At 36.8% G+C, this 65548-nt stretch overlaps 3 protein-coding genes and 1 long non-coding RNA gene across 5 annotated transcripts; 2 read left to right on the top strand and 2 right to left on the bottom strand.

The window, feature by feature from the left end:
* Positions 1–13056: 13056 nt before the first annotated feature.
* On the bottom strand, positions 13057–14543 carry LOC121367277. Its single transcript, XM_041491391.1, has 2 exons — positions 14078–14543; positions 13057–13064 (listed from the first exon to the last, which is right to left on the bottom strand). The coding sequence occupies exons 1-2, from the start codon at positions 14541–14543 to the stop codon at positions 13057–13059; spliced, it is 474 nt and encodes a 157-aa protein (XP_041347325.1).
* A 237-nt stretch (positions 14544–14780) lies between these two features.
* On the top strand, positions 14781–17455 carry LOC121369424. Its single transcript, XR_005957615.1, has 3 exons — positions 14781–14866; positions 16158–16202; positions 17327–17455. It is a non-coding gene; the product is annotated as an uncharacterized LOC121369424 (long non-coding RNA).
* Positions 17456–37007: 19552 nt separating this feature from the next.
* LOC121369443 (small integral membrane protein 29-like) lies at positions 37008–46318 on the bottom strand. Its single transcript, XM_041494542.1, has 5 exons — positions 46282–46318; positions 43534–44037; positions 42666–42691; positions 39026–39149; positions 37008–37285 (listed from the first exon to the last, which is right to left on the bottom strand). Exons 2-5 carry the CDS (start codon positions 43684–43686, stop codon positions 37226–37228), a joined length of 363 nt encoding a protein of 120 aa, XP_041350476.1. The 5' UTR covers positions 43687–44037; positions 46282–46318; the 3' UTR covers positions 37008–37225.
* A 73-nt stretch (positions 46319–46391) lies between these two features.
* LOC121369442 (MTRF1L release factor glutamine methyltransferase-like) lies at positions 46392–64330 on the top strand. Of its 2 annotated transcripts, none has more exons than XM_041494540.1 (10): positions 46392–46553; positions 50563–50740; positions 51332–51414; positions 51873–51966; positions 55709–55828; positions 56127–56241; positions 58526–58625; positions 59871–59966; positions 60541–60654; positions 63911–64330. In XM_041494540.1, the coding sequence occupies exons 1-10, from the start codon at positions 46483–46485 to the stop codon at positions 63993–63995; spliced, it is 1056 nt and encodes a 351-aa protein (XP_041350474.1). In that variant the 5' UTR covers positions 46392–46482; the 3' UTR covers positions 63996–64330. The 2 variants fall into 2 exon arrangements, with proteins under 2 accessions (XP_041350474.1, XP_041350475.1); XM_041494541.1 differs by having other exon boundaries at positions 50487–50740.
* The last annotated feature ends 1218 nt before the right edge of the window (positions 64331–65548 follow it).

The following is a 65548-nucleotide window of genomic DNA, read 5'->3' as shown; positions in this document are numbered from 1 at the left end:
ATCTAGGTCACCCATTTAGCAATAACAAGTCAACAAGTGGCCGTTATATCCAAGAATCATTATTCCTAACCCTCTCCAGGATACAAGTAACACGCTAACACAGAGCAACCTGTTCATACAGACTACCCATTGATTAGCAAATGACGGCTGTTTATCAGAAGGTGGTCTTACAAATCTAAGAACTAAGGTTCAAGCACGATGTCCTGCTATGCTAGTATTCGTTAGTGGAGTATTGTGAAACCTGCTGCTGCCTCGTAAGTTACTCATATCGTGTGTGTGTGTGTGTGTGTGTGTGTGTGTGTGTGTCTGTGTGTGTCTGTGTGTATGCATCTGTCCGTCTCTCTCTCTCTCTCTCTCTCTCTCTCTCTCTCTCTCTCTCTGTGTGTATGTGCGTGTGTGTCTCTGTGTGTGTGTGTGTGTCTGTGTGTATGCATCTGTCCGTCTCTCTCTCTCTCTCACTCTCTCTCTCTCTCTCTCTCTCTCTCTCTCTCTGAGTATGTGCGTGTGTGTCTCTGTGTGTGTGTGTGGGTCCGTGTGTGTGTGTGTGTGTGTGTGTCTGTGTGTGTGTGTCTCTGTGTGTGTGTGTGTGTGTGTGTGTGTGTGTCTATGTGTATGCATCTGTCCGTCTCTCTCTCTCTCTCTCTCTCTCTCTCTCTCTCTCTCTCTCTCTCTCTCTCTGTGTATGTGCGTGTGTGTCTCTGTGTGTGTGTGTGGGTCTCTCTGTGTGTGTGTGTGTGTGTCTCTGTGTGTGTGTGTCTCTCTCTCTGTCTGTGTGTGTGTCTGTGTATGTGTGTGTGTCTGTGTGTGTGTATGTCTGTGTTTGTTTGTGTGTGTGTGTGTCTCTCTGTACCTGTGTGTGTCTCTCTGTGCCTGTGTGTGTGTCTCTTTCTGTGTGTCTGTCTGTGTGTTTGTGTGTCTCTCTGTGTCCGTGTGTGTGTGTGTGTGTGTGTGTCTCTCTCTCTCTCTCTCTCTCTCTCTCTCTCTCTCTCTCTCTCTCTCTCTCTATCTATCTATCTATCTATCTGTGTATGTTTGTGTTTGTGTGTGTGTCTGTATGCACTTCACACACACACACACACACACACCACACACCCCACCCCACACCCCACCCACCCACCCACACACAGACTGAAACGTCACAGTTGACACAATACTGGAACAGCCAAAGTATACTGCAGTACACACAGATTTACTTGGTTCAACTAGGCTGTTCCATCAGTTGCCTTCATCCCTGTATCAAAAAAAGAAGATTTAACATTTGTAATTTGATGGAAATTTCTAAAGAAACTTTTTTTTTTATTTACACCAAGATTTAAAATTTTTTTTAAAGAATGTTTAAAACGTAATAATATGTTTTGATATGAATTTTAACATTATTCACTATGCAATTATATGCCAATTCATCGGTTCCCTTTAGACATAAACGGATTCTGAAACCAATTTGGGCACTTGTTCGAGTTCTCTCCTCCCTTCCCTCTTCACCCCAAACAGCTCTTCATGTCGTAAGTTCTCTTTTAAAGTGGGACGGCGGCGCGTTACACACATTGTAGAAATCGGTAGACGGGGTCAGAGGTCAGGGCTGGTTCACACCTATAAACCCTTCTCGGTGCTTGCGACTTCCGGCTACGTAACATTCCACAGTTCCTCGGCAGTTCATGTGTGTTCTTGTGTGGTTGGGATCCCACCAACCACGCACAGCACAACCTCTTATCACCATCTCCCTCCAACACAGGGCTGGAGCCAATAAATATGGGGGGGGGGGGGGGGTCCTAAGTAAAAAGGGCATATGGACCAACTCGTTAAAAAGGCTACCAAACTGAAGTAAAACAAACACAAAATCAGAAAAAAGACTTGGATTTTTTTTTAGGGGGGTGGGGGGGGGGGGGGGTCCGGTTCCCTGGTCCCCCTTGGATCCGCCTCTGCAACATACATGTATGATGATACAACAACAAACTGGTCTATTAAAATGTATCCTTTTTAATTTGCATTGTACTAGTATTCTGTGAAAAATAGTTCCCTCAGTCATTCCAGGGGGCACAACCCAAACTGAGGTTATTTCAAAAGCGAATAACTAAAGTTATATAAACTATCAAAAAATAAAAACTACAATTAAAAAAATGTCTTCATAATGTCGAACTAATTTAATACTCATGTTGCAACTCATCTAAGCGATTATTCTTTCGTTATAAAACTTTCCAAAATAACCTTTAAAATTACTTTTTGAAAATGGTTAATTTTGTAATTATGATGACAGGAAATTGTGTTTCGGGCCATCTAATTGAAACACCACCCCAATAACTTCAAGCCATCAAAATACATGCCCGGAAATCACGTTTTAGGATTCTGATAGTTGTTTTCAAGGAGAGTCCTGGGTATATATATATATTAGGCCTATATATCTTGACCACGTTGTGTCCCTGTTCGTGGCATGCATGTACACTAATACATATATCTTTATAACGTCATGCTTTTATAAGCACCTTTAACGGCCAAATTAATATAATTTATTAAAATGTTGCGTTTTGGTACTGATCATAAATAAAAGTACTCATCCAACTCTTAGAAGTGCATATTTGAATGAGAATTAATTAAATCCAAAATGGCTACTATTTACTAACATGCTATTCAGCTTGTTGTGTGTGTGTGTGGGGGGGGGGGGGGGGGGGGGGGTATGTGAACGAGAACTTCCAAATGTATGTTTGCTGCCAAGGTCCAATTCATATCAGACGTCCATTTTCAAAAAATACATTGAACGTAGGCCTACTTTTTATCACGAATAAAGAAAGTATGCAATGTTTTATAATCCGTTTGTGTCAAAAGCGAAACGATGAATTAGCTTATAACTCCATAATGAAAAAAACACTTAAAATTCATATAAAAACATATTATTAAGTTTTAAAATCATATCAAATCAAATAACGTTTCTTTTTTTTAAAGAAAAACAAATCCACAAACAGTGCAAATAAAAAAGTTTCTTTACAAATTACTTTTTGATACCGGTGTAACAGCCTAAAATATATCCCCGCCAAACTATACCCGGGGTTAAAATGGACTAGCCTGTTTTATACCCCTAAACCTAACCCTAACCCTAAACATAGCCCTCATTTTTTAATACTAACCTGTATACAAAACAAATAAATTAATAATAATAATAAACGCTTTAAAAGAAAAGCAACTATTGCTTTCATAAAAGAGAGGTATATTCTGGGCTAGCCTGTTTTATACCCCGTGGTATATTCTGGGCTAGTCCAGTTTATACACCGGGTATAGTTTGGCGGGGGTATATTTTGGGCTATTACACCGGTATGAAGACAACTGTTGGAACAGCTACGGTAAAGGACGCGCAGTTCTACCTTTTGTCTCTTTGCACTGCATTATCGATTACCTGGCTGTTCTAGCATTATGGTTTCACTCTTTATTGAAAAAGGAGATTTAATCTATTTAATTAGATGGTAATTTATTATGAAAAGCTTTTATTTACATATAATTAGTTTGGGCTTTTTTTTTAGTAAAAAATGTTATAATATTTGAGTTGGTATAGGTTTAAAACTCAACAATATGTTTTAATATAACTTTTAATATTATTCATTATAAAGTTATATATGGTTACCTTTTGACTCAAACAGACTATATATAACAAACCCCTCAACGAAAAGGGTAGCCCAAGACACAAACAGGAAAGTTGTAGTATGCGATGGGCTTAGCAGAGGCAGATCTTTCATATGCACCATACCACAGACAGGATCGTACATATCACAGCCTTTCTTACACCAGTTGTGGAGCACTGGCTGGAATGAAAAATATCCCAATATGACTACCATTGGGCAAGAGCATTACCCATGGGCTACGCATCTCCACCCCACCCCCACTCCACCCCGTGCCACGTTATCCCTTTAATTGCTGATGCCACTGACTAGCGAACACGCTGAACAACAAAATAATTTACAATAACATGATCAACGTAGTGAAAATTGCATCTGTGCATAAAACAGTCCAAAAGATGTTTTGCCAAAATCATGACTGCCCCCATCAGGCGCGTATGCAGGTTGAGGGTTTCGAGGGTTGAGACCACTGTCTGCTTAAGCAGATCTTTTAAAATATGTTTTCCCAGGAAACATGACTACAGTGTAGACCCCCTCCTGCAAGGTATCCCTGCACATGTGGCACCCCGTGAATCAACGAAGCGACTATGACTTTGATGCACTTACTAATTACTTTTCCTACACAAGGACGAAATATTACTTATTATGTTATTATGTTGCAAAATCAGGTGAATGTTTGTTTTGCAACTTACACCTTAGACTATGGCGAAGGTTGGGGGGTGGGTGGTTATCAAAACTGCATCAGTCATGTGAAGGTTGTTGTTTATATGAAATGTCGAGTTTTTCAGAGATAACCCAAACCTCGACTCATTGTTTCCAGAGCTCGCCAGAGGAATGTGGAGCGACACCCTGACGTTGTGTAACACGGTAAATACTTTAAAACAATGCTGCTTATTAATGTCCCCTTCTACAACACCGCGTGCTATCAACCGAACTCGAATAACGAGGGGGGAAACGCTGCATCAGCACAATTTGCAGTTATCTGGATTTACTATGAAATAAAACATAATATGTTACGATAATAGTGATAGATAATTTAGTAATGATTTTGGTTTTGGTTTCAGATTAATATCTTCTCACTCTCTCTCTGTCTCTCTGTCTGTCTGTCTGTCTCTCTCTCTCTCTCTCTCTCTCTCTCTCTCTCTCTCTCTCTCTCTCTCTCTCTCTCTCTCTCTCTCTCTCAGCCATACGGACAGCCAGAGAGAGAGAGACAGAGAGACAGAGAGACAGAGGGCGATGCACTTGTTATCCCCATTCCCTAACACCTTTGTGTCCCTCTTGATTCCTGACGTTCCAGTCGTATTTTCGAGGTCAGTCCATTGAGACCGTATTATATGTATATAGTACCTGCGCCCATTATACATCCTGTACGAGACACTGCCTGACGGCTTTACTGGGTCGTTAACCTTGCTGCAGAATTTCAAAACAAATACAGAATCTGGGCCGTACCTAGTCCAAATAGCTGGGGTGGGGGTGCGGGGCAGTAAAACTAATAATAAAAAGAGTAATATAGGTATTTTAAGTTAGATTAAAAAAAAGAGACACTTTTTAATTATAAAAAACACGTTTTCGTATTTAAGAAGGGGAGGGGGCAGCAAATAACCCCCTTGCCCCTCCCTCCACCCCCCTTCTATGCTAGCTACGGCCTCAAAGCTTCGGCAACTTAAGAACTAGTACTGTTCAGTGAAAATATCAACCAATATTTGCCAGTTTGGTTCAAATACGAGATTGTAAGAATACAAATCAGTATGGTGGTGGCACTGGTGGTTCGCGGTAGGTATGCGCTAGGGTGGGGGTGGGGTGCTCTACCGATTAGCAGCCTGGGCGTATATATATATATATATGCCCTTTTCCACAGACAGGACATCGCACATCCCCGGTGTTTAATTCATATATACAAATGTTATTGATAAAGCTGAATACTCTTAATGTGTGCGGCACTTAAAGGGAAGAGATGCTTGTTTAACGACACCCCAGCACCAATCTGATTAACGACACCCCAGCACCAATCTGATTAACGACACCCCAGCACCAATCTGATTAACGACATCCCAGCACCAATCTGATTAACGACATCCCAGCACCAATCTGTTTAACGACATCCCAGCACCAATCTGATTAACGACACCCCAGCACCAATCTGATTAACGACATCCCAGCACCAATCTGATTAACGACATCCCAGCACCAATCTGATTAACGACACCCCAGCACCAATCTGATTAACGACATCCCAGCACCAATCTGATTAACGACATCCCAGCACCAATCTGATTAACGACACCCCAGCACCAATCTGATTAACGACATCCCAGCACCAATCTGATTAACGACATCCCAGCACCAATCTGTTTAACGACACCCCAGCACCAATCTGTTTAACGACATCCCAGCACCAATCTGATTAACGACATCCCAGCACCAATATGATTAACGACATCCCAGCACCAATCTGATTAACGACATCCCAGCACCAATCTGATTAACGACACCCCAGCACCAATCTGTTTAACGACATCCCAGCACCAATCTGATTAACGACATCCCAGCACCAATCTGATTAACGACACCCCAGCACCAATCTGTTTAACGACATCCCAGCACCAATCTGATTAACGACATCCCAGCACCAATCTGATTAACGACACCCCAGCACCAATCTGTTTAACGACATCCCAGCACCAATCTTATTAACGCCACCCCAGCACCAATCTGTTTAACGACATCCCAGCACCAATCTGATTAACGCCACCCCAGCACCAATCTGATTAACGACATCCCAGCACCAATCTTATTAACGCCACCCCAGCACCAATCTGATTAACGACACCCCAGCACCAATCTTATTAACGCCACCCCAGCACCAATCTGATTAACGACATCCCAGCACCAATCTGATTAACGACACCCCAGCACCAATCTGTTTAACGACATCCCAGCACCAATCTTATTAACGCCACCCCAGCACCAATCTGATTAACGACATCCCAGCACCAATCTGTTTAACGACATCCCAGCACCAATCTGTTTAACGACATCCCAGCACCAATCTGATTAACGACATCCCAGCACCAATCTGTTTAACGACATCCCAGCACCAATCTGATTAACGACACCCCAGCACCAATCTGATTAACGACACCCCAGCACCAATCTGATTAACGACATCCCAGCACCAATCTGTTTAACGACATCCCAGCACCAATCTGATTAACGACATCCCAGCACCAATCTGATTAACGACACCCCAGCACCAATCTGATTAACGACACCCCAGCACCAATCTGATTAACGACACCCCAGCACCAATCTGTTTAACGACATCCCAGCACCAATCTGATTAACGACATCCCAGCACCAATCTGTTTAACGACATCCCAGCACCAATCTGATTAACGACATCCCAGCACCAATCTGTTTAACGACACCCCAGCACCAATCTGATTAACGACATCCCAGCACCAATCTGATTAACGACATCCCAGCACCAATCTGATTAACGACACCCCAGCACCAATCTGATTAACGACACCCCAGCACCAATCTGATTAACGACACCCCAGCACCAATCTGTTTAACGACATCCCAGCACCAATCTGATTAACGACATCCCAGCACCAATCTGTTTAACGACATCCCAGCACCAATCTGATTAACGACACCCCAGCACCAATCTGTTTAACGACATCCCAGCACCAATCTGATTAACGACATCCCAGCACCAATCTGATTAACGACATCCCAGCACCAATCTGTTTAACGACATCCCAGCACCAATCTGATTAAGACACCCCAGCACCAATCTTATTAACGACATCCCAGCACCAATCTCATTAACGACATCCCAGCACCAATCTCATTAACGACACCCCAGCACCAATCTGATTAACGACACCCCAGCACCAATCTGATTAACGACATCCCAGCACCAATCTGTTTAACGACACCCCAGCACCAATCTGTTTAACGACATCCCAGCACCAATCTGATTAACGACACCCCAGCACCAATCTGATTAACGACACCCCAGCACCAATCTGATTAACGACACCCCAGCACCAATCTTATTAACGACACCCCAGCACCAATCTGTTTAACGACACCCCATCACCAATCTGTTTAACGACATCCCAGCACCAATCTGATTAACGACACCCCAGCACCAATCTGATTAACGACATCCCAGCACCAATCTGATTAACGACATCCCAGCACCAATCTGTTTAACGACACCCCAGCACCAATCTGATTAACGACACCAATCTGTTTAACGACATCCCAGCACCAATCTGATTAACGACATCCCAGCACCAATCTGATTAACGACATCCCAGCACCAATCTGATTAACGACATCCCAGCACCAATCTGATTAACGACATCCCAGCACCAATCTGTTTAACGACATCCCAGCACCAATCTGATTAACGACACCCCAGCACCAATCTGATTAACGACATCCCAGCACCAATCTGATTAACGACATCCCAGCACCAATCTGATTAACGCCACAACTGGTATATGAAAGGCCGTTGTATGCGCATATAAAAGATCCGTTGCTACTAATGAAAACCAATATAGCGTTTCCTCTTTAAGACTATATTTCAAACTACCAAATGTTTTACTTCTAATAGTTTATAATTAATAAATCTAGTGGTGTCGTTAAACAAAACAAATTATCAATCTGATTAAAATTAGCTTCACAGGTCTGTGTAATGGTCTTACATAAACCTGATAAGTCTATAAATAAAACTCACACAGAGTTGGAGTCTACAAAGAGTTGGCGCAGACACGGAGATGCGATCTCAGCGTCTAGCACGTCCAATTACGGCTCAAACACGCTGTTCTGAACATACACCTCAGCTACCTGGGTTCTGTGGTTAGTCGTTAGCGAGAAAGACGTCAATGTAGAGGCCCTGTTGAGCAGTTTAAAGTCACTCTGGCTGGTAGCTGTTACTAGGATGCGAACCCAGTACCAATCAGGTTGAAGGCCAACGATTTAACCTCTAGGGCACGGTGGCCGGTTATGTGAAGTATGTACCTCCTTCATGTATAAGGTGTGTTGTTCGACACGCTTTGACAAACCGACACACATTCAGTCGACATTTAAAGGCCCACCACTGTTCGCTTCACCACAAATATGTAGGTGCGTCGTATACTTTGTGGAATGTACACAAGTACATGCTGGTATTCAGAAAGAGCTTGTCTGGTTGATCTAAAACATATTTGTACCTTTAGGCTATAGATACTATTTAAATCCATTTGATTACTATTACATTGGGTTAAAAAAAAAAGTAAGGCAAAGTCAGGCCCATTCAGTATCTCTGTCTCTCTGATATAGATACATATATATATACATGTAGAAAGGTAGACGGACAGATAAAGAGATAGACAAGCAGAAAGACAAACAAAAAGACGGACAGACAGACAGACAGAGATAGATAGATAGATAGAGACAGATAGATAGATAGACAGATAAATAGACACAGATATATAGATATAGATAATAGATGTAATTTATATCAAGAAAACGAAACAGATATATATATATATATATATAGAGATAGAGAGAGAGAGAGAGAGAGAGAGAGAGAGAGAGAGAGAGAGAGAGAGAGAGAGAGAGAGAGAGAGATGGATAGATAGACAGATATATAGAGATGTAGGTAGAAATATTTAAATATAATTTATAACAAGGAAACGATATATATATATATATATATATATATATATATATATATATATATATATATATATATATATATGGATGGATGGATGGATATGGATATAGCAATTTATAACAAGAAAACGAAAGTAGTAAAATTATATTTTTAACTGTCGTAATAAAAATACCTCATTGCATATTATTGTTTATCATGCAACCATGTTTCCTATTGACCTGATAACCCCTACTTGCTGATAATTCGAAGTGTTATCATGTCACCAGGTAATGAGTTGTGCACATGACGGATATTTGCAAAATGTTCAGGTAGGTCGTTTTCTCATTTTTCAAACATCCATTTACAGGAATAATAGTTGAACTGCATAAATAAATATAGCATTTACACTTCCTGTAACGTCCAATTACCTCTTATTTTTCAATTCTCCATTATTCGCTCCCATTCGGAACATGCCAGCGTTTTGAATTTAAAAAAGCAAGTAGCTTCCTGTAAAGAATGTTTACACTGGAACAGCGTTTGACGCCACAGTCACTAGCACCCAGTGATGTAGATCTTCTTCAAGTCACACAGACGGTACGGCCGGTACGGCCATGGCCGTACCACTTTTCAAAGAGGCACGGCATGGCCGTACCACTTTTTTTTTCATATCTGTGAAAATGTTCTTCACAGGTGAATTTTAAAGGAGAATCGGGCAGCCTCGAGTCGTACCACTATTTTTTACACTGCGCCGCCCCTGAAACTTGAGTTTATTTTCACAGAAAAAGGTACAAAAATTGCAATGTTGTGACACAACAGACTTTTAAATATAATCAAAGTATTTTATTTAAAATTTGGAAACACATAACTTTTAGGCTGGTTATGCCATTCCCAAGATGCTTTCGGGCACCTGCTATCGTCCGACTTCCGGTAGTAGTTTTTACACGATAAAACTAATACTTTCTATACCCCTTTTGATTGAAACATATTACAAAAATATATAATTTGAAAGGGGTTGCATGATAAAAAAAATTATCAGTTTACATCGTTATCTAAACCTCGCCAAATAACCACGATATTAAAACGTAGTAACTTGATATTCTAATTAAAATCTTTATCTGCACTGACATCGTGACCACGTGACACCAAACAACCGTAGTTTAAAATGTGCTGAGGTGTTGTTAAACAAACAGTCCTCTCAATTATTATTCTTGTCGTTCAACGCCGAAAGAACTAGCCCGGTTTACGACCTGTATGACTTATTTTTGTGCCTATGTCAAAGAAAGGTTCAAGCACGCTGTCCTGTGCAGACAAACACCTCAGCTACCTGGTTGGTGTGTCCAGGACAGGGGTTAGTGAGAGAGAAGTCGGTGTAGTTGTCAAAGTGGGAACCGACACCGGGCTGCGAACCCAGTACCCACCAGCCTTATGGCCGATGGCTTAACCACGACACCATCGAGGCCGGTATTGTCGGACAATTAAAACCGCGGTTTTATTTCACGTGGACGTCGCTCGCCGTTAGGACGCGGCGGCTTATTGCTTCAGACCTCAGAAGCCCTTCTATCGGGGTCAGAGAATAACAGCTGATTGGTCGGCGCAGTCACTTCGTATCGTCTTTCACAGCGGGAGAGGGCACGCGGACACCACACCCGCAGTCCTGGAAATCCCCGCCCTGTCTGTAACCTCAGGAACCACCCTCGCGATTTGGAACACCCGTATCACTCAATGAGAGAAAGAGAAACAGAGAGAGAGAGCGAGCGAAAAGAGAAGATAATCGCGGAACTGTAGAGATGCGACAGTCTTCTCGTTCCCCGTTCTGACAGTCTGGCTGGTCGAGTCGCCAGGAGAGGTACACACAAGACAGGAGTTGGTGGGTGTTTTCTTTTCTCTCCTACTTTCATTTGTTTGTCAAACTGCCGTTTAACACTGTCACTGCCTCCGCCTTGGAGAGATTTCCTCCAGGACACTCGAGAGAGAGAACTGGGCTTTAGTGTGGATGTATTGCCATGTCGGATATTGAGGAGACCGCCGACCCTCCTGCGGAAGAGCCGAAGGAGCCGGTCAAAAGAAAACGTGGGAGACCCAAAAAGGTAAACATAATTACATATTACATATTATGTATTATAATATACAAAGGTGTGTACCCATTCTAATTAATTATAGATTTATTCTGGTAAATGATAATTGTCATGCCTGCATGTAATATACCCATTAGCGAAATTAAATAGGGCTACTTAAACTATGCAGTATAAGAAAAGGAATTTATGGTTAACAACACTTTAGAATATTTTTCACACACACACACACACACACACACACACACAGAGAGAGAGAGAGAGAGAGAGAGAGAGAGAGAGAGAGAGACAGAGAGACAGAGAGAGAGAGAGACAGATAGAGAAAGGGACAGTTAAAATGTTTTGTTTAACGACACCGCTAGAGCACACTGATTTATTAATCATCGGCTATTGGATGTCAAACATTTGGTGATTTGACATACAGTATTAGAGAGGAAACCCGCGACATTTTTCGATTAGTAGCAAGGGATCTTTTATATGCATCACTACACAGACAAGATAGCACATACCACGATCTTTGATAAACCGGTCGTGGTGCTTTGGCTAGAACGAGACAGACAGAAAGAGACACATAGAGAGAGCGACAGATATATATATATATATATATATATATATATATATAGAGAGAGAGAGAGAGAGAGAGAGAGAGAGAGAGAGACATGTGTCGGTCCGACTGACGATTCCGGGGGGGGGGGGGGGGGTAGGGCTTACAGGGGAGGGGTTACATGCGTCCCGTGACCCAAATCCCGGATTGTTTGAAGCGCCCTTTAAAAACCCATCACCTACATAACCTACACCAAATTGTCCTTTATTTTAAAATGCTTCGGGGAGCATATCCCGAACCTTTTTTAACTCCCTTTGACAGCTCGGCTCATTTGTTTTCGGCGAACTTAAACAAAACCCTTGATCAATCCCTGGAACTAGCTGTAGCACTGAAATATATAATGTATAATTGGTGTGTTAATAAGATTTTCAAACTAGTTCCCTGCGACTGGTGTGTGCTACGTATGTCTGTGGGGAAATGCATATAAAAAGAGTCCTTGCTACTAATGGAAAAATGAAGCGGGTATCCTCAAAGACCATATGTTAGAGTTAATAAAAGTTTGACATTCAATGACTGGCTAATTATTAATAAATTAATGTGGTCTAGTGATGTTATTAAACAATTTTTTTTTTTAACTTTATGATATATCAACTAGCGTGAAATTTGTATATATTTTCTGAATTCAGTTCACTATTTTTTATGTATGTTTTTTAGAACTGATCGCATAGAGTAGGGGGATTTTGGACAAAAGATTCGAATTTAGGGTAGATGGCCAAAGTCTTAAATAGTATATGCAATCGGCATTGTATCTCTGCACATGGCAGAGTAAACGGGATATTGTAAAAATGTGACTGCGGCCATGAATCACTTATGTGGTTATAGAATTGCGTAGAACGTAGAACCACACCACCTCGCACTCGCCAGACTGCGCAGTTTTCTAGTTTTAGTACACGCCTCCACACCGCCTCGCCCCCGCCTCCACACCGCCTCGACCCCGCCTCCACATCGCCTCGCCCCCGCCATAAATGAAGGATTAAAAAATAGTAATAATAAATAAAAACAAACGAAAAAACAACCAACCAAGCAAGCAAAACAGGAACAAAACGACAACAAAAAACAATCTAAACAGCAACTAAACAATTCTCTAAACCGTGCGAAATTGAATTTATTAATCTTCAGATGTTATGATCCTGTTCTTATTGCTTATAAAATAGTATTACATTAAAAAGATGCTGAGAAAACATGTATGTTAAATGAATGGCAAACCCTGAAAAGTACTTTATTTCAAATGTTTAACCCCCCCCCCCCTCCCCTTTTGGAGGGGCCTGTAATATATTAATTCATGTTTCAAAAGGTGGTGCTGCTGGTGGGGGTGAGGGGTAGTGGTGGGAATCAGTTGGGATTTCATCATCGATCATCGGTTATAATCGGTTTTCATTAACCGATCAACTTTCGATAACACAGTTGGTTATAGAATTATATGAACATAAATCTGATTCGAATTACAAGGTCCATTCAACTACTGTTGTATTCACTGGGATAGATAAACACAACAAATCGCTAATTTTACCCTTAACAGCTATTTAATATAGTTTTTCTTTATGTACACAGGAAAGCAATTCCATCAACTAAACTAGACGAATTATTCGTTTAAAATTTCCATTCTGTGCTTTAACTTGTCACGAAGCAAAACAAATAATAAAATACAGGTTTGAAGCTTGGTTATGAAATAAATGCTAAATTTGAAATACGCATTTGTGTTGACACTCGTTTCTTCCGGTGCCAAGTTTTAATTTTTATGTTCTGAAGTCTGAACGACAAAACTGTAATACGTGATCAGGGCCGTATCTCTGCACAGTGCAGTCGAATGGGCATTTGTCAAAATAGTGGTTGATTCCATGAATCTTTATCTAGTGGCTTGTCTGTAGGAGGACAGCCACTCCCGAGGAGATCCTTTACTGCAGATTTCACTTCTTGCACCGCCATAAGGAGGACAGCCACTCCCGAGGAGATCCTTTACTGTAGATTTCACTTCTTGCACCGCCATAAGGAGGACAGCCACTCTTATACTAGTTTACTAATCAAAACTAGCACAGGACAGTTCATTAAAATAAGTACAGCTGTGATGACATGCACTTAGGAATCACTGTCATAACAGTGGTGATATCAGATGTTGGCGAAAGTAAAACATATCCTGCTCCACCTGTGGCGTCCGTCATGAGTACTGCCACCACAGCTGTCAAATCCGTCAATTCATCTAAAACATATCCTGCTCCACCTGTGGCGTCCGTCATGAGTACTGCCACCACAGCTGTCAAACCCGTCAATTCATCTAAAACATATCCTGCTCCACCTGTGGCGTCCGTCATGAGTACTGCCACCACAGCTGTCAAATCCGTCAATTCATCTAAAACATATCCTGCTCCACCTGTGGCGTCCGTCATGAGTACTGCCACCACAGCTGTCAAATCCGTCAATTCATCTACAACATATCCTGCTCCACCTGTGGCGTCCGTCATGAGTACTGCCACCACAGCTGTCAAATCCGTCAATTCATCTACAACATATCCTGCTCCACCTGTGGCGTCCGTCATGAGTACTGCCACCACAGCTGTCAAATCCGTCAATTCATCTAAAACATATCCTGCTCCACCTGTGGCGTCCGTCATGAGTACTGCCACCACAGCTATCAAATCCGTCAATTCATCTAAAACGATAAAAAAAAATTAATAAATGTGCAAGTCTCACCAAAGAGATGATCCAGTATGCACAAGTTCAAAATATGAAATAGCATCAGCCATTATTTTGGTCAGTGATGCATCGTATTTTAATTTGAGTAGATATAGCCTCCAAATGTCTACCATGAAACCTTTTGAACGTGCTAACCCTTTTCTTGACTTTGTTTCAGGTAGAATTAGACGCCAGTGAAAAGAAACGGCCAAGAGGACGACCAAAAGGCAGTAAAAACAAAAACCCACCCAAAGTGAAAATCGTAAGTTGTCCGCCAAACAGCATTGTTTCTTCTTTCGATTGGGACAGGACCCCTTCGTGTCTTTTAACGTGTCCATATCTACTTAAGGTTGTAGGGGGACAGGCTGGTTTTTGCCCGAATTAAACGAAAATGCTCGAATCTGGACAACAAATCAGTGGCGTAAGAAGGTGCGAAAACGTGACTTGGGGGGGGGGGGGGGCGGACGGGGCTACACAGCTATATAGGGTTGCAAACGAATCACTATATGCATTTTTACATGAATTACAACTAGATTTGCGAGTAGAACGATGGAAATATATGGTAAAAAGGCTCAAGTTAGCACATTTTGTCCGAATATATCAACGGTTTTGCCCAAATTTTAGAATTTGCTCTAGTACGTTTATGGTTGAGGCGCGTCCAATTCGGATACCAAAACGTACAGCAGATTCGATGTCCCTCACGTTTAAAGTATACTAAGGGATCACAGAAAGGAAGGGTCTTGACAGTGGCGGGCGAACTTTATACGAACAGTCGGGTCATGCTCCCCACATATTTGGGGGGAAAAATCTTGAAGCGGGTGGTGGGGTGGGTTCGACTCCTAAAATGCCCCTTGCACACGCGCCTGTCATGGTGTCCGGGATTTAACCGTGTCACCCTCATCCCACCTTACTGACATTCAATCCCGCATTACATCTTTGTATTATGTTTGGACATTACTAACTACGCTTGTAGTAGTGAATTATATTTCGTTTACAACTCAGTGTCCCCTTATTTGTTTTTCTTTTCACTCCCGCGACATCAACACGTGATCAATTCATAAACAGTCTGTTAAAAATTAATCGTAATAGACAGGCCTTCGTTTGATGATCGTTATGATTTTCTTTCTTTCTTTCTTCCTTCATTTATTTCTTTCTTCTTGACTTCTGGAGAAACTATTTGCTGAGTAGGTTTGTGACGAGCTTTGTGATTGAGTTATGATTCAGCGCCACATGTCGTCTGTGTTAGTGTGACAAGGCTTATTATTTCCACGTGCGGCGCTTGTCATCGCTACGCCATTTCACGTAGGTTTTACGCTCATTCGTTAGTTTTTCTACACAAAAATTTCATTATACGGTTTTCCGCTTCATATCAAAGGAATTTTACTACCGCCTACACAAACCTTTTTTTTTCTTTCTTTTTTTTAAATCTTAAAAAAGCTCTACATGAATGAAATGTTACGTCGTATTACATTTTAAGGTACATGGGCATTTGTTTTTTCTTTACTAACGTGGTTTAAAGTGAATAATAGACTGCTTTAATATGTTTTTTTTAGATTGTTCCTAAACCAAAGAGGCCGCCGGGACGACCAAGGAAAGTGGTAAGCAAGTGATGACACGTTGACGCAGTCTGTTCAGTACATTTGTAATGGCTAACCTGGCCTTTCAAAACTTCAAACAACCCTAATCGTAGTGAGGCACGGCGGGGTGTGTGGGCCGTGGGGTGGGGTGCGTGTGTGTGTGTGGGGGGGGGGGGGGTGCTAGTATTACAGTAATTGTGAATACAAAATATTATTGGTAGTAAATCTTAAGGCAGATATAAATTATACTTGTAGAATGCAGGAAATTGCATTTCAGGACATCTAGAGGCAGAACGTAGCCCAGTGGACTGGTAAAGCGTTCCCTTGATGCGCAGTTGGTCTGGGATCGATCCCCGTCGGTGGACCCATTGGGCTATTTCTCACTCCAGCCAGTGCTCCACAACTAGTGTAACAAAGGTTGTGGTATATATTACCCTGCCTGTGGGATGGTGCATATAAAAGATCCATTGCTGCTAATCGAAAAAGAGTAGCCCATGAAGTGGTGACAGCAGGTTTCCTCCCTCAATATCTGCGTGGTCCTTAATCATGTCTGACGCCATATAACCGTGAATAAAATGTGTTGAGTGTGTCGCTAAATAAAACGTATCCTTCTTTCCTTTAGGATATCTAGTTTTCAAAATTGTATGGGGGAGCATACACCCGAACCATCTAGAAACTTTGATTTGCACTCTCGATCTCTGTTCGCTCAAAATGTCTACTTGCTTCCGGCGTGCCCGACAGTATAGATGCAAGTGCCATATTTAGTGTTTTTTACAAGGTCTAAATTTACAACTTACCCTACATTGCAGTTGGTATATTTTATAGCTCCAACATATGGACCATGGCTTACACAACCATCTTAAAGTGACAAAGAAACAGATCTATATTTGAAGCAAAACATATGGTGGTTTCTTTTATATTCCACTCAAAATTGATTTTCAGTAATGAAGAAACACCGGTGTGTTAGTGTTATCTGTGGTCTTTCTATTTGTTTTGGGTTTTTTGTTTGTTGTTGGTTTTTGTTTGTTTGGGTTGTTTTTTTTTTTTGGTGGTTTGATTTTTGTGTGCATTGTTTTGTTGGGCGTTTTTTTTGCTGGTGTGTCATTAAATATTCATGCTTTTCTTATTGAATATTTGTGTTTCAGAAACCTGAGGAGAAAGAGGCCGTTCACCCAGAACATTCAAAAGACCCCTCCGATGATAACACAGGCCACTGATATTTGTAAATGTTATTGCTTCGAAATTATGGAGAAGCAGTATTTGTTTAGTGTGTTCAGGCATCAAAGATTTGTAGACTGTTAGCATGTGGATATACTGTATTACAATGTAATGACTGTATCAACAGATAAAACACTGTTGACTGTTAGGGTGTGGATATACTGTATTACAGTAATAATGTACTGTATCAACAGATAAAACACTTGTTGACTGTTAGGGTGTGGATATACTGTATTACAGTGTAATGACTGTATCAACAGATAAAACACTCGTTGACTGTTAGGGTGTGGATATACTGTATTACAGTGTAATGACTGTATCAACAGATAAAACACTCGTTGACTGTTAGGGTGTGGATATACTGTATTACAGTGTAATGACTGTATCAACAGATAAAACACTGGTTGACTGTTAGGGTGTGGATATACTGTATTACAGTGTAATGACTGTATCTGTATCAACAGATAAAACACTCGTTGACTGTTAGGGTGTGGATATACTGTATTACAGTGTAATGACTGTATCTGTATCAACAGATAAAACACTCGTTGACTGTTAGGGTGTGGATATACTGTATTACAGTGTAAAGACTGTATCTGTATCAACAGATAAAACACTCGTTGACTGTTAGGGTGTGGATATACTGTATTACAGTGTAATGACTGTATCTGTATCAACAGATAAAACACTCGTTGACTGTTAGGGTGTGGATATACTGTATTACAGTGTAATGACTGTATCAACAGATAAAACACTCGTTGACTGTTAGGGTGTGGATATACTGTATTACAGTGTAATGACTGTATCTGTATCAACAGATAAAACACTCGTTGACTGTTAGGGTGTGGATATACTGTATTACAGTGTAATGACTGTATCTGTATCAACAGATAAAACACTCGTTGACTGTTAGGGTGTGGATATACTGTATTACAGTGTAATGACTGTATCAACAGATAAAACACTGTTGACTGTTAGGGTGTGGATATACTGTATTACAATGTAATGACTATCTGTATCAACAGATAAAACACTCGTTGACTGTTAGGGTGTGGATATACTGTATTACAGTGTAATGACTGTATCAACAGATAAAACACTGGTTGACTGTTAGGGTGTGGATATACTGTATTACAGTGTAATGACTGTATCAACAGATAAAACACTGGTTGACTGTTAGGGTGTGGATATACTGTATTACAGTGTAATGACTGTATCAACAGATAAAACACTCGTTGACTGTTAGGGTGTGGATATACTGTATTACAGTGTAATGACTGTATCAACAGATAAAACACTCGTTGACTGTTAGGGTGTGGATATACTGTATTACAGTGTAATGACTGTATCAACAGATAAAACACTGTTGACTGTTAGGGTGTGGATATACTGTATTACAATGTAATGACTGTATCTGTATCAACAGATAAAACACTCGTTGACTGTTAGGGTGTGGATATACTGTATTACAGTGTAATGACTGTATCAACAGATAAAACACTCGTTGACTGTTAGGGTGTGGATATACTGTATTACAGTGTAATGACTGTATCAACAGATAAAACACTCGTTGACTGTTAGGGTGTGGATATACTGTATTACAGTGTAATGACTGTATCAACAGATAAAACACTCGTTGACTGTTAGGGTGTGGATATACTGTATTACAGTGTAATGACTGTATCAACAGATAAAACACTCGTTGACTGTTAGGGTGTGGATATACTGTATTACAGTGTAATGACTGTATCAACAGATAAAACACTCGTTGACTGTTAGGGTGTGGATATACTGTATTACAGTGTAATGACTGTGTCAACAGATAAAACACTCGTTGACTGTTAGGGTGTGGATATACTGTATTACAGTGTAATGACTGTGTCAACAGATAAAACACTCGTTGACTGTTAGGGTGTGGATATACTGTATTACAGTGTAATGACTGTATCAACAGATAAAACACTCGTTGACTGTTAGGGTGTGGATATACTGTATTACAGTGTAATGACTGTATCAACAGATAAAACACTCGTTGACTGTTAGGGTGTGGATATACTGTATTACAGTGTAATGACTGTATCAACAGATAAAACACTCGTTGACTGTTAGGGTGTGGATATACTGTATTACAGTGTAATGACTGTATCAACAGATAAAACACTCGTTGACTGTTAGGGTGTGGATATACTGTATTACAGTGTAATGACTGTATCAACAGATAAAACACTCCTTGACTGTTAGGGTGTGGATATACTGTATTACAGTGTAATGACTGTATCAACAGATATGAAATCAAACTTTCCTATTCAAATAGAGTCCTCTGCTTCCTGCCATTCTAATGTTCTCTGATCGATAGAACCCTTTTAATGACTATAAAATTACATAGTAAATACATTTTCTTGTTTAGCATACCAGTGCCTGTCTAAACAATGTTTTTCTTCTTGTTTATAGTATCCTAAACTGAATTATACCTCCTAATACTTTTGTATATATACTCTTCAAAAGAATAAACGCAAAACCACATTGTCGTAACATTTGGAGAATTGATTTAATTATTGAATGGTGAGTCCGATAATTACCAAATGTTGCAGGATTGTTCACAATTCACTCTAGTCCATTGTGAGCAAGTGATAGGACACACCACCAAGGTCAAGGTCATCTGGAGTCAATACCGGGTGTGGCCTCCGCGTGTGTTGACAACTGCCTGGCACCGCCTGCCCATTGAAGCAACCAGAGTACGGATGACGTCCCGGGGGATGGTGGCCCACTCGGCCTGCAAGGCTGCTGCCAGCTCGGGCAGAGTCTGGGGCTGTGGTTGTCGCTGTCGGAGGCGTCGGTCCAACTCGTCCCATAGATGCTCAATTGGGTTCAAATCCGGTGATATCGATGGCCAAGGAAGGACATTAATGTTGTTGTTCTGTAGGAAAGCCGTTGTGAGACGTGCTGTGTGAGGCCTGGCGTTGTCATGTTGGAACACTGCGTTGGCGCTGGCCATAACTGGAACGATGTGTGGCTGGAGGATCTGGTCAATGTAGCCCTGTGCATTCAGGTTGCCCTGCACGTGGACCAGGTCAGTTCTGCCAGTGTGTGAGATGGCTGCCCACACCATGACACTACCCCCACCGAATCTGTCCACTTCCTGCACGCAGTTTGCCGCATAACGTTCACCACAACGCCTATACACGCGACATCTTCCATCATGACGTCGGAGCAGAAATCGGGACTTGTCACTGAACCACACCTGTCTCCATCACAGTTGAGGCCATTGTCGATGAATCTGGCACCACTGCAGTCGGAGTCGACGGTGTTGTGGTGTTAAGATGACACCTCGAAATGGACGTCTGGCACGAATTCCTACCTCACGTAGGCGGTTCCATACGGTCTGGTCGGATATCCTGCGCAAACCTGGTATTGCTGCGGCTGTGGAGGTGGCAGTAGTCAATCGTTCCCGAAGGTGGCTTACCCGGATGTAGCGGTCCTGCCCGGGGGTAGTGACCCGTGGTCGACCGGATCTAGGGATCCATGTTGCTGGTAACGGTCCCACAGTCTGGAGATGGTGCTTGGGGACACATGGAATGCCCTGGCAACGGCCGTTCTGGATTCGCCTGCGTCTAGTCGGCCGATGGCATTGTTTCTCTGCGGTTCACTGAGACGTGGCATGTCCTGGATTGTCAACTGTCGGCCAGATACAGAGGCCAGGCAAGCGAACACCCTGCACTTTTATACTGTCGGTGTTCATGTTGCACGTGCAGACAACGCACGTGCAGTGGTGACATGGTTTGCACGTGGCTGCGTTTTTGCGAATATTCACATTTTGGAACTTTATTGTACAGTAGCTGCGTTTTATCGAATGTAACTGTGGGAATGTGTTTGGGACATGCAATGACCTTATATTCACAAAGCATGAACCGGTAGGAAACATAAAATCGGAGTTATAACCCATTTGTACCCTTTTGCGTTTCTTTTTTTGAAGAGTATAAATAAAACATTCTAATGTTTGTAGCGTTTTATTTAAGTATGAAATTACTGGGAGGTGAAATCCAATTTAGGTTATACATACATTAGGATGACAAAAAACACAGTTTCTAAGTAACATTCTAAAGAAAATGTAATGCACAAGTAAGTGTAGTTATTAAAAGGCTGTTAGAACCATGCTACAACAGCAGCAAACTGAAATCAGTCTGTATCTTTGTTTTAAAAGGACGGGTCAAAGGAGATGCTGGGAAATAGGTGAGTGGGGATATGCGTCAACCTTGATTGGATATAGGCAGGTCAAAGGTGTTTGGATTTGGATAAAATGGCAGTGTTGTTAATATTCTATTTTACTGGTCTACAGATCAACAATGAGATGTGTATGTTTAGTTGTATTCTTATTAGACCATGTAAACTCACATTCTATACACTTGTTTGTCTTGCCTGTCTTGTAGCCAGTCAAAGGTGTATATTGCATTTTTTTTTTTTTTTAAATGATGTATTTAGCAATTTTGTTAAAATATTAAAATGAATAGGACATAATACTTTTCTTAATCCACACCCCAATAAAGAAAAAGAAGATGCATATATGTAGATGTTTAAGTGAAGCTCAGCTATGTGGGTGGGTTTTTCTTTTCTTTTCTTTTTTTGTATTCATTTCGATTTGGTGTTATCATGAAAAGAGTAAGGTGTGAATACATTTCATTTTACAAAGGTGGCCCAAAATTGAAATAGGTTGAAAAAATGGACAGGTCTTCTAAGAGCAATAATTCAGTAATAAGTTGAGCGACAAAGGGCAACAATTCAGTAATAAACCGAGATAAAGGGCAATAATTCAGTAAGAAACCGAGAGATAAAGGGCAATAATTCAATAAGAAACCGAGATAAAGGGCAATAATTCAGTAAGAAACAGAAAAAAAATGGCAATAATTCAGTAAGACACAGAGAGAAAAGGGGCAATAATTTAGTGAGAAATTGAAAGAAAAAGAGAAATATTTGGCTCACTTTGTCACTGCTAAAATATGTTTATTCAGGGAATTCCTCACTGTACCTCCAATTGTACATTTTTAAAAAATGGGATTTTTTTTTTAATGCATTTAATTTACAAGAGACCGATCTACAATGTACCTCTATGTATATAGTAATAATTCAATGCAAGTGTCATATCATTATTTTTTGTCATAAACTCAATTATTTTCATAATCTATTTGTTTGTGTTCTGTTTGTTGTATACTGTATTATGAAAGGTAATCGTCTCAAACTTGTATACTGGCCTTGGAATAAGGCAGTTTCTGTTGGCTACCAAAACTGATATTTTTATCATGTGCACATTGATATACTCATAGGGGCAACCACACTTTCTATGAGTTAAGTTATGGGGTACAGGAAAAAAGGTGTGATTGGCAAGGGGGGGGGGGGGGTGCATGGACCCCATTTGGCTTGAATTTTACTTGATTTCCCATATATATATATAGGTGCCTTTAGTACACCTACTAATTGTGAAGATTAGGTCAGTGTATCTGGGGGTTTTCTTAGTTCTAACAGTTATATTCTAGGGAAAATGTTATAAGACGGGCGTTGTACTTACGAAACATTTAGTCTAAAGCTGGACTAATGGCAGACTCAATGATTTACAAGGTTGGTGATGTCGAACAATGAAATGTAGATGTAAATTATATTTACATGGCATGTTAAATACTTCTGTTTTACTGGACAACATGTTTTCCTTGATCTATATCATAAATAACCCTATTTAAATATTATTTTATTCTATTATAATAGAACACAATTATATAAGAAAATAAAAACCCCAGTAAACTGAATACCCCTGAAAACTCAACTGTTTACCAGATACCATCACTGGGTGTCTGGTTTAGAGGGGTTCACTGTATATATTTTCAGGTAATACAACGCTGGTTCATTTCACAGGACAGTTGTCTATGTGACTCTGATTTCATAAACTCTCACCCTGATAACCCAATAAATTAAAGAAACAAAACAAGGAGTTTAGTATATAATGTTACATTTACAACAGAATTACAATGTATAAAAACAATAATAATAAATAAACGGATCACTATCAGTATAACAACATTTGAAAATTAATAAATATATAAGTTGAACACAATTTATAAAACAGTGAATAAAAATAACAAATTACACATCAAGTTCTTTTTGGCTTTATATATATATATAAAAATAAATAACTAACTATATATATACACAAAGGTATATATATGTAAACAAAACTGAAAGAAAAAAACTCAACAAAATTCACTAAATATTAATAAAATGCTAAAACGTCCAGGGAATGTGAATATCGGAAATACAGTACCAATAATTAATCTGTGTATTACGTATAAAAAAAACCCTGATGTAATAAATAAAATAATAAACTTTGAACCAGTAATGCTGCAATATCAGTGATTTTTCAATGCCATTGTTTATAAAATAATTTTCATTTGAAACTTGACAAGTCAAGTAAAAATTAGATCACTCAGCATGTAAACTTGATATAATAACTGGTAACAGGTGTATTTTCCTCTATTTCTGGCTTTAAAGGTTTTATCAACAGTTGTTATATATATTTTCTGTATTATGTAACAGTGTTAAAAAAATATGTGTGTTGGATATGCAGAATACTACACCAATGTCAAATACAGATGATGTATCTAAGTGGAAAAATGAGATTGATAAATCTTTAAACAAGGTGTCATAAGATAAAAAGGTATTTATCATATATTAGCTAGCATTTCCAGTGCAAGCAAAGTATGTGATATTTTTCAGATCACATATTTTGAGAATTTTATAACTTTGCAATTTTTAATTAGATAAAAATTAACAAACTTACTACGGTGACACTCCATAATTGACGGCACTCCATAATTGACTTCTAGTCATGAAACAAAAACATTTTAATAGCAACTTTACACTGAAAGCTGTCCGGCATTAAGAAAATAAAAAATGTTAAGCACTAGTTTATAATTATGTAAATTTACCCAAAATGATGTAACTCATGTTTAACATCATTTCCATTCAAAAAGAAACCACATATTCTTACGTCATTTGAATACTGCATAATGGCTGACTGGAATTAAAGTTGCGTATACTGTTTACAAAAATAGTTTGTATTAAGCTTGAGATTATATGATAAAGAGATTATTACCCTCGTGTGTTTCAGTATCGTCAATATCATATATTAGGAATTAAAATAATGTACTACGCTCACCAGAGGCTCAAATAATAAAAAATTTATTCCTGAAATACTGACGATACCGAGAAACACTCTGGTAATAACCTCTATGTATCTGACACAAATGTAGTATTCAACTTCTTACATATTCTCAGAAACCACGTTTAAAAAAAAAACGCCCATCTAACTTGTGTGTTGAATGTGTTACCTACAGTATTAATTTCAGTGGATATTTTTCATTTGACATGTAGGTCATCACTATAAAGTAGCTAGGCAATGTGTTTCAGTGTATCTCCAACATATGCTGGATATCGCTGTGTAGTATCAGAAAGTGTGGACGGTGTTCTCTCAAATGGATGTGCAAAAATTTACATTACTACCCTAGTGATCACTCGCAATGGTGAAAAGATCTCACGAATAATACGCATTGATGTAATATATCGTACACCATTATTGGATGATTTGGTCTGTATTGACCAATAACTGATAAACAATTAAAATGACATCATGTAAGATGTTAGCATTTAATTTATATCCAATACTAAATTGCTAAAAACAAGAAGGTATTTCTAAAATGAAAATATACCTGGCTTTATCTTGTAACCACAGAAACTGATTCAGAAAACTGAGCTGCTAGAAAGTCGAAACATGAGGACAATAAAAACAGATAATGTGTAAAGTCATATTCAAAGCACAAAATGGTAACAATATACATGTATAAAAATGTCATGCGTCATGCTATGTTAGATCAAATATAATTATAATTGAAAGATGTTACAAAGTGGAACACCTATTCTTAAAGTCTAACTATAACAATTCAAAAAATAAAACATAATGATATATGTAAAATCTTTTAAAAGCTAAATTAATATAGTATAGGAATTCTAAATAATAAAAATTTAACTTTTAGTAGCTTTGCACATTTTTCTTAAACACCTGTTGGTGAGAACATCATGCGTTATTTTTGATAACACATGGGTTGTTTACACACATACGTGTATTAACAATTTTAAGATATACGACTGGCTATTCCTAGATGATGATCAGGTCACCAATGCCAAACATCCAATAAAAAACAACACAGTGGAAATAGATTACACTGTGACATATAGTTAACCTGACAATCGTGTCTGTGACACATAAGTTAGCTACAAGTGCAACAGCTGTAAATAACTTTTAGTCGATAAAGATGTTAAAATTTGCTGAAAATCTGGTTTTTGAGCATATGTAAGAAATAGAATAATAAATTTGTGTCCGTTAGATATCATTTATCTCACAACTCGTTGTTTAAATACATCAAACTCGCTTTTGCTCATTAGATACATTTTAAAACAACTCGTTGTGACATAAATGGTATCTAACGGCCACTCTTGCATTATTCTCTATATAAACAACTCATTGTGACATAAATGGTATTTAACAGCCACTCATGTATTATTCTCTATATAAACAACTCGTTGTGAGATAAATGGTATTTAACAGCCACTCGTGCATTATTCTCTATTTAGATTTAAAATTACGGACAGTCTATAATTATCAAGTTTCCTGAGCATATAATTGTATGCCTTAGGGTGATAATTCCAGCATACACTCTTTTAAAAGAAAACAAATGTCTTATAAATAGCTCTTGCAAAAGCAACTGAACACCTTTAGGACTGACTTTGTAAGCTTATGAAAATAAAAGTTAATACATGTAAGTGTGAACAGCCTCTTAGCATTAATTAAATCAAAATAATTAAACAGCACCACAAAATACATTTTTATAAATAAATAAATAAATAACATCTATGTACAATCACAGAAAATGCTCCACAACAGATAATACATGTATATAGATATCCTGCAACCACAGAATATGGTGACGGATAAAGCAAAGTCATATCCTGCTACCAACAGGATATGACTTTTGACGTCACTCATGTGATGTCACACGCATCACATTACAAAATAGCTCATTTGACCTCTAGATCATCATACAATGTGGCTGAAATAACAGTCAGTCAGTCAGTCAGTCAGTCAGTCAGTCACTCACTCTCTCACTCTCTCTCTCTCTCTCTCTCTCTCTCTCTCTCTCTCTCTCTCTCTATATATATATATATCAGATCAGTGCTATTGTAAAATGATCAGGATGTCCATAAACTTGCCTTATTGTGACTATCCAGTATGTTTGGTCCCTATCCTGTATTTACTCCTCCAGTGTGGGTAACTTTAAATATTATAGTGCTACTCGATTATCTTGCTTCATTTACCTGGTTAACATTTGTAGCCTACTAAACTTGTTCCGACATTAGTAATACAAAATCATTGAAGTCACAGTACATGTAACTGTATGTCTGAACAGACCCAAACAAAGTTAAACAGTTAAATACCACTAGAGCACATTGATTTATTAATCATCGTCATTTGGATGTCAAACATTTGATAATTTTTTACATATAGTCTTAGAGAGGAAACCCGCTAGATTTTTCCATTTGTGGCAAGGGATCTTTTATATGCACCATCCCACAGACAGAATAGCACACACCACAACCTTTTATATACCAGTTGTGGAATATTGGATGGCAAGGGCGTCAATCTGGCTTTAAAAGTGTGTGTGGGGGGGGGGTGGGGGGGGGGGCATGTTAGTGTGATAAAGGAAAAAGTGGGGGGGGGGGGATTTATATAGATTGTCCCGTCCCCCACCGATGGACACCCATGCTGGATGGAATGAGAAATAACCCAATGGGCCCACCGACGGACTTCGATCTTAACCGACCGCACATCAGGCAAGTGCTTTACCACTGGGCTGTGTTCCACCCCATGTAACTGTATGTCTGCACAGACCCAAACATCAGGCAAGTGCTTTACCACTGGGCTGTGTTCCACCCCATGTAACTGTATGTCTGCACAGACCCAAACATCAGGCAAGTGCTTTACCACTGGGCTGTGTTCCACCCCATGTAACTGTATGTCTGCACAGACCCAAACAAACAAATTCACCTCTCTCCCCTGAGGTAATAAACTCGTGAAAAATTGCAGATACCCATACCATACCATTACAAAAACATAATTGTGAATGTGTTGTGCCTTAATCAAGGAATGTTGATGTATAATAAATGTAGAGACAAAAATAAAAAATAAATGTAAAATCAATACTATACTGATAGAAAGAAGTAAGGGAAGACATAAACAGTAATATCAAATACTGACTGCAACCAAAACCGTCGTCCAGTGTGAGGACGTTAACCGTGTTATACGCAGTCATCCCCACAGTGCTGACATTCGGTCCCACATTACATCAATATATTTTATACAGGCATTAGTACTCTAGTATTGAATTACATTTGGTCTTAAATACCATGTTCCCTTATTTCTTTCCATCAGTATATAAATATCCCATAGACTCTCTCTTGTACACAGCTATGATGTTGCTATGGTTTTAGCAGTTTGGTTCAACCCTGATTAAGCACCACTGAAACAACAAGCATTCTGATAGAACTTCTAAAGTAATGAAGGGTCAACAATTTAATTTTGTTTCTAAATTCAAAGGCCATGACTATCAAAAATGTCTCTAAAATTCAAATCTGATCTATAAATCATTGCGAAAAAATGTCTATAAAACTATGTAGGACAGATGGATGGATGGACAGGGTCATCTGGTTGAGTCAAAGTTCAAGGTGCACCTAATTTTTGATAGAGCAGTTAATACCACATGTCCTGCCATTAGTGATAAATATGTGTGTTTTATTTGTAAAACAAATTAGTTTTATCTGGACAAAAAATGGATGCAATTTTATTTCATCTAGTACCACTGTGGCAAGTAGCTTTGTGCTTGGAACATGTATGGGGGTACCTGTAAAAAAAAAACAAAAAAAAAACAACTCAAATTTTGTATGAAATTAGGGGTGTTGTAAAAACATCTGATTATACCGAAAATGAGCCTTGAAAGGAACCATTTTCTTCAGTTAACTCTTTGAAGTAGGGTGTTGTAGTACTGATATTTATGGGTCATACTTTGGTTGATATATTGCATATAGTTTTAAAACACAAACGTTAAAACAAATTTTGGTATAGTACACCCAGATGAGACAAAACTTATGGTGTCCTCTGGTTGGACCTGTAGGGGACTAAAAACATTAACAAGAAATATAGATTAAACAGCTATAAATATAAAGCAAATAATTCTAAATAAAGAACTGCTTCTACACAGGCTGTCTATAAATGGAATGATTATTGTTTTGCTGATCATTCTTATTTATAAAATGTCTTACATTTGAAATAAATATATCAGTTATGTTCACATTTAATTCAGAAATGCAATAAATGTGTACTATTAAAAAGATGTGGAAATGACATAAATATACAGATTTATCCAACAAGTAAACGATGAAAACAACACACGCTAGCTGCACCATGAGAACAAAAGCACATTGATTTGGTTTGTTTTTCAGCTTTCTGTTATTAAACTAGAACAAAAATTCAGTCAAACATCATTATCTTCACCTGTGATATCTCAAAGTAAAAAAAATGGAACTGTAGTGATATCACTTGACAAAATGACATCATTGGTTGGTTACATGGATATCTCAAGGTAAAGAAATAGCACTGTAGTGATATCACTTGACAAAATGATGTCATTGGTTGGTTACATGGATATCGCAAGGTAAAGAAATGGCACTGTAGTGATATCACTTCACAAAATGACATCATTGGTTGGTTACATGGATATCGCAAAGTAAAGAAATAGCACTGTAGTGATATCACTTGACAAAATGACATCATTGGTTGGTTACATGGATATCTCAAGGTAAAGAAATAGCACTGTAGTGATATCACTTGACAAAATGATGTCATTGGTTGGTTACATGGATATCTCAAGGTAAAGAAATGGCACTGTAGTGATATCACTTGACAAAATGATGTCATTGGTTGGTTACATGGATATCTCAAGGTAAAGAAATGGCACTGTAGTGATATCACTTGACAAAATGATGTCATTGGTTGGTTACATGGATATCTCAAGGTAAAGAAATGGCACTGTAGTGATATCACTTGACAAAATGATGTCATTGGTTGGTTACATGGATATCGCAAAGTAAAGAAATGGCACTGTAGTGATATCACTTGACAAAATGACATCATTGGTTGGTTACATGGATATCTCAAGGTAAAGAAATGGCACTGTAGTGATATCACTTGACAAAATGATGTCATTGGTTGGTTACATGGATATCTCAAGGTAAAGAAATGGCACTGTAGTGATATCACTTGACAAAATGACATCATTGGTTGGTTACATGGATATCTCAAGGTAAAGAAATGGCACTGTAGTGATATCACTTGACAAAATGATGTCATTGGTTGGTTACATGGATATCTCAAGGTAAAGAAATGGCACTGTAGTGATATCACTTGACAAAATGATGTCATTGGTTGGTTACATGGATATCTCAAGGTAAAGAAATGGCACTGTAGTGATATCACTTGTTAAAATGATGTCACTGGTTGGTTACATGGATATCTCAAGGTAAAGAAATGGCACTGTAGTGATATCACTTGACAAAATGACATCATTGGTTGGTTACATGGATATCTCAAGGTAAAGAAATGGCACTGTAGTGATATCACTTGACAAAATGATGTCATTGGTTGGTTACATGGATATCTCAAGGTAAAGAAATGGCACTGTAGTGATATCACTTGACAAAATGATGTCATTGGTTGGTTACATGGATATCTCAAGGTAAAGAAATGGCACTGTAGTGATATCACTTGACAAAATGACATCATTGGTTGGTTACATGGATATCGCAAAGTAAAGAAATGGCACTGTAGTGATATCACTTGACAAAATGACATCATTGGTTGGTTACATGGATATCTCAAGGTAAAGAAATGGCACTGTAGTGATATCACTTGACAAAATGACATCATTGGTTGGTTACATGGATATCTCAAGGTAAAGAAATGGCACTGTAGTGATATCACTTGACAAAATGACATCATTGGTTGGTTACATGGATATCTCAAGGTAAAGAAATGGCACTGTAGTGATATCACTTGACAAAATGATGTCATTGGTTGGTTACATGGATATCTCAAGGTAAAGAAATGGCACTGTAGTGATATCACTTGACAAAATGACATCATTGGTTGGTTACATGGATATCTCAAGGTAAAGAAATGGCACTGTAGTGATATCACTTGACAAAATGATGTCATTGGTTGGTTACATGGATATCTCAAGGTAAAGAAATAGCACTGTAGTGATATCACTTGACAAAATGACATCATTGGTTGGTTACATGGATATCTCAAGGTAAAGAAATGGCACTGTAGTGATATCACTTGACAAAATGATGTCATTGGTTGGTTACATGGATATCTCAAGGTAAAGAAATGGCACTGTATATCTCTTGAAAGAAATGGCATGTAGTGATATCACTTGACAAAATGACATCATACATGGATATCTCAAGGTAAAGAAATGGCACTGTAGTGATATCACTTGACAAAATGACATCATTGGTTGGTTACATGGATATCGCAAGGTAAAGAAATGGCACTGTAGTGATATCACTTGACAAAATGATGTCATTGGTTGGTTACATGGATATCTCAAGGTAAAGAAATGGCACTGTAGTGATATCACTTGACAAAATGACATCATTGGTTGGTTACATGGATATCTCAAGGTAAAGAAATGGCACTGTAGTGATATCACTTGACAAAATGATGTCATTGGTTGGTTACATGGATATCTCAAGGTAAAGAAATGGCACTGTAGTGATATCACTTGTTAAAATGATGTCACTGGTTGGTTACATGGATATCTCAAGGTAAAGAAATGGCACTGTAGTGATATCACTTGACAAAATGATGTCATTGGTTGGTTACATGGATATCTCAAGGTAAAGAAATGGCACTGTAGTGATATCACTTGACAAAATGACATCATTGGTTGGTTACATGGATATCTCAAGGTAAAGAAATGGCACTGTAGTGATATCACTTGACAAAATGATGTCATTGGTTGGTTACATGGATATCTCAAGGTAAAGAAATGGCACTGTAGTGATATCACTTGACAAAATGACATCATTGGTTGGTTACATGGATATCGCAAAGTAAAGAAATGGCACTGTAGTGATATCACTTGACAAAATGATGTCATTGGTTGGTTACATGGATATCTCAAGGTAAAGAAATAGCACTGTAGTGATATCACTTGACAAAATGACATCATTGGTTGGTTACATGGATATCTCAAGGTAAAGAAATGGCACTGTAGTGATATCACTTGACAAAATGACATCATTGGTTGGTTACATGGATATCTCAAGGTAAAGAAATAGCACTGTAGTGATATCACTTGACAAAATGACATCATTGGTTGGTTACATGGATATCTCAAGGTAAAGAAATGGCACTGTAGTGATATCACTTGACAAAATGACATCATTGGTTGGTTACATGGATATCTCAAGGTAAAGAAATGGCACTGTAGTGATATCACTTGACAAAATGATGTCATTGGTTGGTTACATGGATATCTCAAGGTAAAGAAATGGCACTGTAGTGATATCACTTGACAAAATGATGTCATTGGTTGGTTACATGGATATCTCAAGGTAAAGAAATGGCACTGTAGTGATATCACTTGACAAAATGATGTCATTGGTTGGTTACATGGATATCTCAAGGTAAAGAAATGGCACTGTATGTCACTTGTTAAAATGATGTCACTGGTTGGTTACATGGATATCTCAAGGTAAAGAAATGGCACTGTAGTGATATCACTTGACAAAATGATGTCATTGGTTGGTTACATGGATATCTCAAGGTAAAGAAATAGCACTGTAGTGATATCACTTGACAAAATGACATCATTGGTTGGTTACATGGATATCTCAAGGTAAAGAAATGGCACTGTATGTCACTTGTTAAAATGATGTCACTGGTTGGTTACATGGATATCTCAAGGTAAAGAAATAGCACTGTAGTGATATCACTTGACAAAATGATGTCATTGGTTGGTTACATGGATATCTCAAGGTAAAGAAATGGCACTGTAGTGATATCACTTGACAAAATGACATCATTGGTTGGTTACATGGATATCTCAAGGTAAAGAAATAGCACTGTAGTGATATCACTTGACAAAATGACATCATTGGTTGGTTACATGGATATCTCAAGGTAAAGAAATGGCACTGTAGTGATATCACTTGACAAAATGATGTCATTGGTTGGTTACATGGATATCTCAAGGTAAAGAAATGGCACTGTAGTGATATCACTTGACAAAATGATGTCATTGGTTGGTTACATGGATATCTCAAGGTAAAGAAATAGCACTGTAGTGATATCACTTGACAAAATGACATCATTGGTTGGTTACATGGATATCTCAAGGTAAAGAAATGGCACTGTAGTGATATCACTTGACAAAATGATGTCATTGGTTGGTTACATGGATATCGCAAGGTAAAGAAATGGCACTGTAGTGATATCACTTGACAAAATGATGTCATTGGTTGGTTACATGGTTGGTTACATGGATATCTCAAGGTAAAGAAATGGCACTGTAGTGATATCACTTGACAAAATGACATCATTGGTTGGTTACATGGATATCTCAAGGTAAAGAAATGGCACTGTAGTGATATCACTTGACAAAATGATGTCATTGGTTGGTTACATGGATATCTCAAGGTAAAGAAATAGCACTGTAGTGATATCACTTGACAAAATGACATCATTGGTTGGTTACATGGATATCGCAAGGTAAAGAAATGGCACTGTATGTCACTTGTTAAAATGATGTCACTGGTTGGTTACATGGATATCTCAAGGTAAAGAAATGGCACTGTAGTGATATCACTTGACAAAATGACATCATTGGTTGGTTACATGGATATCGCAAAGTAAAGAAATGGCACTGTAGTGATATCACTTGACAAAATGATGTCATTGGTTGGTTACATGGATATCTCAAGGTAAAGAAATAGCACTGTAGTGATATCACTTGACAAAATGACATCATTGGTTGGTTACATGGATATCTCAAGGTAAAGAAATAGCACTGTAGTGATATCACTTGACAAAATGACATCATTGGTTGGTTACATGGATATCTCAAGGTAAAGAAATGGCACTGTAGTGATATCACTTGACAAAATGACATCATTGGTTGGTTACATGGATATCTCAAGGTAAAGAAATGGCACTGTAGTGATATCACTTGACAAAATGATGTCATTGGTTGGTTACATGGATATCTCAAGGTAAAGAAATGGCACTGTAGTGATATCACTTGACAAAATGATGTCATTGGTTGGTTACATGGATATCTCAAGGTAAAGAAATGGCACTGTATGTCACTTGTTAAAATGATGTCACTGGTTGGTTACATGGATATCTCAAGGTAAAGAATGGGCACTGTAGTGATATCACGTGACAAAATGATGTCATTGGTTGGTTACATGGATATCGCAAGGTAAAGAAATAGCACTGTAGTGATATCACTTGACAAAATGACATCATTGGTTGGTTACATGGATATCTCAAGGTAAAGAAATGGCACTGTATGTCACTTGTTAAAATGATGTCACTGGTTGGTTACATGGATATCTCAAGGTAAAGAAATAGCACTGTAGTGATATCACTTGACAAAATGACATCATTGGTTGGTTACATGGATATCGCAAAGTAAAGAAATGGCACTGTAGTGATATCACTTGACAAAATGATGTCATTGGTTGGTTACATGGATATCTCAAGGTAAAGAAATAGCACTGTAGTGATATCACTTGACAAAATGACATCATTGGTTGGTTACATGGATATCTCAAGGTAAAGAAATGGCACTGTAGTGATATCACTTGACAAAATGACATCATTGGTTGGTTACATGGATATCTCAAGGTAAAGAAATAGCACTGTAGTGATATCACTTGACAAAATGACATCATTGGTTGGTTACATGGATATCTCAAGGTAAAGAAATGGCACTGTAGTGATATCACTTGACAAAATGATGTCATTGGTTGGTTACATGGATATCTCAAGGTAAAGAAATGGCACTGTAGTGATATCACTTGACAAAATGATGTCATTGGTTGGTTACATGGATATCTCAAGGTAAAGAAATAGCACTGTAGTGATATCACTTGACAAAATGACATCATTGGTTGGTTACATGGATATCTCAAGGTAAAGAAATGGCACTGTAGTGATATCACTTGACAAAATGATGTCATTGGTTGGTTACATGGATATCGCAAGGTAAAGAAATGGCACTGTATGTCACTTGTTAAAATGATGTCACTGGTTGGTTACATGGATATCTCAAGGTAAAGAAATGGCACTGTAGTGATATCACTTGACAAAATGACATCATTGGTTGGTTACATGGATATCGCAAAGTAAAGAAATGGCACTGTAGTGATATCACTTGACAAAATGATGTCATTGGTTGGTTACATGGATATCTCAAGGTAAAGAAATAGCACTGTAGTGATATCACTTGACAAAATGACATCATTGGTTGGTTACATGGATATCTCAAGGTAAAGAAATGGCACTGTAGTGATATCACTTGACAAAATGATGTCATTGGTTGGTTACATGGATATCTCAAGGTAAAGAAATGGCACTGTATGTCACTTGTTAAAATGATGTCACTGGTTGGTTACATGGATATCTCAAGGTAAAGAAATAGCACTGTAGTGATATCACTTGACAAAATGACATCATTGGTTGGTTACATGGATATCTCAAGGTAAAGAAATGGCACTGTAGTGATATCACTTGACAAAATGACATCATTGGTTGGTTACATGGATATCTCAAGGTAAAGAAATGGCACTGTAGTGATATCACTTGACAAAATGATGTCATTGGTTGGTTACATGGATATCTCAAGGTAAAGAAATGGCACTGTAGTGATATCACTTGACAAAATGACATCATTGGTTGGTTACATGGATATTGCAAAGTAAAGAAATGGCACTGTAGTGATATCACTTGACAAAATGATGTCATTGGTTGGTTACATGGATATCTCAAGGTAAAGAAATAGCACTGTAGTGATATCACTTGACAAAATGACATCATTGGTTGGTTACATGGATATCTCAAGGTAAAGAAATGGCACTGTAGTGATATCACTTGACAAAATGACATCATTGGTTGGTTACATGGATATCTCAAGGTAAAGAAATAGCACTGTAGTGATATCACTTGACAAAATGACATCATTGGTTGGTTACATGGATATCGCAAGGTAAAGAAATGGCACTGTAGTGATATCACTTGACAAAATGACATCATTGGTTGGTTACATGGATATCTCAATTTAAAGAAATAGCACTGTAGTGATATCACTTGACAAAATGACATCATTGGTTGGTTACATGGATATCTCAAGGTAAAGAAATGGCACTGTAGTGATATCACTTGACAAAATGATGTCATTGGTTGGTTACATGGATATCTCAAGGTAAAGAAATAGCACTGTAGTGATATCACTTGACAAAATGATGTCATTGGTTGGTTACATGGATATCTCAAGGTAAAGAAATAGCACTGTAGTGATATCACTTGACAAAATGATGTCATTGGTTGGTTACATGGATATCTCAAGGTAAAGAAATGGCACTGTATGTCACTTGTTAAAATGATGTCACTGGTTGGTTACATGGATATCTCAAGGTAAAGAATGGGCACTGTATGTCACTTGTTAAAATGATGTCATTGGTTGGTTACATGGATATCTCAAGGTAAAGAAATAGCACTGTAGTGATATCACTTGACAAAATGATGTCATTGGTTGGTTACATGGATATCTCAAGGTAAAGAAATAGCACTGTAGTGATATCAATTGACAAAATGACATCATTGGTTGGTTACATGGATATCGCAAGGTAAAGAAATAGCACTGTAGTGATATCACTTGACAAAATGACATCATTGGTTGGTTACATGGATATCTCAAGGTAAAGAAATAGCACTGTATGTCACTTGTTAAAATGATGTCACTGTTTACACTCACTGCTCAATGGACTTGTAGTATGTTTTTTGAGAATAAAGGTAATGGATGAAAATTAAACAATAAATAGAACAATGTCTGGTTTTTTTGTCAAATTTGATCTATATCTCAATTACAAACTTCATAAGATCAGATATATCTCAATTACAAACTTCATAAGATCAGATATATCTCAATTACAAAATTCATAAGATCAGATATATCTCAATTACAAACTTCATAAGATCAGATACATCTCAATTACAAACTTCATAAGATCAGATATATCTTGAATGCAAACTTCACATGATCAGATATATCTCAAATGCAAACTTTACAGGATCAGATATATCTCAAATGCAAACTTCACAGGATCAGATATATCTCAAATGCAAACTTCACAGGATCAGATATATCTCAAATGCAAAGTTAACAGGATCAGATATATCTCAAATGCAAACTTCACAAAATCAGATATATTTCAAATGTAAACTTCACAAGATCAGATATATATTTTAAATGCAACTTCACAAGATCAGACATCGTCTGTTTTCATTTGAAACAGTATATTAAATACATTCTGAGTCAAAATACTGGGTCTCTGTGAGAAAATGGCAAGGACGTGTCATATGGAGGTTACTACATGCTTCATCACAACTCAGAATGCATCGAAGACAACTTCAAGGTGGGAGAATCTGATGGACTTGGGCTCTGTAAAGACAAGGATAACTATCAGGAGCAGAACACAGAATCTGGGAAAATCACACAGCATGCATTTCAACGCAATTACACATACACCAATGCATATATAAAAAACCACATATTCATTCCACCTATTGGCCTCAAACCATCAAACTTAAAGCTAAAGCTGGTAGGTACTTGGTTTGAATATTGATACCGGCTTTAAAAGAGTAAATTTTTATACTTAGTGGGGAGGAGTAATGTAACTACAGAGACCTTTCCTTCACTAACCATCAGCAACTCACCATTAACCCACTGTACTGTCGACACGCAGTCCAGATAGCCAAGACACTGTGCTTGAATCTTAATTCGAAATAAGCATCTACAGAGATCAAGTTAAATTAATGAAATGATATGTGTATATACTAACTTCAACAATGTTCCCCAAGTTCTTTCTGGTGAAAAACCAAAATATTATACCGACTTTATTGATATTACTGTCAAACCTGTTCAGTCAATCCTCTCTATTAAACAGCCACCTGTTTTCAGAGGCCACTTAACTATTGCACCAAATCATCTAATGCTGAACACACTGGCCTATATCACAGTTGCCAAGAGACAACTTTTAATATACCATTAGATGATTGCCATACACGTAGATACAAGTTGATTACTTCATTCATTTTAACCCATTTTCCTGCTTGTATCTAATTAGGGTTCAAGCATGCAGTCCTGGACTAACACCTCAGCTATCTAGAATATGTCTAGGATTAATGGTTAGTGAAAGAGAAGTCAGTATAGTGGCCTTAAACCTATCCAGTCATTAACAGTTCTTCTGGGAGGAAGTACTGGGGTGTGAACCTACCAGCCGTAAGACCCTACACCACTGAGGTGAGTCCGTGTGAGTGTTCAAAGTGAGTCTGTGTGAGTATTTGAGGTGAGTCTGTGCGAGTATTTAAGATGAGTCTGTGCGAGTGTTTGAGGTGAATCTGTGTGTTCGAGGTGAGTATGTGTGAGTGTTCAAAGTGAGTCTGTGTATTTGAGGTGAGTCTGTGCGAATGTTCGAGGTGAGTCTGTGTGAGTGCTCAAGGTGAGTGTGTGTTCGAGGTGAGTGTGTGTTTGAGGTGAGTCTGTATGAGTGTTCGAGGTGAGTCTGTGTGAATATTCGAGGAGAGTCTGTGTGAGTGTTCAAGGTGAGTCTGTATGAGTGTTCGAGGTGAGTCTGTGCGAGTGTTCGAGGTGAGTCTGTGCGAGTGTTCGAGGTGAGTCTGTTACGAGTGTTCGAGGTGAGTCTGTGTGTGTTCGAGGTGAGTCTGTTATGTTCGAGGTGAGTCTGTGTGAGTGTTCGAGGTGAGTCTTTGTGAATATTCGAGGTAAGTCTGTGTGAGTGTTCAAGGTGAGTCTGTAGGAGTGTTCGAGGTGAATCTGTGTGAGTGCTCGAGGTGTGTGTGTTCAAGGTGAGTCTGTGTTCAAAGTGAGTGTGTGAGTACTTGAGGTGAGTCTGTGCAAGTGTTTGAGGTGAGTCTGTTCGAGGTGAGTGTGCGAGTGTTCGAGGTGAGTATGTGTGTGTTCGAGGTGAGTCTGTGTGAGTGTTCACGGTGAGTTTGTGTGAGTGTTCGAGGTGAGTCTGTGTGAGTGTTCATGGTGAGTTTGTGTGAGTGTTCGAGGTGAGTCTGTGTGAGTATTTGAGGCGAGTCTTGGGTGAGTGTTCGAGGTGAGTTTGTGTGAGTGTTCGAGATGAGTCTGTGTGAGTGTTGAGAGCCGACTCACCTCCATCCGTAGTCTCATCTGCTGTTCTCTCTCCTCCTCCAGCAGCTCAGACTCCCAGTCACCTTCCACCTCATGTGGGTCAAAACTGTACAGCGGCATCAGGTGATGACGCAGCTTGTCCAGTCTGCAAAACACAAACTTTACAGTTAACTACATCTATATATAACTGTACAGTGGCATCAGGTGATGACGCAGCTTGTCCAGTCTGCAAAACACAAACTTTACCTGTTAACTACATCTATATATATAACTGTACAGCGGCATCAGGTGAAGACGCAGCTTGTCCAGTCTGCAAAACACTAACTTTACAGTTAACTACATCTATATATAACTGTACAGCGGCATCAGGTGATGACGCAGCTTGTCCAGTCTGCAAAATACTAACTTTACAGTTAACTACATCTATATATAACTGTACAGGGGCATCAGGTGATGACGCAGCTTGTCCCGTCTGCAAAACACTAACTTTACAGTTAACTACATCTATATATAACTGTACAGCGGCATCAGGTGATGACGCAGCTTGTCCAGTCTGCAAAACACAAACTTTACAGTTAACTACATCTATATATAACTGTACAGTGGCATCAGGCGATGACACAGCTTGTCCCATCTGCAAAATACAAACTTTACAGTAATTACATCTATATATAACTGTACAGCGGCATCAGGTGATGATGCAGCTTGTCCCGTCTGCAAAACACAAACTTTACAGTTAACTACATCTATATATAACTGTACAGGGGCATCAGGCTGTGGTGCAGCTTAACCAGCTTGCAAAATAAAAAATTAAAGGTACATTTATATAAATTACTGTATACAGATTACATGATGACATAACTTGTCCAGTCTGCAAAATAAATGTGTATGAATATTTATATAAACTATACAATCTTTACATTCAGTAGCTGCTTCATGACAATTTATATACATTAATAAACTTGCGTGTTTTTGCTATCAACAATTTGTAATATGGAATATACCAGACTGTCAACATGTTTTAAACGCGCTCTGTCACGGATGGTTGACTTAATTATTGACCCAACAAAGTATTATATGACAATATATACATTTGATTTGTACCTAAAAGTACTTTATTGAACCATCTACATAACCACCATATCACACTTATTATTGATATTTTATAAAAAAATAATTGAATTATGGGTACGGTCCATAATTCTGAGAAAAATAAGGTCTATTTGGAGAGCAGAGGTGTGACGTATTATTTTGAGTCACGTGATGGGCATTCCCCGAATAACCGCAGTGCCAAAACGATTTACCAAGCTCGTGTAACGAGAACGCTTGACCGTCCTCTGCGACGTAGGGTAAATAGAAGAAAAAAACCCAATGAAAATAAGTTATTAAAAATTAATAAAAACATGTACTGAATAAAATTAAGCTTAAATACATTCATTTATTTTAGTAACAGAAGCATGTTAAACGTCGACGATCCCGACTAGTTAGGCCTTTGCATCTATAGGTAAATTTATCATTAGTCGTAAGCGAAAAACTCTAAACATCTGGATCAGAAACACCGTCATTTTCCACTTTGTCAAATTCATTAGTATACAAAATATGTCATAACAGCTGACTCTGGATAGGAACTGTTACATTTTTAAAGAATACTCTGAACTAGACGGTGTTTATATACGATGTGACTATATATATACAAAGGCAATGTCTATAGCCTCCACTAACGAGAATTGGCTACATTCACAGCAAAAATGTATATAGGCGGTAAACAAGTACATGTATTTGATTGATCCATATTACCGAACCATCTGGAACAGGAGGAATACATACTAAGTACTGTACGAACAGTGCATTTTTTTAACAGGGGACGGGGTGGGGGAGTATATGAATTTAGCGGACCCTTTTGTGTCCAAAAAATTCATTATAATAAATAAATAAATAAATAAATAAATAAATAAATAAATAAATAAATAGATGATGATGATGATGATGATGATGAATAAATAAAAATTACAAATTATCAGCGGCTGAGGTAGATTAACTGAAAGAGAAACTAACTACGGACAGTACACAAACTAACAACAGGGCTTGAACTTAATAATTTTTCACTGATTGCAGTTTTGAGGCTGTTTACGTAAAAAAAAATTAAAAGTTAATTTTACCGTAAATAAATATGACTAAAAGGTTATTTTGCTGTATTTAGTCACATTTCAAATGCTCAAAATTGCAAGGGCCAATAAAACTCAAAATACATTTTTAATAGGCTACTAGTAAAGATGAGACCACTCCCGGGTCCCCCTCTAAATTTATGTAACATTTCTGTAACAACCGCTACCCCACCCACCCCACCTCACCCCACAGCAACGTGATTTTACCAACATTATAATACATGTAATAATAATATAATAATACACAATTATTATTATTATTATTACTACTGCTGCTGCTGCCGCTGCCACTACCACTACTACTACCACTACCACTACTATTATTATTATTAGCCTACTACTACCTTTTTGGGTGGAGGGGCAGTGTTTTATCTGGAGGAGTTTTGGCTATAAAAATGCAAGATTAACGCACAAACGGCAGGCTGAACTTGTCCCTGCACGTAGAACTGGATTCAACTGGGTTAAGTAATAATTAGCCAACATTTGGACGACAAAACATGCAACAGTACACTGGGTTTTTTTACGATATACATTAAAACCAAAATACCACTTTGCGAACCAGTCAAAATAACTTGCACACACGCCTAATAATAATAATAATAATAATAAATGGTGAGTTCAGGTTCTGACTGTTTATTATTTTATTTCATCGTATTCACGGTTATTTTCGTCATGAAATAATATATTTTTTATTATTTGCCATGTATATAGCCGGCCCTCATTTGCCAAGTCTCTATACATGGCGATCGTTTATATAAAATCCACAAATACATTATACGGTTGTCGTATATATAGCCTCATCACTACGAGTATGTTTTTCCGTATTTTTATGACTTTTTACAAGAAGACTTCCAAATTTTAAAAATGAAGCGTGTCGTGGAATTCCCTCGATCGTAGTTCAATTAAAATATTTTGGATCATACAATAACTAGGTTTGGTATTCCAAATGAATGTAAGTTTCATTTATAATGCATATTTAGAAAAACAAGGCCCACTAAATCTGTGATTGAGCTCCTTTAATACTAAGTAACATTCTTTACCAGGAAAAGTGAGTGATCACCCATGTTCCTTTCCACACTCCCCGAAAGTATTATGTACTTTGCAAAATAATCACTTTGAAGGGGGCTGGGGGTGGGGGTGAAACCTACACTGCTCCAAGCAAATTTTCTTTTTCTAAAATGTATTTATAGAGGGAGCATGACCTGACCTCCCTAAAACCTTCACTCACCAGTCCAGACCCTTCCGGCACAATTTCCTACAAACGTTCCTAAAAAGTACAGTATTGTACTATTGCCAAATGACAAAATATAAGTTAGAATATAAAATATCAATAAAATCATTCTGTCATTTACATGTAACTAAGCAAGTATTCTAAGTTCAAGCAACTTACAGAGTGCAATGACTAGGGGTATAGGGCAGTGTTTAAAATAATAAAATGCAGAAAACTATTTAGTCAATCTATATTTTTAAAATAATATCACATTAATTAAACTTGCCTGTTTTTCTTCAAGATGAAAATTATCTGTAAGAAGATAACATGAATAATTAATTCTTTTATTTATTCATTATAAAGGATTTAAAGAAAACTATAACAACAATCAACAGATGCTTATCATTGGTTTGAATACATTCTTTTTACTAATACCACGTTATTTTATGTCAAAATCAAATAACTTTAAAAAAAAATGTATGTCTAAATCAAATAACCCAACAAAAATTATATTTTTAATTAAGGTAGTAAAATTACAAACAGGCAGATGGATAACAACTTATAAATTCAGGATAGATTTTGCTGAGTGTCACATCATGATTCACTATGCACGTTTCAGAGACTGATAGCTACACAATTCTAAAATGTTAAGGAAAGAGTTGTTGGGGTTTTGTTTTGTTTTTTAAATAACCTTAAACAAATTATACTGACTAAAAATAGTCTTAAGAAATAACATATCTATAAAACCCATTGCTAAAATAATGGGTCAGATTACAACATTAAACCCACTTTTATTAACTTTAGGATGACTTTTGATAATGGTCACAAAAGTACAATATTAACATCCATGTCTACCTAGATACATATACTGATGGAAAGAAATAAAGGATCACAGAGATAGCAACGTTACAAGAAATAATGACTGCATCAAAAATCAATTGATATTGTCAGAAGTTAACTGGGAACATATAGGCAGCACATTCAACACTACAGACATTCAATACCACATTACAACTTGGTATGAAATAAAGGAATTATTACGCTAGTTGTGAATTAAATTTGGTCTACAATTCCATGTGTTCCCTTATTTCTTTCCATCAGTATATACTATATATACACATGATAAATCAGGCAATAGCCATCAGAAACTGTACCAGAATTATGATGAGCACAATGAAGATGATGGAACCAATGGGTACAAGGACATAGATGAGAACTTGATTGGACGACATTCCCGCATCAGGCAGATCCAAATTGACATTGGTTGTATTGTCAATATTACTACTGGTATTGAAGCCAGAAACCATCTTGTTAGCTGTACCACGGTAACTGGCTTGGAACAAACACTCTCTGACATCCAGCTATTTCAAACCATTTACGATGCAAAGTGGAAACACACACTCAGTACTTTTCACTGATTGTTTGTGGTATGTGTAATTTTTAATTTTTTTTTTTTTTTTTTTTTTTTTTTTTTACAAAAGCTTCACATTTCTAAAAGTATAACTTCTTATTTCTGGAAGGTAAAATACCACCAAAACTGTCACAGGTATTCCTGCATACTAAGCTACACTACACATGAATTTTGATCTTTTTAATCCTCTTATTAATTGAAGGGGGGAAAACTGGAGATACATGGACCACTGCTGTTGGAGAAGGCTCTGCAATGAAAAATAAAGAAGTTTAAAACTAACTTTAAACAGATATATAATGTTTGTCTAATTTTGAAAAAGAAAATAAGGAATGTTTGTTTAATTTTGATATCTGAATGAAAACAATGTGTTCTTAATCTTGATAAAGAAAGGAAACTAATTTTGTTTTCAACCACCTTGCACGTTGTTTTCATCAGCTAGCAGCTATTAGTATTACTGGTAGGTTTTTATATAGGACAGAACCAGAGTAAAAACCTCACATGTGAATAATAAGATCCATAATGTCTCACAAAACAGAAGGACAATCCTTTGGCACTGTCATCTAAACCAAAGGTAGTTTTTACTACAGCAGCACACAGATGTATATGCTGAGGTTTGAACCCAATGATCTTGGCTTGCACGTCCTATGCACTAGCCACTATTAACAACTGAACTTGTTGTTTTACAGTTTTGTGGAATGGCATAACTTGCCTATTTTGACAGCATGAACCAAATGCTGACAAAACATTTTAACGGAATGAGCAAAATGTTTGGTGTAGGTTTCATTTAACTTCATACTATTTACATATATTTTGTAAATTTTTATGAGTTATGACTTATTTCCCCGTAGCTAATTATTAAGAAACATGGCATCCATTTGATACCATCAGAGACTGGTACCCATCTATTATTTCTGTGATGTTTTGAGACCTGGCTACTATTCAAAACAGGCTTCTATGGGGATTTTCAGTCAAAGTTTTCTAACATCGTATTCTGATACAGGCTTCAAAACTTGTTGGTACCTGTGGAAACCTTTTACCCAACTGAACATTAAAAAAAATCCTTCACCTTACTCGTTGTTCTCTCTATGCAAACAGTTCGACAAATCCTCTAGCCCAATGCCCAGGGCTAGTGCTTTTTAACTCAGGGTTAGTGACAAATACAAAACCAGTAGCCTGATGGGCTAGTGGCTTAAAAAAAAAAAAAAAAAAGCTAGCTCACGATGTTTTTTCTCCACTGACGTATTTTTGATAAATGTTATTCTAACATTGGTCATTGCATAATGTCAACAAATCAGTAAGTATATATTAATATTCAACTTGAACTAGATTTCAATAAACTGCAGTACCAAGAAGTTTCTACATCGTCAATTACAACAATACACACGATACAGACTGTTTTCTTTTCATTTCATGGACAGGAAACAACCTTAATAAAACGTGTTTTGATTGGTTGTACAAGTCACATGTTAGTAAAATCTTGCACATGTCAACAAGGTAACAAAGGTGTGAATGGACCGTCCCAATTAACTAACAGGCTAGTATAATTGAAGTACAAACCCAGTCATGTTTAGAATTACTGTTTGTCTTATTTATCTATTGTCTTCTAATTTAATGCCTCACTTACTTGCGATAGGGATGTTGGCAATCAGGGCCGGCTTGACCTGTTTAATGTGCATAGCAGTTTGGATAACATTTCACATCTGTACAAGATAATACGGTTTTGTCCTTTTTTTTGTCTATCAATTAACGAGTTAAATCTTGCCAATATATTTGTTGATATCTGTCTGATTGCATATATTACCTTGTATGCTATTTGAGCCACTGACATCACTGTTCCTGGTGCATTGAATTCTTTGTTTTGGGTGGTTAGAAAGAAGAGTTTGTTGTGGTTGGGTTCCTTGAAACATTGTTTTTCAGCCTATATAAAGTGTGTTGTAACATCAGAAATTTGTGCTAGTGCTTTATTTTAGTGGGCTAGTGGAATTTACAAAACCACTAGCTCTGAGGTTAGTGACTTTTTAAAAAATTTGTCATACCCTGCATGCAACGAGACTGATGATAATAACATGTTCATTAACATCACAAAGCTACAATATTTAACATAAACAGGTCTTTCATCTAGTTTATGTAATGCATGCCTCTATTCAAGGCAGGCCTCTATGCAAGCCTTTATGACACACATTTTAAATTAGATTTCACGGACAGTGTCAAAGGAAGCTCCTACCATAAAAGGCCTTTAGTGATGTTAATCTTAATTTAATATTTTGGGAACCTGACTAATGCAGATGATTTCGAGTACTCTTATACCACGACAATACCGTTGAATACGACACGTTAAGCTAACACCATCGACATATTTAACTTCACCTACATGTATGTATAGGTAATGGGACAAGCTGAAGACATTTCAGATTTACAGTATGATGCATAGAAGTAGCAGTATTGATAATGCCAAATGCATAGATATTGGAAATTATCCGTTTAAACTTACAAAATAGCAGACACATCCAAGCCAATCATTAATGTACTGTCACCTTGTCGTCTGTAAATGGTTTGATGTAGTGCGTAACAAACGTATGAAATTTGTTAACTTCCGGTTGTCTGCTTTTTGGTTGTGTGAGCGATTTTGATTTTGATTTTGGTGTTTAAATCATTTAATAATGCTCTAAATCTTTTTATTGTTGTTTTGCACATGATAACTATTTATGAAACTATGTCTAATGACAATACAGAACAACTTTTCAGACTTCAGTATCAAATAGCGTGAGTTTTCTTTTGTTTCAGTTTCCTCCCATTATTAAGTAGGACCATTAAGGTCGACGACAGTCACTTTTCGGATCCTTGTTTTGGCTTCGTATCGTACGCAATACATATAGCATATCCAACGATAAAAAATTTGATATTATATATTTGACGGCATGAGTTCCTTATTTTTCCAATAACGATTTTAAATAAATATTTGTTAGAATTAGTTTAAGGTTAGGGTTAGGGTTAGCGATAGTTGTATAAAATATCTTTTAAAACAATTTGTTAGACTATAAAACCAACATAATGTTTGAGTTCAAATCCAGGCCTAGCACTACGTCATTTGTAGTAGTGGGGAAAATACGGAACTCTTTCCAAAACTGTACCTTTTTCAAAATATGGATCTCAAATGAAATTACGGTAAGATATGTTATATTTATTTTGTATGAAGCCAAAACAAGGGTGCGAAAAGTGACTGTCGTCGACCTTAGAAGCTATTCCAATGTTTTGTCTTACATGTTTGTTCTATTCTCGGAACCGGCGTGACGTCACACGGCCTAGTTACCGATCATCCGGGTCTTTGTGGGTGAAGCAAAGCCTAAGTGATTACTGGTTTACATAGAATAAAGTTATCATATTCACTTTTTACATGCCTTACATATTGTCATTTATTTTCTGTAGCTAACACATAGTTGCAATACGTCTTATGTGTATTATAACAGCTTAGGTTGCCATATAAGAGAAACGAACAATGGGAATCTGAAATAGTATAATCTATATTTAGTACCGATGTGTTTCCGTGTACTTTGAATGTCGAGGGGACAGGGCAGGTTGGGCAGAATATAATTTTTGTTGATGCAATTTTCAGGTAATGTTAATTATAAATTTTAACAATTTTGAAATGATAAGATAATTATTAATATAATAATTATGATGTGGGCTACAAAATATATAATTTGTATTTATAATAAAATTTGTATGCATGATTAAGTTAATTATTTTTATGATTTAATAATTATTTTATTTCCAAATAATATGTAATAATTAAACAATGGCAAAGTTGTTACTTTACAAGTTCAAAATTACAATAGTATTATTGTCATATCTTATTATATAGATGTATTGGCACAGTATAATGTTCCACTGAATACATTCTTTTATTCTTAAAACAAAATACAGTTTCTTGAAATAATGAAATGCTTTTGTTTTTACAGATTGCAAAATTACCACATGATGTTGCCCTTCCTTACCGCTTGAATGCAGGCAACAAAAAATAGCAATATTAAAATATAGCCATCCTCAGACCTAGACATCTAGGGGGAGCAATATCTCTCTCTACTTACCCATCACACCTGAGATTAGTTTCAAGGAGAATAATATATAGTTTCCTTTGGCATGTGAATTTATATACATGTAGTATCAATATGGTAATATTTTAAATTGCCTCCCATAAACTACATTAGGGAGCAAATAATCAGTTCCCTCAGTTATTTTCATGTCGAGGTCTACAACCTAATAAAACATAAGTGTTACCTCGTCGAACAAACATGCAAATGTTTTAATAATAGGGTTTAACCTGGTATATTTAGTAATAAAACACAAAAACTTACCTGAGTAAATAATGGTTAATATATATATATGTATAATATTGGTGTTTTATATCTAGTCACAATGGATATTGCAGATATTTTCTTGTTCAGTCTTGTGCTGTATTGGAATTGTTATTGCAGTTCAATTTAAGTAATATCTACAAAACTAATTTTTAATAGTATACAGCTGGAGAAAGGAGGCAAATATCATGGTTGTTAATAAACTGATCTATATCGGTATGCTTTCTACTAGACTACACATATTTAACCTAAGTTGCTTTTAACCCGGGTTAAATTACCTCATGTAGATGCACTTATGTAGCATATTCAAGGAAAATATATGAATGAGATAGTTAAATGCTATATTCTCCATGTCAAATAGTGTTTTCAAAATGGAAAACAAATATCAGATATGGCAGTTGACCATTCATTTTATTGCAGGTAATTTCTAAAGCAGATTACACACACAAACACACACACACAAACACACTGAACTGTAGAATACCATGAAACTACATATATATGTAAAAAGGTAAGTCCTCTAACTTGAACAAGTAAAATTTACAAATGTACCACAACCACCAAATTACATTGAATAGAATAGATTTTTATGTATTTTTAGATTTATGTATGTGTAGTGTTTTCCCTAGCTTGTTTTAGCACGGTGCAGCATCATGCCTCAATAGTCTTAGCACCATCTTCCCTTAATCAGCACCATGCTGCTCTGAGATTAAATAAGCCTTTTTCACTAATTAATTCTAAAATTGCCTTTATAAAACACCCAAAAAGGTATTATTAATTAATAAAATATGCCTTTTACATTTTTTGCCATTCATTTATTAAAGCAAGCACATAAATTACATTAATGTTTATTTCAATTAATTTTTGTGTATTTTTAATGAAAAAAGGGGCCCGAAAATGCTGAAAATGCCCCAAAAGTGTTTGGTCTACAATGCCTTGACAAATTTCTAGGGAAATCACTAATGTGTATGTGTGTGTATGTATGTATGTATGTATGTATGTATAATGTATGTATGTATGTATGTATGTATGTATGTATGTATGTATGTATGTATGTATGTATGTATGTATCCATCCATCTATCTATCTATCTATATCTATATATATATATATATATATATATTGTATGTATGTATATGTATACATATACATATATAGATATATATACACACACACACACACACACATTAGTGATTTCCCTAGAAATTTGGCATATATATATATATATATACTGAAACAAAGGCACACACACATTATTTACCCTCTGCACCAAAGTAAATACTAACACACGGAGAGAGAGAAGGGTGGGGTGGGGTGGGAAACGACCTATATTTTCTTACTGCAGGCCTGCTACAGACACATTTGCCAAAAAAAAAAAAAAGTTTAAACAAGAATTTAGGCCTATATTATAATTATTATACGTGTGTAATTTAGCAGTATAAACTTATTTTAAAATTAAAAAATAAATATATAAGATGTAGTAGCTGTGGTATGGCAAAATAAATACAAGTATAGATAATATCCAAGCAACTAAGATTAAATGAAATATAAAGACCACACAAATTTAATGATAAAGGAATATACACTTTATTCAAGAACTGGATGAATCGTTTTGTTGGGGGGTTTTCATGGAAGACGATGGAATTGTGTATTTTATTTACAGTACATGCTTTAACAATTTTGTTTGCTAAATTAATCTCTGCTGGTGTCAACAAGCAACAACATTAAAGTCAACGTAGTCACATTCTGTGAGGGAAGCCATGGAATTCCATCAGGTTTGTCGTTTTAATGACCCTACCCACAAGCGGCGCCTAGTCTCTTCTTTTGGAAATTTGTAAAACGATATTTTTTTTAACATCATGTTATGGTTTATGCAGCCAACTGCACAACATGTGTTAGACATCGTGACCGTTAACTGTTGTAAATGATTGACCAAAGTTGCCTCATTTCACTATCAAACCATACGTAACTAAGGAGAAGCTTCACCGCGTCACGTGATAAACAATGGCGGCCAGGGGTCGAAGTACCCGTATGTTCGGTTCCGAGAATGAAAACGTTTGATGGTAACCACTGATAAATAAAACATGAGTTCATTAAAACTGGTTGTGTTTGCATTTTGCATTAATATGTAAGTGATGTTGTAATATAGTGATGCAATATCACAGATTTAAGATATATTTCTAAATAATTATTGTTTTACAACTTTATAATCTCCACAAACCAAAGGAATGTTGGAAAAAAACTATATTTAAAACAATATCTGTCAATATAATACCTATTGCACCAGTTGAACATTTTGCAGATTATGTTAATATTAATTTTAAGCTATTGTTTTCTACAGGTTGATGAATGTTTCTTGTTAAATATAATTGATTTGCACACTAATGGATAAGTATGTTAAAATTGTTCCACAAAAGCCGAGTTCTTGTCTCGAGTTATTATCCTGTGGTTGTGCCGTATTGGCGGAGAAGCTGTTCATCAATGACTGTGGGATCCATCTGTAAATCTTTCACAAGACAGCTGGAGCAAGAAAATGTGCCAGAAGCAAAGATCTCCATTGACTTGATGGTGGCACATGTTTTGGGAAAAACTACAGTATGTATGCTTATTTACAGAAAACTGAAAACTAAATGCTTGATTTTTAAACTCTATTAAAAAAATATTATAAAAAGGAGAAAACTTCAAAGTTGACATGCATCTTAGTGTGTTTTCAATAATTATCAATTCACCGTTTTAATAGTGTGTTGATTGCTTGGCATTTTAGGCCCCAAAAATATATATATTCTCTGGTATTTTTTTCCCCAGTCGGTAAGGCAGATTAAAAAATAATAAAAAAAATAATAAAAAAAATAATAATAAAAAAATAATAATAATAATATATATATATATATATATATATATTGTTTGTTGATAATATAGTTGACTAGAAATTTACGCTAGACATGTAACAAGTCAAGGTTAGTACAGTGTCTTGTATATGGTTTCTCTCTACACCTATTTCCTATCTATTAATTCTTGTGCCATCTGTCCCAGCACTGCAACATTTTGGACAGAATCTATTAACCTGTTTGTTCTACATCCTGTGGTCAAATTTATTTTTGAAGAGCAAAACGAAACGGAAATTATGTTAGAGGCTTTTTTGTGAGTGTAATTTGATGTTTTGTTTGAATCTGCTTGTATTTTCAGCTCCACGGTGTCACACCATCTACACATCTTAATACTGACCAGATCCGGCAACTGGAGTCCATGTGTGAACAAAGAAAGAGGAGGTAACACTGTAATACTGGCAGAATGGATGTTCAGGGTGTATTTCCATGTGAACTGTAACAACTACATCACTGTAATACTGGCAGAATGGATGTTCAGGGTGTATTTCCATGTGAACTGTAACAACTACATTTGTACATGTACCTCTACAATTCCCATTCTGATATAGCTTTCAGTTTGCATTCCTTTTTCAGATTTAATTAAATGAAGCATTTTTTAACAGTACAAAACAATAGTGTACTGACTTAAAAATATCCAAATTATTGAGCATGTTTAGTCAAACTGAATTTTCTGTTTAAAACCATAATCGTTTTTTGACATTTTGCAAATACATAATCAAGACAAAAATAAATACCAAAGCATCGTTTTTAATACTGGTTCAAGGGAAACAACTTTAGACACATCTAAAAATAATCTAATATCCAGTTGGACTACTTACTCTAGTGGTGTTTATTTTTAGGATGCCTGTTCAGTATATAATTGGAGAGTGGGATTTCTGTGATCTAATGCTGAAGGTTCAGCCTCCTACTTTGATTCCCAGGCCAGAAACTGAGGTACGTAGCACACAGCACCTGTAAAAAATCTCAAACAGTCTGACATAAATTGCTTTAAACAGCCACCCAAAGAAGTAAACAGAAATGGCTGCTAAAGACGGGTGACTGCTTATTACTGGTTACAGCAACTGGGGTAATTAGGGAATAAAAGGAAATACATTTGTGAGATCCCCAGCATCATTAACACACTGACAGTTTCATGTATACAATGTCAGTTCAGCACATTAATGCTGAAAAGTTTGAATCTGTGTTAATTTCGGCTGCTCTTCCATCTTCCAGTATCGTGAAATCAGGAAATGACTTGTAGTTTAAGTTTCTTTATGTGTTCTTTCACTTTATTTATTGTGCATGCCTGTTTATCTGACTCCCAAGTTTCTTTAGCTTCTTTCTTGCTCTCAAACTGAATAAATATGTTCAAAAATGTCTTTTGCTGATCTGGACCCGTCCTCAATGTTGTTTTCAAACATATATAATTATATTGTCTTCAATACCAGCACATTCACCGAATCTGTTGGCCAAAACATCACCACCATCATGTTTAACACCATCATCATGTCCATGTGAAGCTTGCTCTATTATCTAGCTGTGTTTGCTCAACAAACCTGCTATTATAGAAACACTGTAACAATTGTACTCATGTCCACTTCATTCCAATATACCGGTATGTACAGAACTTCACATACGTTGTTTTCTTTTCATATTCGTGGTATTTTCTTGCGCAAAATAAACAAGTGCAATAAATAGGAAGTGAAAACAACGTAGTGAAGTTCTGTATTTATTACATACCTTCTTTTATGTTTTACAAAAACGGTTTTTAATTTAACATAACAACACTGTTAAATCTATGATCAAAACTCCTTTCATGAATTTACTTAACGTTAAGAATCGTAATTTGCGGCAGCCTTGTGTAATGTTTCAAATACGATGTGACATAATTTGTAAATCATATATGACATCAGTAAATAAAAGGCGCTAACTGCAGTAAAAATAAAAAGGGAATTTCCCCATTTAAAAGTTCCAGTCTAGATCACACATATGTGCTATACAAAATAAATTTATCACACAGTTTGAAAATGTCTTTATCACTATAGTAAGCTTGAATAGGTATGTAATAAATCACATTTAAGGCTGATTCCCTTCAGCAGCTGGGAACCACATTTAATATTTGTATCAATTTGTGCTATCAAATACTGAATCTGCTTTTTTATAATTTCAATTGAGTTACTAAATGATTAACTATCCATGGGTTCAGTTCTTGACATGATACATGCTGGAAGATACTTCAAGGTTATATTCTTTATCTATGTATTGTGTGGGTGCAAAAAGGCATTGTCAAGTAACAACCGAATAATTTGGCCTTGTTTGTCTCAGTTTGTTCTTAAAGGATTGTCCCTCCTCTAAATGAATCACAGTTACTACAAGGGAAATGAGACTGGGTTAATTTATTAAAACACCATGTTGAACCACTTTTCCCGGTTACAAAATGGCTTATTTTTCTTTTCTGTGATATTTACAGTGCTTCCATGATTTTTTCTTTTGATTGTTTCCCACTTTTTTCCTCTTTCATAATTGTTCCTCTTTAAACATAGTATCTATCTCACTGTATCAAAATAAAAAAAATTAGTTTCACCCATATTGAAAATGTTTTTAGGATTGTTCCCTTCATAGTGGCTTGGTCATTTGGCTTTCCAATATCAGCTCATTCTCTGCTCATCATTCCAAAGACAAGGTTGTCCTTTGAGCAAAGGCACTTTAGCTAGGTTTTTTTAAAAACTTTAAAAGTTTGAATGCCAAGATCACCAGGGAATTCTAGTTCTGGAACCTTTTTCTTAAAGGGAGAGTAAACTCAAACGTGAGCCTTATGTGTTGGAAAGATGCATACCCAGACCACCAACACATACTGACACTTTAAAGGTAAACTAAACTCAAACGTGAGCCTTATGTGTTGGAAAGATGCATACCCAGACCACCAACACATACTGACACTTTAAAGGTAAACTAAACTCAAACGTGAGCCTTATGTGTTGGAAAGATGCATACCCAGACCACCAACACATACTGACACTTTAAAGGTAAACTAAACTCAAACGTGAGCCTTATGTGTTGGAAAGATGCATACCCAGACCACCAACACATACTGACACTTTAAGAAATGGAAAACCCATAATTTTAGAGTTAATAAAAAAACGTGATTATTCCTGCGAACTGGGGACAGCCATTTTGTTTCGTATTTGTTAGCTTGGGGTTCCGACCAACTTCTGTATGCATAGTACGGTATAAACAAATGCTCTAATTTACAACAAGGCGCTTTGCTTTCATCAACCTGACTTGTAAAACCACATAAATGACATGATAGTATAATAAACTATTTAACAAAATATATTTAAATTTGCATCAATAGAATGAAATGAAGTTATAGTACTTTTAATCCAAAGAAAAAATGCATATTATTAGGCCTATTGGTAGAGTACGTTGGGAGTAAAAATTACCACTCACAATACCCAAGTGACAATTTTTTTTCTTCTGTGGGACTACATTATTGGTCAGTTGTGTGATTTTAGGTGAGAAATTCTACTTAATCAAGGGTTTTACAGAATCCTTTACAGTAAGAAAGCAGGACGGCTGATAATGTCCATTACCATTTTAGGGATGGCAGGTTAGCCCACAATACTCTGTGATGTAAATAAAACTGTTCCATATTTTTTTGTGCCTAGACAGCGGTAATTAATTCCTGTGACTTGGTTACTTTCCAAATACACACCTGCCAGTGAGGAATCACAGGTACAGGCCACGGAAAGAAAAGACCAATTAACTAAGAAAACACTCCAATTATCATTTCAGTCCATGGGTTCATGTATGGACAAAACATAATACAGTTATTTCAACACTTTGACAATGATAATATATATATATATATATATATATATATATATATATATATATATATATATATATATATATATATATATATATATATATATATATATATATATATATATATATATATATATATAATAATATGTACTTATTGCTGGCTTACTGGAATGGATATTATTACAGAACATTGCGATGCATCCGCAAAAATCAGCTACACTTGTTTCTTCAGTTCTAAGACTAATTCCTGACATGACACATTAAGTATTACGTAACCACTGGCGCGCCAGAGGGCGTATTCACTGGGATGGTACAAAATGGCTGCATCTGTTATATATAATAGCCGTCACATTTAACCATTTTATTAATTAATTATAAGAGTATACTTGTTGATAGTAAGCAATAATGTGCATTATATATCGTTGAATATGCATACCATTGTTTTTTTAATATATATTTTCTGGGGAAACATGATCCGAATCCCCATAGAACCTAGCTTGCCACAGCCTTGATCCACCTGCACAATTCCCAGCACAGAAATGTCTAGAAATGTGGATTATATTCTCACATCATTCAACCATAGTACACAAATTTTGTTCTATTAATTATCTGTAGCGTTTTTGCATTACTTTAACTTCCATAAACATTGTTATCAAAATCTTTGAGAATGTATCCATTTTCAAATGTTTGGCTTTTTCCTCTTTTTCAGTAAGTGCTATAAGTTATTTGATTGTTATTACATTCTGTGTATTTAAACTGTTTAATATATATTTAATTTTTTCAACATAAACAACAAAAAACTCATCCACCAAGATCATCATTATTAGTGTAAATGACACTGGTTAAAGGGAAGTTATTTAATTGACAGGAACTTGCCAACTATGTGATCTCCCATGTGCGAAGAGTTCGACAGAATCAAGTCAAAATACTGGACATTGGGTCTGGATCGGGGGCTTTAATCATTGCCATTCTACATGCTTTGCCAACGGTAATTGTTTGTAGCTATTTTCTGCAATGAAGAGAATTTGTAAATATTTCCAGCAGTTAAGACTTTTTATGTGATTTTAGTTTGAGTAATATTATTATTTAGTAATTTTGAATTAAAGACAATTGTACATAATAGGCCCTACATGTATGTGGATATTTCAAATTTTTAATTTTTATTAATTTCATTTCATTAAAAAAAATATTTTGGTAACTTATTTTTAAAAAGAAGAAAAATGATTTAAATCAGTTACTTCAATGCATGTACTAACAGTGGTTAAGATCATTGTTTTTTAACACAGGCCACTGGTGTGGCTGTCGACATTGCGGATCATGCATGTAGTCTGACGTCAGAGAATGCTCAACTGACCGGGGTGCACCACAGGCTGATTGTGGAAAAGCTGGATATTACAACAGGTTTGTTATGTGTGTGGCTCAGCGTGTTAATATAAGATAGATGAAGAAGATGAATTATGGGGGTTGTATGACAGTTGCATAAATGCAAAACATATTTATTACTTTTTATTCTAAAATTTTTAAATTATACATTGACAAACATGTCCATTAAAAAGTACAACTAAATGATGCAATGGCCTCGGTGGTGTAGTAGTTTTGCCATCAGACTTCTGGTTGGTAGGTACTGGGTTCGTATCCCACCTGAGCCAATGGGGGATTTTTCATGCCAGTACCGGCTCCAACCCAGAATGAGTGCACCGCTAGGCTTAATAGGTAGGTGTAAGGCCACATACACCGAGTTTCACCCACTTCACGGGTGAATTTATGGGTGTGTCTCCCGAGTGTATGACCCCACATGGGGGATGATTACCCGGCATGCACTGCAGGTTCCGTGTACCCCAGGTTCGGGTGATACCGAAATAGCTCAACTGACAGCAAGCGTGGAGCACGGACCTCCAAAGAAAAAAAGTCTTTGTCTCTGTGTTAAATGTTTGTGGAGTTTAAAAAAAAAAAGAAGAGCATTCTAGGAGTATTGCTAAAGCAATACACAAAATTTCAGCTCAGAAAGCAAATCTCCTAAGTTCAAGGGCCATAACTGTGAAAAATTGGTAAATCGCCACGAAAGTCAAACTTGAACTGTAACGGTACATGATAAATCTTTACACAAATTTCAGCTCAATATATTAAAGGCGCTCAATCACGGATGGTTGACCTAATTAATGACCCAACAAAGTATTATATGACAATATATACATTTGGTTTGTACCTAAACGTAGCCTACTTTCTTGAACCATCTACATAACCAGTATATTCCACTTATTATTGATATTTAATAATAAAAAAAATTGAATTATGTCAACGGTCCATAATTCAGAGAAAAATAACAACTATTTGGAGAGCAGAGGTGTGACGTATTATTTTGAGTCACATGACGGGCATCCCCGAATAACCGCAGTGTCAAAACGATTTACCAAGCTTGTGTAACAAGAACGCTTGACCATCCTCTACGACGTAGGGTAAATAGAACAAAATAACAATGATAATAAGTTATTAAAAATTAATAAAAACATGCACTGAATAATAAGCTTATACATTAATTTATTTTAGTAACAGAAGCATGTTAAAAGTCGACAATCCCAACTAGTTAGGCCTTTGCATTTATAGGTAAATTTATCGTTAGTCATACACAAAAAACTCTAAACATCTGGATCACAAACACTTTCATTTTCCACCTTGTCAAATTCATTTTATGCAAAAAATGCCATAACAGCTGACTTGGGATAGGAATCGTTACATTTTAAAAGAATACTCTGAACTAGACGGTGTTTATTTACGATGTGACTATATATACAACGGCTGTGTATATATTTTAAAATTATTTATTATATAGTCAGCCCTCATTTGCCAAGTCTCTATACACGGCGGACGTTTATATAAAATTCTAAAATATATTATATGGTTGTCGTATATACAGCCTCATCACTAAAGTCTGTTTTGCCGTATTTTTATGACTTTTCACAAGAAGACTTCCAAATTTTAAAAATGAAGCGTGTCATGGAATTCCCTCGATTGTAGTTTAATTAAAATGTTTTGGATCATACAATAACTAGGTTTGGTATTCCAAATGAATGTAATTTCCATTTATAATCCATATTTAGAAAAATAAGGCCCACTAAATCTGTGATTGAGCGCCTTTAAGGCACTGTGCAAATCTTTTTTTGAAAACCATATGTGGAACAGATGGAGACAAAACCTATAGTCCTCTCTGGTTGAACTGGTAGGGTACTAATAATTATGTGTAGTAGCAGAATTAAGACAAAAATAATTAGGAAATCTTTACAGGTTGACTGATCATGGGGAATTCATATGATGACACAATTATCTCTTACATGTTTTTTGCCAAAAATTCTTTGATGTGAAGAACTGGCTGCAGTTTGATAGTTATTATATTTGATGTAGATTCATGAATTCTAGACGAAGCCACTCTTTAGTCTGTATTTCCGTATTCTAAATCAATCATGCAGAGGGTAATGTAAAACGGACACATGTAAAAAATGCAAAATATAGCATGTGGTAATCTGAAAACAGACTTTAATAAGCAATTTAATCATTGTTTTGAGTAATCATTCTTGAGACCAAACTTTTTTAAGTTATAAATTGTATCTTGTAGCTTGAGAAGACCCTGCAAATGTTTTTGTTTTCTTTATGAATCTCCCACTGTATGCTACTGTGTTTTGTGTTTCAGATGTGGCAGAGTTATCTCGTTTGTGTCCGTTTGATTTGATCGTGGGCAATCCTCCATACTTGACAGATGAGTGTTTGAATAATTTGGAGACCGAGTTGAGGTAATGTTCCCATTTATTTGTCTTACACAACCACTGGTGAGAATACTATTTGTTATTTATCGCAACACATACCAATAACACACATACATGTATTATCGATTTAAACACATATGACTGGCTGCTCCAATCCTAGGTGATGACCTGATCACAATTGATTGCACTGTGATGTAAAACTGGCCTCGGTGGCGCAGTGGTGAAGCCACCGGACTACAGGCTGATAGGTACAGGGTTCGCAGCCCGGTACCGGCTCCGACCCAGAGCAAGTTCTTAAGGGCTCAGTGAGTAGGTGTAAGGCCATTGCACCCTCTTCTCTCTCACTAACCAACTAACAACTAACCCCCGTCCTGGACAAACAGTCCAGATAGCTGAGGTGTGTGCCCAGGACAGCATGCTTGAACCTTAATTGAATATAAGCACAAAAATAAGTTGAAATGAAATAAATGTGATGTAAAAGTTAACCTAGAACTGATTCTACTTTAACTTGCTTATTTTTCAATGACTATACATTCACGGACAAAGTTATTATTTCTAATTTCTATGACCAGTGGTGTCATGGTTTTGCCATCAGACTTGAGGCTGGTAGGTACTGGGTTTGTATCCCACATGGAGCAATGGGGGATTTTTCATGTCAGTACCAGCTCCAACCCAGAGTGAGTGCACTGCTAGGCTCAGTGGGTACACATACACAGAGTTTTATCCACTTCACGGGTGCGATTATGGGCATGTTTCCCAGAGTGTATGACCCTATATGGGGGGTGATTACCCCGGGCTCGGGTGATACCGAGATAGCTCAACTGACAGCAAGTGTGGAGCACGATCCTGTCAAGTAGTCCCATATCCCATATCAAATGGAAATACTGCGGCTTCACGATTTGTCTCATCATCATCCATGTTTGTAATGTTAAAAAAAAAAGAGTTATTATTTTTAAATTTATGATTAGGTTATTTACAATAGTAGTTAGATTCAGATGTTAATCGTTTTTAATAGTTAAATTCTCAGTTGACTGTAATTTTGACATTGTTTTTTTCTTGTTTGATAGTAAAAATGACAGTTCTGTTGTTTAATAATAAAATTTACCTTGTAGTTATTTTCTTTAACAGTAAAGTTGACCTTATTGTTGTTGTTTGAAAGTAAAATTGACAATGTAGTTCTCTTGACAGTAAAATTTACCTTATTGTTCTGTTGACAGTTAAATTGATCATGTTGTTTGTCAGTAAAATTGACCTTGTTCTGTTGTTTGACAGTTATGAAGACAACAAGGCTCTGTATGGTGGACCGGACGGTCTCGATGTGACGAGATCCATCCTGGCTGCAGCATCCAGGCTACTCCGACCAAACGGGTGAGACTATGCTGTCATCACGCCACATCCCAATGTCAGTATTCAGCACCATTCCCAAATAAGGCTGTCCTTCTTTAAGGGCCAGATTATAAAGTGACAGATCTCCAGCTTTTTATTTTACTGTAAATAAGCCCACAGCAAAGCTGATGAGAAATGTTGGGTGGTATGGATGGTAACAAAAAACAAGTACAGGCCACAGTCGGAGAGACAAGGCCTGAAAGTGGAGGTGGACAGAAGTTAAAACTTTTTAACATACCCCTATACCGCTACAGTTTCAGGCATGTCCATCCCGGGCCTCATCTCTGGATAGCCAGGGACTTGGCCCGCAACAGAAAGTTATCTGGACAATTTAGATATTTATACTAAAATGGGAATGGGTCTATTTAGTAATTTAGAAGCGCATTCCAAAAAAATAAAATTATATATAATAGTGTACTCATTGATAAATTTGGTCACATTATTTCGAGTTTTTTCCTGGATGTAGCTTGTTTAATTAAATTTACCTTGCAAATAACACTACAGTTTACCATATTTACAATAATAATTGAAATTTTTTCTGTTTCTGTTCCTGAAGGTCTGTGTGGATGGAATTAGGATTAGGACAGCCTCTGGAGATCAAGACACTGCTTGAAAAACAGACTGGGTACCACTTGCAACATGTCGAAACACTTCAAGATTTTACAAACCGGTACAGGGCATTTTCCCAGTGGTTATTTACCTGTTAAATATACTTAGTCCAATGATAGAGAGGCCTGCTGCCAGACAGCAACAAGGAATTTGGTGTAGCAGGTTTGAATCCAACCAATCAACACTTCTTGTTTTTATATATGTACACTTTTCTAGATGATATACCAGTGATCATCAGATGGGTCGAATAACGAGTAGACCATACTAAAATTGTAATTGGAATTACTTTTTAGGCTTCTGCCAGAAAACAAAATGGACCATAAGTGCCCCTACTGGGTGGTTCTGGGTTTGAAATCTTTTGAAATTGGACACAGCGTTTAATGTACTTTGACAATTTTAAACAGCACTTCCTTTACTATAACCTTTCCAAGATTTTAAGGTACCGGAATGTAATTTGATCCTCTGTACCCTCTGGCAGAAACCCTGCCTTTGACACGTCTTGCAGATATATCTTTCATGTTGGATGTCCTTAAAAATGAATGCAAACTATTTGATACTTTTGTTACAATAAGATGGCAATGATGAAATCTTATTATCTTCTTGTTTTCTGCTTACAGGCTCCCATTTGGGTGGGGGAGGCTTATTTTTGCCCAAATTAAACGAAAATGCCTGTATCTCGATAACATTATTTTCATTAATTAGCATTACTACCAAAAAGCTATACAGGGTTGCAAATGAATCACTATGCATTTTTACATGGATTAAAAGTAATTTTGTTTGTAGAATTATGGAAATACAGTACATGGTAAAAAGGCCTCAGGTTAACACATTTTGCCTGAAAATCTGTATTTTGGGCCAAATTTGAACCCCCTTCCCAATCTTGTACGCTTTATGCTAGCTATCTTTTACAACAGTACATTCTAATTCTGTCAAGATTACCTGATAAGTTGTGGAAGGTGTTTATCACAATGGTTAACTGTGGATACTTAAATCAATCAACATCCTGAATTTGGCACAATGTTTCCAAGTATAAAACTAATGCAATATTAAGGTATAATTATCTTATGGTAATTAGAAAGTTTATCATATAATATCTTACATTTTCAGTGCAATCAAAGTATGGGATATTTTTCACATCATATACTTTAAGAATTTGATAACTTTGCAAATTAGATGTAAATTAGTCGAGGTCTCGGCGCTAGGTTTATTGACATTTAAGCAAATGTACTTGGGTGACACTCCATGATTGATGTATGCATTCATAGTCATCAAATAAAAACATTTCAATGGCAATTTGACACTGAAAGCTGTCCAGCGTTCAGAAAACAAAAAATGTTAGGCATAACTTTATTTTGATGTAAGGACATCCAAAATGACGTCATTAGAGTTTGACGTCATTTCCATTCAAAAATACACTGCGCCACATATTCTTACGTCATTTGAATATCTAGTAATGGCGGACTGGAATTAAAGTTGCGTGTACAGTTTACAAAAACCTGTTGTATTAAGCTTGAGCTTATATGATAAAGAGATTATTACCCTCGTGTATTTCGGTATCATCAGTATCATATATTAGGAATAAAAATAATGTATTATGCTCGCCAGAGGCTCACATAATACAATTTTTATTCCTAATATATGATATTGACGATACCGAAAAACACTCTGGTAATAACCTCTATATACTAACTCTATTGAAAATACACCAGTCAAATTTATAGTTGTAAAAAGAATATATACTCTTCCAAAAAAGTAGGGGAACTCTAATAAGAATTTACAATTGCCAAAATTGTAAGGTATATTAGCTGTGGGGAATGGTTATATGATAATAGTGAATTAATTGGGCAAACATTACAACCGGTAGTTTAGTATTACAGTAGGTTTTATGATCACCAAAGATCTTGAAGGACGAATGGGGTCAGAAGTGAAATTTGAAAGTTGACATGTTTTTTTATTAGTAAAATGCAAATTCAGACAACAAAAATGACTAAAAACAAAACAATAACAACTGTATGATCAACAGAATGAAAAAGATTGACAGAAATAATGTTCCACTGTGATTAATCGACCTTCCTGGAAATTGTCAAAATCGAGAATGACACCCCACGCACGTGTATGGGGCAACTGCGTGATCTTCGTGCAAACTATGGAATGTGTTTCGGTGTGTTGATAAACAGACCTGAACGTTCTTTACTAGGATGTTTGTGGTTAAAACGTATGTTCAGTTTAATAGTTGTTATCAACATTAATATTTCAGGTTCCCTTACTTTTTTTGAAGAGTATAGAAAGATGCAATTGTGCATAACTGGATGTTTTCTTGTAGGCAATAAATAACTCAAAAATTGTATACACAGGTTATGGTTATTGTTATTTTATAGCTATCTCAAACATGCGATAGCAATATTGACTGAAAATTAGGTGCATTTTCATTAGAGCTCAGTATAGTTTCTAATGAAGATAATTGTGGTTTAATACTGCGTTATTATTTGACATTTATCTTCACAAGCATGGGCGGATCCAGGAAATATTTTTAGGGGGGGGGACCAAAAAAGAAGGGCACATTGACTCGTCAAAAGGGCACCTTACTACAAGTTTTGATATTTACAATTAATATGAATTCCTACAGTTCTACGTCATAATATACTAGCAATAATGAAGTAAATTGGCGTCACTCGCGTTAGAACCTCAATGGGGCCCCATTGAGACTCAATAACACAGACACATATCTGCAAGCTTGCGCATGTACACGAAAATCTTGATTTCATTTATCTACAATATAATTATTGTTTACTTAAAAAAAAAAAAATTCTACAAACAAAAAGGGCACTTGGACATTTTGAGGGCACTTGAACAATTTTTTGGGGGGACGCGTCCCCCTGGTCCCCCCCCTTGGATCCGCCCATGACAAGAATGTGAAAAGATAAAGAATCGAGGCCTAATTCACTACTTAGCTCTGTTAACATCGCATCATCCTTACATGTCTTAGTACATTGTACTGTGAGATCACAAAGTTGTGACAATTTACTGAATGACTGGTAGGTCCCTAATCTCATCCTTTTAATGCAGTGAGATATAGCTTAGTGGTAGAGCATTCATATGTTAAAAATCAAATGTGCTGTGGTGTCGTTATACATTCTTTTTTTTATTATCTTCAAATAAATTAACCAGTTGTTACTGTTTTGCTTTTAAAAATGTATTTTAATAAAAATTAATTGATACATCAAGTCTTTGTAATATTACAGTTTCCACATGCATACTTATAAAAAAAAAATTCTCAATAATTCACTAATTACTAAAATATTATTGTTTTTCTGCAGGGACAGATTTTGCCATCTTGAATATAAACTTCTAACAAATGAGGATCCTTCATCTCAAAAATATTTTGCTGTTCCAGTCATGTGATACGTTGCCTGTAGTAGCACGATGTCCAGCTGTGTGGTGGATTCCACTTTGACAATGAAGATTTAGCATTCATATCTGTGATATATCAGAACATTCAACATAGAAGCTTTTGGTGTTTCATAAATAATGACATAGTACAAGTGTAGCAAGAGAGAATGTGACAAGAGGCAGGTTTAAAATCAGGAATTACTGAACTAATAACTTATACTGTAAATCACCGGCCTCGGTGGCGTCATGGCAGGCCATCGGTCTACAGGCTGGTAGGTACTGGGTTCGGATCCCAGTCGAGGCATGGGATTTTTAATCCAGATACCGACTCCAAACCCTGAGTGAGTGCTCCGCAAGGCTCAGTGGGTAGATGTAAACCACTTGCACCAACCAGTTATCCATAACTGGTTCAACAAAGGCCATGGTTTGTGCTATCCTGCCTGTAGGAAATGCAAATAAAAGATCCCTTGCTGTCTGTCGTAAAAGAGTAGCGGGTTTCCTCTCAAAATCTGTGTGGTCCTTAACCATATGTCTGACGCCATATAACCGTAAATAAAAATGTGTTGAGTGCGTCGTTAAATAAAACATTTCTTTCTTTCTTTATACCGTAAATCCTTAAAGAGAAGTCTAGGCTTTTTGTGATGCTCCGAGACCCAGCTTCTATTCACAGCAGGTTCCTTTCTTTTTTATTCATTAAAATTTTTAACATAGCCTTGTTGTAAAGTCATCTTGGGCTTCCAAACGTTTCAGAACTCTTACCTCTCGGGGGGAAAAAAAAATCATCTCTGCCCACTCCTCCTTTTGACACCATGCAACAAAAATGACACGTGTAATGTGGTATTAACCTGGCAAAGCTACAATAGCATAAACAGCCTTTTATGTTAGGCAGGCCTTTATCTGATCGCGATGCTCCGATACTGAGACCCAGCTTCTAATCGAAGTACCAGTCTTTTTAAGTCAGGCCTCTATTAAGGGATTTACGGTATATGATTTTTAAAAAAACACTTATTGTAATTAATTGAAAAAATATATAGAATGAAATGATTGTTATATATAAGTTTCGTTATCCACTTGTTAATTATAAAACAGATAATTTATTGTTTTGAAGGTTAGATATACATATTTATGTAAAAAATAAATTCTCCTAAACATGCACTGTTGTACAGTCAGCACCAATCTGGAAGTTACGTCTTTTTTAATGTATTTTGGGGTTTTTTATTGCACAATAATTAAAGTTACATTCTCTGGTTATCATATTATAACATCATATACAAATGTGAAATACAAGCTCAAATGCACTTTTAAAAAAGTCGTGTGTGTTCGCTGTGAACGGATATCGTCAAACGTATAAGCTTGATTCGTCGCCTGTGCCGCCATAGCTCGGCAAAGCACAAACGACAGCCTGTTGTCAGTTTCAGTTAACACGTGCGTTTGCCGATTTCAAACTGTAGAGTTCGTCTCAGTTGAGGATACGGTACTAGAGTCTTTAGTTAAAACCGGTTTGATCTTGACAACATATTATCGACACTTGTACCTTCCTATTTCAGAATTGATATTTTATAAAG

This window comes from Gigantopelta aegis, chromosome 3, assembly GCF_016097555.1.
Source record: "Gigantopelta aegis isolate Gae_Host chromosome 3, Gae_host_genome, whole genome shotgun sequence".
NCBI lineage: Eukaryota > Metazoa > Mollusca > Gastropoda > Neomphalida > Peltospiridae > Gigantopelta > Gigantopelta aegis.
The sequence above is the reverse complement of the archived record's forward strand: the minus strand, read 5'-3'. Positions and strand labels throughout refer to the sequence as shown.

What these genes read in the sequence shown, in the direction of transcription:
- LOC121369442 (XM_041494540.1), top strand. Translation starts at nt 46,483, where the DNA reads ATGATAACTATTTATGAAACTATGTCTAATGACAATACAGAACAACTT. An exon ending in AGACTTCAGTATCAAATAGC is followed by an intron (nt 46,554 to 50,562) that starts GTGAGTTTTCTT and finishes GTTCCACAAAAG; the next exon opens with CCGAGTTCTTGTCTCGAGTT. An exon ending in AAAGCTGGATATTACAACAG is followed by an intron (nt 56,242 to 58,525) that starts GTTTGTTATGTG and finishes TTTGTGTTTCAG; the next exon opens with ATGTGGCAGAGTTATCTCGT.
- LOC121367277 (XM_041491391.1), bottom strand. Translation starts at nt 14,543, where the DNA reads ATGACGGACGCCACAGGTGGAGCAGGATATGTTTTAGATGAATTGACG.
- LOC121369443 (XM_041494542.1), bottom strand. Translation starts at nt 43,686, where the DNA reads ATGGTTTCTGGCTTCAATACCAGTAGTAATATTGACAATACAACCAAT. An exon ending in TTCATCTTGAAGAAAAACAG is followed by an intron (nt 39,150 to 42,665) that starts GCAAGTTTAATT and finishes TGTGTTTTGCAG; the next exon opens with ACTGGACAAGCTGCGTCATC. An exon ending in AGATGAGACTACGGATGGAG is followed by an intron (nt 37,286 to 39,025) that starts GTGAGTCGGCTC and finishes TTGTCTTTACAG; the next exon opens with AGCCCAAGTCCATCAGATTC.